Source organism: Erinaceus europaeus, chromosome 11, assembly GCF_950295315.1.
Source record: "Erinaceus europaeus chromosome 11, mEriEur2.1, whole genome shotgun sequence".
Lineage (NCBI taxonomy): Eukaryota > Metazoa > Chordata > Mammalia > Eulipotyphla > Erinaceidae > Erinaceus > Erinaceus europaeus.
This window is the reverse complement of record NC_080172.1, coordinates 67,813,578-67,885,505: the sequence shown is the minus strand read 5'-3', so window position 1 is coordinate 67,885,505 and position 71,928 is coordinate 67,813,578. Positions and strand designations below refer to the sequence as shown.

The 71,928-nt window shown below is 40.7% G+C and overlaps 2 protein-coding genes and 1 pseudogene across 2 annotated transcripts; all 3 read left to right on the top strand.

Annotated features, from left to right (window-relative positions):
- The first annotated feature begins 3,565 nt into the window (after positions 1–3,565).
- Positions 3,566–8,715, top strand: GPR61 (G protein-coupled receptor 61). Its single transcript, XM_016190951.2, has 2 exons — positions 3,566–6,332; positions 7,556–8,715. The coding sequence occupies exon 1, from the start codon at positions 4,722–4,724 to the stop codon at positions 6,075–6,077; it is 1,356 nt and encodes a 451-aa protein (XP_016046437.1). The 5' UTR covers positions 3,566–4,721; the 3' UTR covers positions 6,078–6,332; positions 7,556–8,715.
- A 3,986-nt stretch (positions 8,716–12,701) lies between these two features.
- Positions 12,702–69,382, top strand: GNAI3 (G protein subunit alpha i3). The gene is made up of 9 exons (XM_007529338.3): positions 12,702–12,834; positions 33,027–33,069; positions 33,185–33,326; positions 49,403–49,560; positions 53,676–53,804; positions 59,236–59,365; positions 61,117–61,270; positions 66,151–66,363; positions 66,475–69,382. The coding sequence occupies exons 1-8, from the start codon at positions 12,717–12,719 to the stop codon at positions 66,339–66,341; spliced, it is 1,065 nt and encodes a 354-aa protein (XP_007529400.1). The 5' UTR covers positions 12,702–12,716; the 3' UTR covers positions 66,342–66,363; positions 66,475–69,382.
- LOC103119095 (small ribosomal subunit protein eS6-like) lies at positions 47,657–49,395 on the top strand (annotated as a pseudogene).
- Positions 69,383–71,928: the final 2,546 nt, after the last annotated feature.

The following is a 71,928-nucleotide window of genomic DNA, read 5'->3' as shown; positions in this document are numbered from 1 at the left end:
CCTCCAGCATGGTGGGAAACCAGCCTCAGACCTGGGCCATGTATATGATAAAGCAGACACCTTCTCAGGTGAGCTATCTTGCCCACCCTCCACTGAATGCTCTGAGAGTAAGGCATCAACCAGCTAGTTTGAGTTTGGTTCAGCTCACGAAATTATACTGAACTCACTTGTGAGCTAGCTCACTTGGATAGTGTGCTGCTTTGCCATGTGCACAGCCCAGACGCTTGCCTGGCCATCACATTGTAAGAACCTTCAGTGCTATGTTTTCTTTCTCTCCAACTCTCTCTGTATCCGGAAAAGTAAGGCTAGAGTGGTGACACCCCAGAGACAGAAAAAAAAAAGTTAACATAAGGTTGCTTTAAAGGCTAAAACCAAGATTGATTTTTCAGATTTAACTAAAAGGGAGGAATGCAGCCCATCTGCCTCCATGGTTTTATGCATTGTGACCAGAAAATAATGATTTCTTTTCTTACTTGAGCAATCAGCAGAACCCTCTGTAACGTCCAATGCCATTTATAGGCACTTTGGAGGTCATCCCACCCATGCCTTCTATTTTACAGATAAGAAAAATGTGACCCAGGAAGGAAACTTGTGACTTTTCTCCAGGAAGTCCATTAGACTTGGCATGGCTGTGTTTACCTGTGATATATATTTTTAATATTTTATTTATTTATTTATGAGAAAGATAGGAAGAGACAGAAAGACCAGACATCACTCTGGCACATGTGCTGCTGGGGATCGAACTCAGGTAGGACCTCATGCTTGAGAGTCCAAAGCTTTATCACTGTACCACCTCCCAGACCACAACCTGTGATTCTTAGCACAGTATACTGAGAGATTGAATGCAAAGATAGTACATGGAAATAAAAAAAATTGAGGGGGCAGTGATACACTCAACATACTCAAGGACCCTGGTTCAAACCTCTCCCCCACACTCAGTCCCCACCTGCAAAGGGCAAACCTCATGAGCAGTGCAGCAGTTGTCTCTCTTTCTCCCTATGTTCCCCTCCCCCTTTCAATCTCTTTCTGTTCTATCAAATATAAGAAAAATAAAGCATTCAAAAGTTCTAGAAAGGGTGGAGGGTAGATAGCATAATGGTTGTGCAAACAGACTCATGCCTAAGGCTCCAGAGTCCCAGGTTCAATCCCCCTGTACTACCACCATAAGCCAGAGCTGAACAGTGCTCTGGTTTAAAAAAAAAAAAAAAAGTTCTAGATTTGCAGGGGCCAGGTGGTGGTGCACCTGTGGTTGGGCGCACATGTTACAATGGTCGAAGACCTGGGTTTGAGCCCCCAGTCCCTAACTGCAGGGGAAAAGCTTTGAGTGGTAAAGCAGTATTGCAGGTGTCTCTCTCTCTCTCTCCCCTTTCTTCCCCTTCCCTCTTGATATCTAGCTGTCTATCCAATAAATAAATAAAGATAATACGAATTTTTTTTTTAATTCTAGATTTGCAGTTATATAAAAAAATGAAACTACATTGTAGAGAAGCCCAGGGAAGTAATACAGTGGATAAAACATGCTCAGGCATGAGATCCTTAGTTTAATCTCTAGGATCACATGTGTCAGAGTAATGCTCTCGTTTTTTGTTCTCTCTTTTTTTTTTTTTTACCTCCAGGGTTATCATTGGAGTTCAGTGCTGTCACTACAAATTCATTGTTCCTGGTGGCCTTTTTCTTTTGTGTGTGCGTGTTTTATCAGATAGGACAGAGAGAAATTGACAGGGGAGGAGAAGACAGAGGGGGACAGACACCTGCAGACCTGCTTCACCACTTGTGAAGCGGACCCCCCCCAGAAGGTGGGGAGCCAGGGGTTCAGACTTGGATCCTTGAGCTTTTTACTATGTATGCTTAACCTGGCACAGCACCACCTGACCCCTTCACACTCTATTCATTAATAAACACTTTAAAAAGTACATTGGGGGATTCCCCCCCCCCCGTTATAATCAAACTCAACATGAAGAATGAGACTTGGAAAAAAAAATTGACCTGCCCCCCCACCCCTTTTAAATGTGGTTCTGGGGAATGAACCCAGGGTCTCATGAATGTGTGGTACTGCGGAGAGGCCTCTCCAGGCCAATTTTCTATTCCTTATTTTTAGTGGGGGTGAGGGAAGAGAGGAGAAACAGAAAAGAAAGACACTGTAGCACTGCCCCACCATAATGGAGTTCCCCTTGTGCTGTCTATGGTGCTCCTATGTGGTGCTGGGGTTCAAACCCAGGCCTCATGTACAGTAGGGCACGTGATCTACCAGGTGAGCTACCCCCTGATCTGCCACTTGTTTTCTGTTTTAAAGATTTATTTAAAATCAATTTTTAAAACAAAAGGGGGGGGGGAACCAGAGTACTAGCCCAATACATGTGATGCTGCGGATTGAACCTCAGATTTGCAAGTAGGTTCAGTATTCTACTAGCTGAGCTAGTTTCCCATTGCCCTATTTGATCAGGAGTAATGAGATGTCCCGAAGCCACATTCTTCCTCTCCCAGTCTTTTCTAGTTTTTTTTTTTCTTTCTTTCTCTGCTCTATGATCACCCATTTCCACCATCACAATCACTTACTACTCATACCAGCCCAGCTCTCACACAGATGCCTGCTCCTTCCTTACTCTGTGGCCACAATTACAGTCCAGGACCAAGAGGGCTATGGTCCAAGGGTCCTTAGGTGCTTGGCTGCAATGGCCAGAGCTCTTGAGGAGCTGGGGTGTGGAAGGCAGGGGCAACTCCTCTCCCACTTGCAGGGCATGGTAGCATCACCAAGTCTCTGCTGGATGGAGAAGGGCAACTTTAAAGTGACTTGTGCCTTTCTGGTCATTGGGGCAGTGGAGGCTGGATGAGCTGAGCTCCTGGTTTCCTGCTGACGTAGTTTTCACTGTTCCTTCTCAACACTCCCAAGGTAGGAGCCATCAGAGTAGACACACAGCCCTCCCCTTTCCAGGCGATCTCTCCCCAGGGGCAGCCTCAGGGCATTGAGAGGGACATTTTTAGAGATGTTCAATGACTACTTATTGAATGCTTGTTATGTTCCAGTCACTGTGGAGGGCATCACCAAGGACAGTAGGACATGATGTCCTAGACCGCTGACCCTGCAGCCATTCCACCTGGATGTAAACCTGGTCCTTGCCACTTACTAGCTATGTGACCTTTGGTAAGTTATGGAACCTCTCTAGGCCTCAGCTTTGTCATTTATTTGCAGTGTGGGAATAAGATTATCATATGCCTTCCTAGGGCGGTGTGAGAGTTAAAATGAGTTAAACTGGGAGTCGGGCAGTAGCATAGCAGGTTAAGCGCACGTGGCACAAAGCGCAAGGACCGGTGTAAGGATCCCAGTTCGAACCCCCCGGCTCCCCACCTGCAGGTGACATCACTTCACAGGCTGTGAAGCAGGTCTGCAGGTGTCTTATCTTTCCCTCCCCACCTCTGTCTTCTCCTCCTCTCCCCGTCCTAACAACAACATCAATAAAAATAACAATAAAAAACAAGGGCAACAAAAGGGAAAATAAACAAACATAAAAAAATGAGTTAATCTTTGTAGAGCATTTACAGAGGGGTCTGCCATGTGGAAAGCACTTTGTACCTATTCCTGCTTATTGGTTTTGTTGTTGTTGTTTTTTTTTTTGCCTCCAGGGTTACTGCTGGGACTCGGTGCCTGCACTATAAATCTGCCACTTTTCCCATTTTTGTTGTTGCTGTTGTTTTTGGATAGGACAAAGAAACTGAGAAAGTGGAAGACTGAGAGGAAGAAAGACAGACACCTGCAGACCTGCTCCACCACTTGTGAAGTGATCCCCCCCAGCAGGTGGGGAACCAGGGGCTTGAACCAGGATCCTTGCGCTTTGTACTATGTGTGCATAACCCAGTGCACCACTGCCCAGCCCCTTATTGTTTTTAATGATCATTATTTTATTTGTTTACTTACTAAATAGAGAAACTGAGAGAAAAGGGGGAGAGGGAGAGTGAAAGAGACACCTGCAACACTGCTTCACCATTTGTGAAGCTTCCCTCCTGCAGGTGGGGAACAGGGGCTTGTTCATTGTAATGTGTGTGCCCTACCAGGTGTACGTACACCATCTGGCCCCATTCTGCTTGTTAGTGCTGTTTTTAATATATCACATGGGTTCTTCTAAGCACAGTTGTGAAGTAGGCATTATTTCCTTCATTTTACAGACACCTTCATGAGGAAACTGAAGTACAGAGATAGTAATTCCCAGATCTGGGATTGGAAAGCAAATCTTGTGTTCTGTTGGCTCCCCCACACTTCCTGTCATGCTGAGGAGAAAAGAAATTGGGAAGTTTGCACAAACAACTTTGAAATTAAGGCACTATTTTCCGTTCTGTTCCCGAAGCTCAGCAGGAGCCTAGGAAAGACAGAGAGAGAATTTGGCATCTCTGGATCTGCAAAGGTCAGAAGGGTGTGGAGAGCAGAGGCCATTCAGGAGGTGAAGCATCCCTGTCACCAGTGTCCTCCTATCACTGAGTGGAGGGAGCTCCTCCCAGGAGCATAGAGTTGTTACTGGCCTGGCACTCTCCAAGCACAACCAAGTGTGAAGGCTGGTGAGAAGAGCCTGTCCTTGAGGCTTTAGCAGGTGTCTCTCCTATACCCTCCTGCCCTTCCCCCACCCCCATATTGGGAAGCCTAGGCCTGGGCTTGCCATCCCAGGGTCACTAGACTAGGATGGGGGATGGGCCTGTGACAGGAGGTGCCCTGGGTGTCCTCTTCCGGCCCCATGGAGTCCTCACCCATCCCCCAGTCATCCGTAAACTCTTCTACATTGGGGAAGGTTCCTCAAACTCCAGGCCCCTCGGCAGCCAGCGGGGTCCCAGAAGTGGGGCTGCGGGACGTGGCCTCAGAATCGGTGGCCCTCTTCTTCATGCTCCTGCTGGACTTGACCGCTGTGGCTGGCAACGCTGCCGTAATGGCCGTGATCGCCAAGACCCCCGCCCTGCGCAAGTTTGTCTTTGTCTTCCACCTCTGCCTGGTGGACCTGCTGGCCGCCCTGACCCTCATGCCTCTGGCCATGCTCTCCAGCTCTGCCCTCTTTGACCATGACCTTTTTGGGGAGGTAGCCTGCCGCCTCTACTTATTCTTGAGCATCTGTTTTGTCAGCCTGGCCATCCTCTCCGTGTCAGCCATCAATGTGGAGCGCTACTACTATGTGGTCCACCCCATGCGCTATGAGGTGCGCATGACGCTGGGGCTGGTAGTCTCCGTGCTGGTGGGCGTGTGGGTCAAGGCTTTGGCCATGGCTTCCGTGCCCGTTCTGGGCAGGGTCTCCTGGGAACAGGGGGCGCCCAACGTGCCCCCGGGCTGCTCGCTCCAGTGGAGCCACAGTGCCTACTGCCAGTTCTTCGTGGTGGTCTTTGCCATCCTCTACTTCTTGTTACCCCTGCTCCTCATCCTGGTGGTCTACTGCAGCATGTTCCGAGTGGCCCGTGTGGCTGCCATGCAGCACGGACCGCTGCCCACGTGGATGGAGACGCCCAGGCAGCGGTCTGAGTCTCTCAGCAGCCGCTCCACCATGGTCACCAGTTCAGGGGCCCACCAGACCACCCCACACCGGACGTTTGGGGGAGGGAAGGCTGCAGTGGTCCTTCTGGCTGTGGGCGGACAGTTCCTGCTCTGTTGGTTGCCCTACTTCTCATTCCACCTCTATGTCGCTCTGAGTGCTCAGCCCATTTCAACCGGGCAAGTGGAGAACGTGGTGACCTGGATCGGCTACTTCTGTTTTACTTCTAACCCTTTCTTCTACGGGTGTCTCAACCGGCAGATCCGGGGAGAACTCAGTAAGCAGTTTGTCTGCTTCTTCAAGCCTGCTCCGGAGGAGGAGATGAGGCTCCCAAGCCGGGAGGGCTCCATTGAGGAAAACTTCCTGCAGTTCCTTCAGGGAACTGGCTGTCCTACAGAATCCTGGGTCTCCCGACCCCTACCCAGTCCCAAGCAGGAGCCACCTGCTGTGGACTTTCGGATTCCAGGACAGATAGCTGAGGAGACCTCTGAATTCCTGGAGCAGCAGCTCACCAGCGACATCATCATGTCGGACAGCTACCTCCATCCTGCTCCTTCACCTCGACCAGAATCATGATGGGCAGCTGGACACCTGGATGGGGATGGGACTGGGGGTTGGTCGTGACTGCAAGGATCACCTTGTAAGATCATCTTTCCCCAGCTAGCTGGGGCTGAGGCTGGGGTGTCTGCACAAAGCTTTTGCTGTGTTTTGTGGATCGGGAACAGAGCCAGCAGGAGGGATGTGTGGCAAAAGTCTTGGACATGGCTGTGATTCTTGACTACTGGGGGAGGGGACCTGGTGAGATGGCGATGAGAGTAAAGGGTCACAAAGGTGAGACAATGGCCCCCAACCACTAAATTCCATGTCTCAGGAAGCAGGGAAACTCTAAGGGTAGGGGTTGGAGGATATAGGGTGGCAGACAAAGTTTGGAGTTATTCTGGGGACACTTTAGCATATGTTATTTTTTCCAATGCAGTTGTCCAGGGAAGCAACTACATTCAAGCAAGGTAAGAAAATGATCCATGTTCTTTCATTTCCTTGTCAGGTTTACAAAAAGAACTGAATTCCAGTCATGTGCTTCCATATGAGCTAATCGATCTCTTCCTAGTTATTTGCTTTAAATATTTATTACTGGATAGAGACAGAGAGAAATTGAGAAGGGGAGATAAGAGAGGGAAAGAGAACAGAGACACGCAGCCTGCTTCAACACTTGTAAAGTTTTCCCCCTGCAGATGGGGACCAGGGGCTTGAACCTGGGTCCTTGTACACTGCAATGTGTGTGTTTAACCAGGTGTGTCACTACCTGGCCCCTTAGTTATTTATTTTAAGAGATTTATTGCTGGATGGTGGCACATCTAGTTGAGCACACATGTAACAGTGCTCAAGGACCTGGGTTCAAACCCCTAGTCCCCACCTGCAGGGGGAATGCTTCACGAGCCATGAAATAGTGCTGCAGGTGCCTCTATCTCTCTATCCAGTTCTATCTACCCTTTCCCTCTCAATTTCTCTCTGCCTTTATACAAAATAAATTAAAACAGCTTGAGAGAGTGGGGAGAGAAAGAGCCAGAGCACCACTGTGACACATGCAATGCTTGGGAGCAAACTCAGGACCTCAAGCTTGAGAGTTCAATGCCTTGCCCACTGCACCACCTCCCAAGCCACCTCTTCCTAGTTTTAGACTTAGGGCATCCTCAAACTGGGAGGACCAGCTGGGCTTATTACTTTCCAAAGTGTGACAGAAGTAATAGGAAATAGCAATCAGTGTACACAGAGTAAAAGATAGAAAAGTTGTCTGTAGTTCCCTCTCTCACACTCTGTAGACACAGTCCTGTTCAGTCTCTCACCAGCACATGGGAGATCAACCTTGGTCTTGACCTCAGCAGAGGTGAGAATAAGGTAGGATGTAACCTGGCTTTCTTGCCTTCTTGGATGAATTAATATAAAGATGTGGGGTTGGATGAATTAAAGTAGCAGGACTTGAACTGCTAAGATGACTGGATGAATAGTCATTTTGTTTTTATGATCAATAATATTCCACATCTTTTTCCCCCTAGGACTGGCCTTCCTGATCTTTCTCCTCATGGCAGTGACTCACCTCCAACCCCGAACAATCGGGTACAAGAGACTAAGGTTGGGCATGAGAAGGGTGGAGTTTCCATGGCCCAGTAAATGTCTCCTTACTTCCATTCATCGATCTCAAAATTAGCTTCAGTGACAAAGACATAAATTTCTCTCCTATTAGCAACCCTGGGTTGGAGACAGGACACAGGAGTTAGGCTCAGTTGACTGAGACTGTAGAAATTATGTTGGTGGTTGGTAGTGGTATTTTCAAGATAGGGGAGTAATTGTAAACTGGATAGGACATCCATCTGGGGCTACCTGTCTCCATCATTTCCTTCAAGTGAATCAAGTAACATTTAAGTCTTGAGGCAGCACCAGAGGGTGGTGTGGTCTGTATTTGGACAAATTCCTTGCTTACTTACCCTTACTCAGTATCAAATGGGAAGACGGGTTGGCGGGATAGTTTCCCTTTTGAATAGCCAATAAATATTTTTTATTATAAAAAGTCATACTGATATCAACATTGACTCCTTCAGTTCAATTCAGTACATAGCAGTTGTACACTCAATATTCTTGGGGACCCACAAAGGTTTATGGTCACTACCTTTAAGGAGTTCAAGGTATCTAGTCTCACCAGATGCTATGTATTTTTAGAGTATTTACATCTGGTAAAGCTCTAGAACATGTGTTTGAGAAAGATACTGGAGAATATGTATGACTCTGACTTTTGAGAATTTGGTTCACTGTAGTAAGATACCTACAGGAAACCTTGCTGCAGATTGTGGCAAATGTGGGAGGTTGTAAATGAAACCCTAGTTGAAGAAAAGAATGTGTTAAGTGAAACAGCCTTCCCCTTTAGATCTAGGACTATGCCTGGGTTTGTCTTCCTAGCACTAGACTTACTTCAGTCTAGTGCCCATTACACTGAGGAAACCTCTTAAATAGTACATATACCTAAGAGAGTCTTGTGATACAAAAATAAGGACTTTTTCTCTCTCCTCTCCCTTAGAAGATCCACCTGGAATAAAGGAATTTCATCCCTAGATAGGGGAAAAACTTGCAAACACTGCTCATCAGCTAGGAGGCCCTGAACATTGCCAGCAGGTGGCAGTGTGAGTTCAAGGAAACTAGGAAAGGTGCAAGTACGTGGGGGTGGAGGGTGAAGGGGTGGAGGGGTGGAGGGGCGAGGGGAGGGTATTAAGCATTGTTTGGCAGCCCTTTTGTTGATTTATTTTGCCTTTGGTCCTCAACCCTCCCATTACACACATCAGAGAAAGTGTTAAGTGCAAGGATAGTTCTAATTCAGGCAAAAAATTCCTGACACCATGACCTCACTGGCTTTTATTTCAGAATTTGATGTACTTACTTATATATTTTTCCCTGAGAGGAGATACAAAAAAATATTTTCTTATGCTGAGACCTTCCCTGGCAATTTCTGCCATGACTATCTTTCAGGAGTTTCCCAGCCACTATGATTGCCTGATAAAGTTTATATGTAATGTCTATTCTGAAAGCTATTCCCAGACAAAATTTGATGAATTTATAGGCTGCTGCAGCCATTTAGTCGGTTACTTTTTTCTGCACCGTGGTGGTGCTGGGGTAATTCCCAACCCTAAAGGAAAACCTGTTGTTAGGTCTCCCAAGAGACCTCCCAAGACCTAACATCATATAGTGGTATGGGAGAAAAGGGGTGGATTTTGGAGTAGATGTGCACCATGTAAACTTGCGAAAGATGTTTTAATTTTTCTGACCCTATTTCCTCATCTGTAAAAATGGGGATGATATTACCTACCTCACAGGGTTGTTGTGAGGATTGATAGGATACATGGGAGCACCTGACCATCCTTGGCAAATAGGTATTCAATAAATACTGGTTTTTCTTTTCTTTCCTTTTGCCCATGAAGTATTGATTATGGAAAAACAGCCCCTTTTTATTCTAACATTCGGGAGTAAGTAGAAGCCTTTTCAAGCTTGGAGAAGCTGTTTAGATAGATGGCTTAAGAGATTTCTTGTGGTCCTGGAGGTGGTGCAGTGGATAAGGCAGTGGACTCTCAAGCCTGGGGTCCTGAGTTCAGTCCCTGGCAGCACATGTACCAGAGTGATATCTGGTTCTTTCTCTCCTATCTCTCTCATTAGTAAGTAAATAAAATCTTAAAAAGAAAAATTTCCTGGGAGCTGGGCGGTAGCGCAGCGGGTTAAGCGCAGGTGGCGCTAAGTGCAAGGACCGGCATGAGGATCCCGGTTCGAGTCCCCGGCTCCCCACCTGCAGGGGAGTCGCTTCACAGGAGGTGAAGCAGATCTGCAGGTGTCTATCTTTCTCTCCCCCTCTCTGTCTTCCCCTCCTCTCTCCATTTCTCTCTGTCCTAACAACGACAACATCAACTACAACAACAATAAAAAAAGACAACAAGAGCAACAAAAGGGAAGATAAATAAAAAAAAAAATTTTCTTAAGAGATCTAATTAATCATGGCCCTACAGACCTTTCTATTGAAACAGTGTATTTGAAGGTTTAGATTCTATTAAAAAATACATATCTATGTGTAATTATTATCTTATCAGGCATCCAGGAGTGGTGCTGTAGATAAAACACTGGACTCGAAAGCATGAAGTCCTGAATTCAATCCTCTGCATCACCACTGGCCACAGTGATGCTCTAGTTCTTACCTTCCTTAATACATAAAATAAATCTAGGGCAGGGAGGATGCAAAAAGACTTTCATGCCTGAGGGCCTGAAATCCCAGGTTCAATCTTCTGACCACCATAATCCAGAACTGAGCAGTACTCTGGTCTTAAATTAACTAACTAGTTAAATCTTTAAAAACGTAAATAAAGATTTGTGGCTCAGTGGGTAAAGCATTTTACTCTCCAGCATGAGATTCTAAGTCTGATGCTTGACATCACATGTGCAAAAGTGATGCTGTGATTCTTCCCTCCTCATTAATAAATATACCTTAAACAACTTTTTAAAAGTAAGTATATATTTTATTTTTATTTATTATATATGACAAAGAGAGCCAGAGGGCAAGCTAGAGTACCACTCTGGAATATGCTCTATCAGGGACAGAACCAGGAATCTCAGGCATGCATATCTGATGCTCTATCAGTCAAGCTATTTCTCCTCCTCTGGGTGCTAGGGAATTTTTTTTTTAAAGTTCTAAAATACTTATTTAATAAAAAAAAAAAGTGCATTTTAGATGAGAGAAAGGGAAGTCAGAACACCATTCTGGTGCATGTGGTGTGGGACTGAACCAGGAGCCTCGGGCATGCAAGGCCTGAACTCAGTCAGCTGAGTTACTTCTTCTAGCTGCAAGGGAAGTCATTTGTTGTTACCAACCAGGCTTCTTTGCTCCAGACTGACCTTTTTAGGAAGGCACAAAGGGAGAGGGAGAGGGAGAGATACCGAGGGAAGGAGGAAAAGACAACATAGCACTCAAGCTTCCCTTAGGGCAGTGGGGATGAAGTCTGAATCTGGGTGGAGTGCATGACAGAACAGGCACCCTTCCAGGTGAGTTATCTGGTGGGTCTGGGAAATAGTCTCCCACCCCCAGTTTTTTTATTTGTGATTAGTAGGTTACAAGATTGTAAGATTACAGTGTATAGTTCCATACCACACCCACTGGGAAATAGTGTTTAATCACAGAGAGGTTGGGGTGTTAACAACTGTCCTTTTCCTTATGGTGTATGGTGATGACTATTTGTGGAGCTTACAAAAAAAGATGTATTTTATCTATTACTTAGGAGAGAGGCAGTTTCTCATGAGACAGAGAAAGCGGGAAAGACAAGTCAGAGCACCACTCTGATACATAATAAATAAGTATAACTATTTCCCTGGCCGCTATTTGTGAGATCCTTTAACATAAAAGAGTATTTAGTTAGGGCCACTTTCTTGGTAGTACCCAAAATTGTGTTACAAATCAGATCCTTCCTTCCTCCTTTCTTTTTTTCTTACTAGAGCTCTGCTCAACTGACTTCTGGCAGCACTGGGGTTTGAACCTAGAACCTTTGGTTCCACAGGCTTGAAAGCTTCTCTGTATAACCACTGTGCTATCTCCCTTGTCTACTTGTGTTGAAAATTGGTATCAGGCCCAGGCTTCAGTGGGGGCACATATACATTTTCAGGTGATGCTAAGTCCAAGAGGGAAGTTTTACTCTAACTTCCCTTTTTACGTGGTGTCTTAACAGGAACTTTTTGGAGATTCACAGGATGCACTGGTTTGTTTGGGGGTATGAGTCTGAGATTGGTTAATCTTAGTTAAAAGCCCCCAAATCTCTAAAGCAGGACAATCTGTCAGCCAGCTAATACTGGAGAAAGGTGCCTTTTTTTTTTTTGGGGGGGGGGTGTCTACGCGCTTACCTTTCAGGAAATAAGAGTATTTGCTGGAGATCTCGAGTGGCCCTTCGCCAGTAGGGGTTGGCTGGGCTACTGCCAAGCCCACAAAATTCGTTCGTAATGGCACAAGGCCCAGGATGCATTTTGAGAGCCGGCAGAGGGTCAGAGAAGACAGGAAGGGGCCAGGAGATCCGAGGGCTGGCAGGTCTTACAGATCTCAGGTGTGACCGAGGCTCTGCAGATTGTCCCGTCCGCAGTCCTACACTAGAGCCGGGGCCCTGGCTCTCCGCAGCCAGAGAGCAAAGGGGCTTTCTGTGCAGAGAGAAATTCCCAACAGAAATTCCCCCTGTGGACAGCGAGCTCATTTTTTGGGAATCCCCACCCCATTAACCCATCGTTCAAATCCGGTTACTGGGCCGCGGGAGGGCACTAAGAACTGGAGAAACTAGTTCCCTGTTTTTCTATTTCTGTTCATCCAAATAAGGGGACCGAAAAAGTGGAAGGGGAGCAAGGTCCAGCGGCAAACACCGGCTCGACAGCAGCTCGCTGCTTCTCGGAACCGCCGCCCAGCCAGGTCGCGATGCCCGTACTTCCGCCTCCGGATGCACCTCCTCTCGCTCAGCCGGAGAGGTTTAAGCAGTAACAGCCGCCAGGCGTTGCCGGAAGTGTCGCAAAGGCCGGATATCCGGTTCCTGTGGGCGCTAGGGGGTGAGGAGGAGATTGACGCCGCCCAACCGTAGACGCGGTTTCAGTCACCGAACCGCAGTCTCCGCGGTGTGTGAGTGAGCGAGCCCGGGCCCTGTCCCCTCTCTCGCCGCCGCCATGGGCTGCACGCTGAGCGCCGAAGACAAGGCGGCGGTGGAGCGGAGCAAGATGATCGACCGTAACTTGCGGGAGGACGGGGAGAAAGCCGCCAAAGAAGTGAAGCTGCTGCTCCTCGGTGAGGGGCGGGGTGGCGGGGTGTCCAGCCGGGCTCTGGGGGACCCCGAGCGGGGGTCCCTCCGACGCCGCCGCCGCCGGGACCCCGACGGTACCTGGAGGGCGTGGCGGGCTCGGGGCGGGGTGCTGCTCGGCGGCGGCCAGGGAGACGTGACGAGGAGGTGGGGCCTGGGCTTGTGGAGGTGGCCGCGGAGGGTGTGACTGCGGGCAGGGATGGGGTTTAGCAATGAGGGCTTGGAAGTCGGGGCCAAAGGACGCTCGGATTTGCGTTGAGAGTCCGGCGAACGCTCCCGAAGGGAAGAGCCGACGCGAGGGAAGGTTTTTTCCGCATCGGGGTGGAGAGTTGAGTAGGGAGCGTTTATGTGGAGTTTATGGCAGGAAGGACCTGGGGGACTCCCGTGAGCAAAAACACTTGGAGCGGGCCGGGCAGAGCGTCCGCACCGCGCGCTGCCATTGACCGAAAGGGCCGGGAGGGAGCAGGCGGGAAGGCCGTGGTGGAGCGCAAGCGCGAGCGCGAGCGCGGGGCGCAGGCAGCAAGAGCGAGGCTGTCTGCTTGCTCCGTCCACCCTTTCCCGCCAGCCTTACTCCCTTAAGGCTTTCATAGCCGTTTTCCTTGTTTTCACCCAAGGGAAAGTGATGCGAGCCGAGGAAACGTGAAGAATGGCTTGCTCGAGGCTTGTGGCAAGAAGTAGCAGGCCCGAGGTTTAGACACCTTGAGAGCTGCAGAAAAGCCGCTGGGGGTGATTGCGGTGGGAGTGGAGCTGCCTTGGGATAAACTACAGGCTCGGACGTGCTTGTTGTAATGGCTCGTGGCAGACGTACTGTGGGCTGTTTTTCCCTTTCATCCTTTTGGTTGTTGTCCTTGCTGAGGCCTCACTGCTCCGGGCTGAGTTTTTTCAGATCAAAAGAGAGGGCCAGAGACAGACAGACAGACACTCAGCCTCCCCCCAGTGAGGCCAAGGCTTATCCTGAACCTGGGTGCGTGCAAAGCAGGCATACTGTCCGAGTGGGCTATATTAGCTTACAGAAATTATTTTCTTTTACCTGACATTAATTTTAAATGGCTCTTACGTACAGTCACATGCATTTTTTTCTGCATGACTAGCTTTAACAATTTTTAAAGACTTCTAGGGCTCATTAAGTCATATAAAGTGCCCTGACACTAACTCAAGCCATTTATTTTCACCTTTTTTTTTTTCTAGGAATCTGTTAGAGGGAAAAAAAGTAGGAGTAATGTTTCTATAAACAATAAAACTTTTATTTTTACTTATTTTTATTTGCCAGAGCTCTGCTCAGTTCTGGTTTATGATTGTGCTGATGATTGAACCTGGGACCTCAGAACCTCAGCATGTCTAGTCTTTTGCGTGATCATATGTTGTCTCCCCTGTAAAACTTTGCTTTTTAAAACAGTTTGCATTTTTTTTAAAGAAAAATAAGTAACTTAAGTGCCAATTTTTCTTGGTATAAAGCTTCTAAAGACAGCACACTGCCATAACTCAAAGTGTATTTTGTACTCCAAAATGTGCTCAGTAACCCTGATAATTTTGTCATGTTCGTATATTTAGTAAGTTGTAACTTGTAGAAACTCTTGACTTTGAATGGAGGGGGAAGTTCGTGGATTTAAGCTTTCAGTTGAAATACTGTATTGTTCAGAACACAGAAATCCAAACTAGTTGTAGGTTGCCACTCCATATGTGGATGAACATGGTCCCTGTCACACAGTAGGGTTTCCTTCACTATTTGCTATTATTAATTAGTATGAACTAGTCAGTGTTGAGCATTGCTCCTTGGGACCCTTCAGAATTTAATTTGAACCACAACACTCAAGACACAAGTATGCTCTCCATTGGTCATAAAATTAAAGGCAGCTTCTCATCTTTTGGGGAATGCATTCGTTTACTTTGACTGGCAGAGAGATCTCCTCAGGACATAAATCTTTTGTAATATAGTTGTAGATGGTAACGCTTTCTTCCAAATGTTAGGATTTAGCAGACAGAACTTTTCCAACTGTCTAAGAAAATCTTTATTCAGGATTTTATAAATAGTAATTTAATTAGGAGCAAAATTAAATACATGATGCTTAAGGAACTTGAAAAGCAGTACTTAAAATCAAAGTACTAAAAGCATTTGCTTTTAATTTCTGTCTTTTTTTTCTTGAGCAAGTTAAACCAACAAATTTGAGTAGGTTGCAGGGACAAATGTTTTTGCTTGAATGTTACAGATTATAGGTACTGTAGAAATTCAAGTTGAGAAGTTAAGAATGGGCTGAATTAGTTGAGGAAAATTCAAGGATAATTCTTTTAATATCTTTGGCTTGAATTTCCTTTGGATATATTATTGGGAAAATCTGGATATATAAAGTTAGTGTTTTTATTTTATCTTTTTTATTGCTGACAGGGTTATTGCTGGGGCTCCATGCGGGCACTACGAATCCAATGCTCCCAGTGGCCATTTCCTCCTCTTTTTTTTTTCTTTCTAATTTTTATTAGGACAGAGAAGTTGAGAGAGGACGGGGAGATAAAGGGAGTGGGGCCAGGCGGAAACGCACATAGTGCCAAGCATAAAAATCCAGGTTTGAGCTCCTGCCTCCCCACTTGCAGACCTGTCTCACTCCTCATTAATTGGACCATTCATGCAGGTGGGGATCAGGGGCTTGCACCCAGGTCCTTGTGCCCTTACTCGGGTGCACCACCACCTGGCCCCTAAAGTTAACGTTTAGTCTATTCTATAGAATAATAAAACTATATTACGTAAAACCTCTCAACCACAGGGTACAATGTATAGGGTGACATGTCAGTGTGCTGATTGCACTATTTTTAATGTAATTCCCTCTGCAGGTGGGGACCAGGGCTCCAGCCCGGGTTCTTGAGCACTGTAACATGTGCGCGCTCAACCACGTGTGCCACCACTTGGTCCCTAGCTTTGTTTTTATATGCACTTGTTATTTGTGTCTTTTACATTTTAAATGCACCCATCACTTTTACACTGAAAATATGCCCTTTTCAGGAATTATAATGTAAAGTTTCTTGAACATACTAATTCTATAGTATTACAGTGGTGACCGTGGAGTAGAGCACTTAGTACATATTAGATTGGACAGCACATGATTAATCAGAGCTGTACCTATATTTCTTTAAAATTAATGTTTAGTCGGGAGTCAGGCTATAGTGCAGCGGGTTAAGCGCACGTGGCGCCACGCAAAGCTCAAGGACAGGCATAAGGATACCGGTTCGAGCCCCTGGCTCCCCACCTGCAGGAAATTCGCTTCACAAGCATTCAGAAGCAGGTCTGCAGGTGTCTTTCCCCCTCTCTGTCTTCCCTTCCTCTCTCCATTTCTCTCTGTCCTATCTAACAACAACAATAACAATAATAACTACAACAACAGTAAAAAGACAACAAGGGCAACAAAAGGGAAAATAAAAAAATTTTAAAAAATAATGTTTAGTCTATTAAGTGTTGTTAAAATCATTATTTTTTAAGCCAGAGTACTGCTCAGGTTATAGTGATGTTGGGGATTGAAGCTGGGGCCTTTGGATCCTCGGACAGAAAATTCTTGCATAAACACTGCTGTCCCTCTGGCCCAAAAGTTGTTGAAATGTATTTTATATAGTTCACATATTAATATATATTTATGTATTTCTTTACCAGAACACTGCTCAGTTCTGGCTTATAGTGGTACTGAGGTTGAACCTGGGAACCTTTGGTGTGTCAGGCATGGAAGTATTAATATCTTTTAACCTATCTTATTTGCTTTAAAACAAAAAAAGTTCTAGTTTGGGGGCTGTTATCTCTGATAAAAGTAGTTCCCTTTTTTTTTTTTTTAATATTTATTTATTCCCTTTTGTTGCCCTTGTTGTTTTATTGTTGTAGTTATTGTTGTTGTTGATGTCGTTTGTTGTTGGATAGGACAGAGAGAAATGAAGAGAGGAGGGGAAGGCAGAGAGGGGGAGAGAAAGATAGATAGATACCTGCAGACCTGCTTCACCGCCTGTGAAGCGACACCTCAGCAGGTGGGGAGCCAGGGGCTCGAACCAGGATCCTTATTCCTGTCCTTGCACTTTGCGCCATGCACGCTTAACCCGCTGCGCTACTGCCCGACTCCACGTAGTTCCCTTTTTTGAGAAGCTGGAAGCCTGAACCACTGTCTTCTTGACTACCCCTCCTTGCTACTGAGCTGCTTCATCCTCTAGTTTTCCTGCAAAGGAAAAGGGAGTGAATTGGTTTATACAGATACTTCCTCTTATCTCCCCAACTCTCTCTTTCTTATTTTTTTATTATAATTTTCTTTTCTTTTTCTTTTTTTTTTTTTTTTATTTTATTTTATTTTATTTATTTATTCCCTTTTGCTGCCCTTGTTGTTTTATTGTTGTACTTATTATTGTTGTTGGATAGGACAGAGAGAAATGGAGAGAGGAGGGGAAGACAGAGAGGGGGAGAGAAAGATAGACACCTGCAGACCTGCTTCACCGCCTGTGAAGCGACTCCCCTGCAGGTGGGGAGCCGGGGTTCGAACCGGGATCCTTATGCCGGTCCTTGTGCTTTGCGCCACCTGCGCTTAACCCGCTGCGCTACAGCCCGACTCCCTCTTTTCTTTTTCTTTTTTCTTTCCTAAACTGAGGTGTTTGTATATTTTTAGTCTTTCAGAAAATACAGACTTGCTAAAATGGTTAGCAAAACTTGTGGTTATATCTTTTTTTTTCTGGGGGAAGTCATTTTTCATCCATTCTTAAAAGTTTCTCCCCTTTGAGATGGTAAATCAGTCAGGTAAAAAATGAAATGTTCAAAATGTGAAAAGTAAAAACTCAGGCATTGAGTCTTCTATTTTTATATTATTATTTACCAGAGCAGTGATCATATCAGACTTATGATAGTGCTAGGGATTGAACCTGGGACCTCCCAAGACATTGAAGAGGAAGTGTTTTGCTTAGCTACTATGCTGCTTCCCCAACCCACCTCTTTCATTTAAAAAAAAAAAATTTTCCCTTTTGTTGCCCGTGTTGTTTATCATCGTTGTTGTTATTGCTGTCGTTGTGGCTGGATAGGACAGAGAAATCGAGAAAGGATGGGGAGAGAAAGATAGACACTTGCAGACCTGCTTGTGAAGCGAACCCCCTGCAGATGGGGAGCTGGGGGCTCCAACCAGGATCCTGATGCTGGTCTGTGCGCTTTGCGCCATGTACACTTAACTCACTGCGCCATCACCAGGTTCCCCTACCTCTTTCATTTTTTAAGATTTATTTACTTCTCAGAGAGAACCAGAGCATCACTGGCATATTTGATACCAGGGATTGAACTTGGGACGTTAATACTTGAAAGTTCAGCACTTTGCCCACTTCTCTGCCTCCTGGGTTATTTATCTCCTCTTTTAGAGGACTGTTTTTGATGTGAACTTTTTTTTAAAAAATTTTTTATTTATGTTTATTTGTTTTCCCTTTTGTTGCCATTGTTGTTTTTATTGATGTCATTGTTAGATAGGACAGAGAAATGGAAAGAGGAGAAGACAGGCGGGGAGGGAAAGATAGACACCTGCAGACCTGCTTCACCGCCTGTGAAGTGACTCCCCTGAGGGGGGGAGGTTGGGGGGGGAGCTTTGCGCCACGTGCGCTTAACCCTCTGTGTTACCACCAGACTCCCTTGATGTGAACTTTTGAGAAATTTGTTTTCTGTATTTGAGATGGGTCTTCCCCCCATCCCCAGCAAATGAAAGCACTAATTGCTACCTCTTATCAGTATATCCAGTGAATAACTTGCTTCTCTTATGTTCTCTCCCATATCCATTATGAACTTTTATATTCTGACACCATTATTCTCAAAATCACCTAAGCTGAAAACTCAACTTTATTTAATTCCTCTTAATCTCATCCTTTTAGTCAATTGCCGGCTTTGCTGATTTAGTTGTTAACAGCCTTGATATTATTAATTAATTAATTTTTTGCCCCCAGGCTTATCGTTGGGGCTCAGTGCTTACACTACGAATCCACTGCTCCTAGAAGCCATTTTTGTTGCCCTTTTGCATTGTTATTGCTGTTGTTATTGGGTAGGACAGAGAGAAATCGAGAGGGGAGGGGAAGACAGACACCTACAGACCTGCGTCACGGCTTGTGAAACGACCCCCCTCCAGGTGGGGAGCTCCGGGCTTGGAACCGGGATCGTTACGCTAGTCCTTGTGCTTGGTGCCATGTATGTTTAGCCCTCCGTGCTACCGCCGGGTCCCCAACAGCCTTGTTATTTTATAGACCGAGAAAATTAGTTTTTTCATTGTTGTTGATTGACATGGGATTTTAACGATGTTTTTCTTGGTAAGCACATATACATATTGATAGTATTTATTATTATGATTATGTTATCTATTATGATTACTGTTTAGTTCCCTTTCTTTTTCTTTTTTAGTTCCTTTTTTCTATGGAACCTTTCTGATGTTCTTTTTAAAAACTATTTATTCTTAGATAGAGACAGAAATTGAGAGGAGAGCAGGAAATAGAGAGGGAAAGATACAAAGAGACACCTGCAGCCCTGCTTCACTTGTGAAGCTTTCACTGTGCAGATGGGGGCCAGGGACTTGAACTTGGGTCTGTATGCACTATAATGTGTGAACTTCAGCAGGTGTGCCCTGATGTTCTAAATTGAATATCTTCATCAGTGGAGATAGATAGCATAATGTCTATGCAAAGAGACTGTTAGGCCTAAGGCTCCAAAACCCCAGGTTCAATCCCTCAACCACCATAAACCTGAGCTGAGCAGTGCTCTGGTAAAAAATAAAAGTAAATGAGTATCATCTGTCCTTTTCTTTGAAAGTTGTGCCTTATACCTCTAATAGTATATCATGATTACATGTGTAGTTAGCTACTTCTAACTATATGGTCCTTGAAGGAAGAGAGAACTAGATATTTCTTATATTGTCTGGTTTAGGGCCTAATATATTGCTAAGGTGTGTCACCTGTAAAGAACAGAAACTCATTTTAAGTTAAGGAAGTGTTTATTGAAAGGGCAATGCAATTTCATACATATCAGACATCCAGGGATAGATAAATAAAATGCAGCTAGGTTGCATGCATATGGGTTTGATATATCTCCTTCCACCCAATTAGTCCTAGAGAAAAATGATCACTTCTGCTTTGTTGAGTCACCTCCTTATGTCACCTTTCTTTGCTCACTTATGACTTCCCTCCCCAGGTAAGCAAAGCTTACCCTGACACCTCTGGCCCACACACTGGTAGTACAAGTGCCCAAATTGCTAGTCTAAGTGCTTTTTGTCATCTGACTTAAGTTCCCAAGATCCCTGTTCGAGGTTCCTGGGGAAAAATTTAGATTTCACTCCGTATCTGAAAGTAGACATTTCTTTCTCCATTTTATTTTGTTCATATTTTTTGTTTGTTTGTTTTTGTTTTCACTGGGGCTCTACTTCAGGCCTACATTTTCAAATAAAAAAAGACAGGGAAAGTTATCACAGCACCAAAACTTCCTTCAATACAGTGAGAGCTGGACTTGAACCTGGTCAAGTGTATGATAAAGCAATTGCACTATCCAAGTGAGGTATTTTGCTGGCCTGAAGGCAGACATTTCTGTTTGGTATTATTTGATAGGTTACTTTTTATTATTTTTTTCTTTTAATCTTTATTTATTTATTTATTGGATAGAGACCAGAACTGAAGCTTCTCTGAGCAAGTGAGAAAGAGATACACCCACCAGAGCAGGAGTTCCAGCATATGTGGTATGGGGGACCACACCCTTACATATACATATGTGCTTAACCTGCTGAGCAATCTCCCTGATTACTCAATCCCCCCCCCAGTCAAATGGAATATAGCAGATGAGCCTTAATAAAATGCATCTCTTTGACCTGTAACTCAATTCAGAAATAGAGATGCTATATACTTAAGACAGAGAGCAAAGAGATCAACATTGAACGATTGGTCCTAATTTGAGTCTGTTGTCGTTGTCTGTATCCCGTGTTCCCCCCCACCCCCCATGAGGTCTAATCTCAGGGGTTCTGTGTAGCTGATACTGTCAACCAGATAGAATATTTTCACAAATTATAAAAAAGGGCTATTTTTGTGTTATTTCATTTCATATTGTTTCATATTCTTTAGCTGGACTGAAATTAATTTAACATAATATTAACTAAATTTATTTAGCATAATAAAACTGTTAAGATAGTGCAAAACATGAAGGTAATAAAATTCATAAGATATTCATAATATAAATGTTCAGGAAAATATAAAAAGAAAAATAAATTGCCGTAGTATTTGATTTCCCTCTAGTTTTACTTGTCATCATTTTGGGCTAATTCTTTTTCAGTGTTTAGCAAGTTAGAGTTATCCTTAAACCATTATCTATGCAGGGTATCCTGTTACCTGCTTAACAGTCTCATGTAACATTTCTGTAATTCAAGCTGCATGAACTGAATAACATTGTGTTAGGATCATTGTTTAAGTGTTCTAGTTTTGGTACAGAATTTTATGTAAATATAATGACCTATTAAGTTGTAACAGAAATTAATATATCTGATTTGAATTAGACAGGAGGAAACCCAAAAGACAAAATTGGTGTAACTTGTACCTGAATCATCTGGTGATCCTAGACATTAGTCTAGGAGGATCTAATCTTTAGACCTGAACTTCTTTGATTTCCAAGTTAGATTGTAGAAAATACCCAAAAGGGTTAAGAAAGATTTCTAAGTATTAGCTGGCATGTGGCCTTCATTGTTACTGTTTTGTTATATGGGTCTCTAATTCTCAGATGGATAAATGTTTTTACTATTCATGTAGAAGTCTTTTTACATCTTTTTTTTTTTTTTTCAGTTGCTTAACTTAAAAACAGTATTGCTCATAAGACAGCTCACCTGGGAAGGTATGTGGTGTGCTTTGTCTGTAAGGTTTAACCCCACTCCCCTACACTGGGGGACAGTTCAGTGTTAGTGTTATGGTATCTTGCCCTTTCTTTTGCTCTGTCTCTAGTTGAACATTTAGTGTGAAGCACCTGTGAAAGCAACGGTAACAACAACAAACAAAAGCAAATCAGTTAAAAAAGAAAAAGGCAGTATCCTTTGACTTAAAGAGAGTCAGACTCCAGAACACCGTTTCAGCTTGTATGTCTTGGGATCAAATATACAAATCCTATAATCTATACACTGCAAAAATTGGGTATAGTATTCCAAATTATCTCACTATGATCACGACGTACAATTCATTTGTATATTAGGTTGTATATGAATCTCCTACTTTTATTCATGCGGCCTGCTGTTAACACTACAGTATAGATGCAGGGATCATTTAAATCAGATTTATTTAAAGTTAGCAAGCTAGGGTAGTCCACCACACTTTCATGCCAGAAACTCTCTCAGTCCTCAGTTTCAATCTTGCACCATTCTGAAATAACAAAAAGAATGAAAATAATCAGCACGGAAATTGCACACATTTGACCTCAACAAAGAAAGAAGGAAAGAAATTCAGTTTGGGGGATATATGGGTTTTGGCGAATGAACTTAGCATTACAGTTACCTTTGTACGGTATCTCTACTACATGTAAAGAATTATTTACTTAGGGCTGGATGGTGGCATACCTGGTTGAGCACATACATTGCAATGCACAGGGACGCAGGTTCAGGCCCCCATCCCCACCTGCAGGGGAAAGGGGGAGAAGTTTTGAAAGTGGTGAAACAGTGCTGCAGGTGTCTCTTCTGTCTCTCTCCCTTTTAATTCCCCTTTCCCCGCTCAGTGTTTCTCTGTCTATCCAAAATAAATAAAAGATAAAAAAACAATAAAAAAAATTATTTGGGTTAAGTGAAGTCTCGAGTTATTTGTGCATTATAATTGTTCATGGCATTTGTTTCTTTTCGCTTTAAATAAAATAATGATTTGTGGCTTGGCGTGTGGTTCAGTGAATTCCAAGTTTGTGGTCCTGAGTTCTACCCCGGCACCTCATTGTACTAGAGTTATGCTCTGGTTCTCTTCCTCCTCCATCTCTTCTTTTTCTCCTCTTCCTCCTCCATTCTCATCAATAAATACATAAATATTTTAAAAAATAGACTATAGTATATAATTAAATTGATTTTCATTAATTTGCAAGTTTTTTTTTTTTACAATTTTGTCTTATAAGAATATTTTGAAATGAGACTAGTAAAAAATTCATTTGCAAAACGTGTTTCAGTCACTATAGTATGTATATACCATATGATTTAGTGGCAGCTCTAACATGGCTTTATATTGACCTTCTTTCAAAGAAGTGAAAGGAAATTTACTCACCAAATGCTAAAATTAGAACATTGAGGCAGCTAGAGGATAATCCACCACCTTGCTCACAGATGACTGCTCCCTTTAAAGCATTCTTTTTATATTCTGCCAAAGTAAAGAAGAAAACTCTCTCTTAAATAGTTAGTTGTCTAAAGAGAATACATCATTTATAGTAACTGAAGTTACTTTGTTCATAATTTTAAATGCCATTTTGGGGAAAGCTTCTTGTTCAAGCAAGCTGTCTATTTTTTTTATTAAACTAGCATTTCCATAGGTGATTTATGAATGTTACGATAACTATTAGCTTTCAGTTTTATGGTTTATAAGACTTACAAAATGACAGAATTGTGTTTATGTAATTGGTGAAAGATATGAAGCCACTGATTGTATTTGGCTATTACAGTATGTATGTTTCCCCACCCTTACTGTATATTTTCTTTCTGAAAATGCTGAATGAAAAAGTAATTGATATTGGGGAGAGAAACATAATTGACTTCATAGATTAATTGCTAGTGCTTAATTTTTTATGCAGAGTGATAGGTATATAGATGTTATTACCATACCTATGTCATATTCTCTTGAATGTAGTCAATAAAAACAACTTTTAAAAATGTAAAGATCCATAAAAAAAATAGTACACTTCTTTCCTTTTCCTCCCTTCCCTACCTTCCTTCTTTTTTTCTTTTTTCTTTTTATTCTTGTTCAAGAAATAGGAAACTCACCCCAGCTTTGGAAATTACTACAGGTTTTAATGGGATGTAGGATGAACTGAAGAATACAGGAGCTGAGGTGGCGTTGGCCAAGCTATCGTATCTTCCTTTCTTCTGCTTCTTTTTGTTTTTGCTATTTCTGCCCTTTTTTAATCTTCAGTTCTCTTTTGTCTCTTCCTCTCTTTTTTTGTCTTCTTGGCCCTATTCATTCTCTCTCTCTCTTTATTCATTCTCACTTTATATCTCATATGTATGCTCTTTTCTCTCTTATGACATGTTTAAATCTCTCTGCACATTTGGCTCTTTTTTTTTTTTTAAGATTTTATTTATTTATGAGAAAGATAGGAGGAGAGAAAAAAGAACCAGACATCAGTCTGGTACATGTGCCAAGACCTCATGCTTGGGAGTCTAACACTTTACCCACTGCACCACCTTCCAGACCAACTTCCTCTGAGTTCTTTGCTTTATGATATTGATGTATATTTTCACACGTTGTGATGTTTTTAGTTTAGGATGACATTTTTCTGGATTTCCTAATGAAGATTCCAAAGACAATCAGATTAGTCCTATTCAACTTTTGGAGCTTTGTGGCACAGGGTATATATAGGCCCTCTGTCAGTGAGTGACTAGAGGTGATTTCTGTGTTAGGTATTTATGCCTGTTCCACTGCAAGGAAGGGTATAATCCAGATCATGTAGGCTACTGCCCAACAAGGAATGGAAATAGGGATTTCTCTTGAAAAGGTTATGAATATGTAATTATTATGAAAATTGAATATGTCAGTTGTCTTGATTTTGTTTTTTCAGATTTAATTCATTTTTGATCAAAGCACTGCTCAGCTCTGACATATGATGGTGCTGGGGACTAAACCTGGGAGTTTAGAGCCTCAGGCATGAAAAACTTGCATAACCATTATGCTGACTCCCCAGTCCCTAAACATTGTATGTATTTTCATTCTTTGTGGTGATTGGTATATGACTGTTTCTTAGAAAAATCTTGTTTGGGGTGGGGGTTCGGGTGGTGGCGCACCTGGATGAGCACACATGTTAGAATGTGCAAGGACCGGGGTTCAAGCCCCTGGTCACCACCTGCAGGAGGAAAGCTTTGCGAGTGGTAAAGCGGTGCTGCAGGTGTCTCTCTGTCTCTCTCCCTCCCTGTCACCCCCTCCCCTCTTGATTTCTGGCTGTTTCTGTCTAATACATAAATAAATAAAGGTAATAAAAAATTTAAAAAGAAAATCTTGTTCAAAGACTCTTTATCTTCATTCTGATCATAGTCTACTATCTTTTTTTTTTTCTCTCTCTTTTAAGATATCTACGTATGAACAGCAAAGGGAGCCATCACCAAAACAAAGGTCATCCTACTGAGTGGGAGAAGGTTACTTATACACCACACACCAGACAAAGGGCTTATAACTAAAATATAATGAAATCACAAAACTAGCAGCAGCAACAACAAAAACAAGTCTATTAAAAATGGAGAGAGAATATGAACAAAATCTTCATTAAAGTGGATTTCCAGATGATCAATAAACATGAGAAGATGCCAGAATCACTACCAGAGAAATACATAGAAAGACGACAGTGAAATAGTACCTGTGAGAATGAATATATCAGAAATGACAGAAATAAGTGTTGGTAATGATGTAGGGAAAAAGGAATCCTACATTGCTGGTGGGAATGTAAATTGGTCTAACGCTTGTGGAGATTGCTCAGAACAGTAGAAATGGACCTCTTCAGGAAGTTCCTATTTTAGGGATTTAACCAAAGAACACACACACACACACACACACACACACACACACACACACACACACACACACACCACACCTATCAGTAGAGAACTTTGCACACCTATGTTCATAGCGGCACCTTTTGTAATGGTAGAAACAACAGCACAGATGCACAATAATAGAGGAGTAGCTAAGAGAGCCATGGTATATATACACAGTGCAATACTACTTAGTTGTAAGAAATGAAGTCATCTCCTTTGCCTCAAGGATGGAATCTGAAGGAAGGTATCTCACTTGCTAAGTGAGATGAGCCAGGAGAAGGATGAATACTGGATGATTTCACTTATGGGTAGAACTTAAACAAGGGGTGGTCTGGGAGGTGGCGCAGTGGCTAAAACATTGGACTTTTAAGCATGAGGTTCAGAATTCAATCCCTGGCAGCATATGTACCAGAGTGATGTCTAGTTCTTTCTCTCCTCCTATCATTTCTCATGAATAAATAAAATATTTAAAAAATAAACAAGGGAAGGAAAATGCAGAGTGAAACTTGGACTGGGTGTAGTGTATTACAGCAAAGCAAAAGATTGAGGGAAGGAGAGATGGAGAAAGGAGGGGGATAAAGCATTGGGGACTCTGCACAATGATGGAGGAGGACTTAAGTTGGGGTGGTGTGAAGACATCATATGAGATGAGAAATTGTCAATAACTGTTCTTTAAAGAATTTTCCCATAATAAATTTATTTGGGGGGAAATGTAAATGTATTCATCCACCGAATACTATTTATTAAATGCTCACTGTTTTGTGGAATAAATGTCTAATATATGAACAAGAGAACAGGATGATATTTGACAGTAAGGTTTGAGGAGAAAAAGAGGGGAGGATGGGAGTCGTAAGTTCAGATTTATTGTCAGGGATAGTTGTGGGGTTACTTGAAGGCATAGTAATGAATGGATGTGGGACAGAGAAAAGATAGCAGGGGAATGGAAATCTTGTGTTTCTGTTAACTGCCCACATTGAAAATTCTATCCACTGCAAGTGACATTTGAAAAATGTGATTAAGCAACCCCTGGATCTTACAGAAACTCAAGCCATTCATCTTACGGTTACTACATGCCTCCTCTGTTCTAGATTGTTCTCTGTGTGGGGTGGGCAAGGGAGAAGCACAGAAAGAAGGCATTATTTTGTGCTTTCGAGGAGTGGCTTTTTGAGTTATAGCTAATGGAGTCCTAAACTGGCATAAGCCCAAATAACTACAATAATCTTACCCCTTGATCAATAGTGCACAATTGGAGAATAGGCCGGCCATTAAAAAGTATCTTGCAAAGAAATCACCCTCTCTTATTTTGAAGTTCATAATGTATACATTAGGGAAGGAAGAGGAGGATACATGATACGGTGCCTGCTCTCAAAAAGTTCTTTAAAATAAAATTAAGAATATGTTTAGGAAAACAAAGTACAGTATGTACTGGTGATTTTTTTTAATCTCATACTGTTGGTAATGTGTATGCTAACTGTGCTCTTGTTCTCTTTGATTGTTTATAATTTTCTGAGTTAAGTTACTTTGTAGAATGTCTTGAGTTTATTGAGAATGAGACCAACTAAATTAGCTCCTTCTGTTTTCTCTCAAAATTCTTGTAACTTTAGCCCTGATCCTTTCTTCCTATTTAAGATTGTTGTTTTCAACGGGTTATGTTGTTTTCGCTGGGCTGGCTTCACGGGTGGGTAACAGATGACCAGGGACTCATGGTTGAGCTGTAGGCAGTATCTCTTTATTCATTCAGGACGCAACCCAATCTAAGCCGAGCTAAGCTAAACTAAAGTACCCCAAAACTCACAACGCTGTCTTTATATATACTTGCCAAGTAGGGTGGAAACAGGATGTGACATAGAGAGGGTGGAGAGAAAAGTGACTGGTGAAAATCAGAGTGTGACAAGGAGGGGGCGGAGCAGGCGAGAATTCTATCACTGAACCACCAATGCCCTGGAGGGAGGGTGGTGCTTGTTAACAGTGGTTATGTAAATAGAATGCAGTGGTTATGTAAATAGAATAGTGTTTAGCAGGGGGGGTTTAAACCAAATGAAACAGAAGGGGTCTCATGCATACCGACATAAGATGTATGTCTTAGTTGAACTGATCCCATCCCCTACTGTTTGTGTGGGACTGTTTAGACATTTCTCCTCTACCCTGCTTTCTGCCTAGTTTCACCCCTCTTGATTAGTTCTTCCCACTTAAAGCTACTGATTATATTTTTGCAGTTCCTTTGTTACTGTCCTGTTCTTTGCATTCAGATTGGTTACTACGCTGGTAGGTTGAATATGGACAAATAAATCTCTCCTTAAACTTGTATGAAGTTTGAAGAAAGATGAATAAATAGACATAGCTAACAGTAGGCCATCCCAAACCTGACATACATTGTGGGCAGGAGGTAAAAAAATGGGAAGCGGTTTATAGAAAACTAAAACGTGAGATCCCACACACATTACAGTGAAGGAACTTAACTACTGAGCTATGGAACATAGAGGACTAAAGTGAAGAGTTCAGGCCTAATTTTTTAAGGGGGGAATATAGAAAATATAAGAATTTGGAGAACTACTGAAGTGTTGTTTTTTTCTAATAGTGCTACTTGACAGTGATAAGAGAAGAGGAAATTTTTTTTTTGAAATCTTTTTTTTTTTTGAGAAGAGGGATTTTTGAGGTGGAAATTTGACAGCAGTAACAGATAATAGACACCACACCATGCTCAGATCTGTGAAAAGTAGAGAGGATTAATTTGAGAAATGCATAAGAGAAGATTTTGTTACAGCTTGATGTAAGGAGAGAAGAGTGAGTGGGTTCCAGATAACTCAAATTTCTTACTTGGAAGATAGGTAAGATGGTGACACTTTTCATTGTGATCAAGAAACCAAATGGTTCAGACCTTTGTATAAAGCAAATAATTCTTTCTTCGTATAACGTTCTCTGCAACATTCTTTACAACAAATACTGTGTTTAGCTATCTGGTCTGTAAAAATGTCTTCTTTTAAGAGATGGGCCTAAATGCCCAACAAATTTGGGTGAATATAAGTAGGTAGGTGGATGATAGATGAGACTGACATTTCACTAGGGAATCCTGGAAAAACATGAGAGGGTAACGTGTGCCTTTTTCTTTTTCTTTTCTTTTTTTGTCTCCAGGGTTATTGCTGGGGCTCGGTGCCTGCACCACAAATCCACTGACTGCTCCTGGAGGCCATTTTTTACCCTTTTGTTGCCCTTGGTGCATCGTTGTTGTGGTTATTGTTGTTATTGATGTCATTGTTGTTGGATAGGACAGAGAGAAATGGAGAGAGGAGGGGAAGACAGAAAGGGGGAGAGAGAGACACCTGCAGACCTGCTTCACCGCCTGTGAAGCCACTCCCCTGCAGGTGGGGAGCTGAGGGCTTGAAGTGGGATCCTTACGCAGGTCCTTGCGCTTCGCACCATGTGCGCTTAACCTGCTGCTACTGCCTGACCCTCTGTAACTTGTGCTTTTTAAAGTCAGCACCTTTAGGGGGAATAACTTCAGGGGCCGCACTGTGATGTACCTGCTGGTTAAGCACACACATTACCATGTATAAGGACCAGGGAGCCCTTCCTCTGAGGGGGCACGGGATGCTTTGCTTGGGGGGGGGGACACACAAGTACTTGCAGGTGTATCTCTGTCTCTCCTTCTCTATCTCCCCGTCCCTCTCCTCTCAGTTTCTCTGTCCTATCAAAGAAGGGTAAAAAAAAAAAAAGGCCTCCAGGAGTGGTGGATTGTGCAGGCATGGAATTTATGGAATTTCAGCTATAATCCTGGTGGCAATAAAAAATAATAAAGATAGAACTTGGACCTGGGAGGTAGCTCAGCCCATTAGAGCACTAACTTATATATGTCCAAGGTCCCTGGTTGAATTTCCAGTACCACTATATGCCAGAGCTGAGTGAGCTCTGGTAAAATAAATAAATAAAAATAATTAATTAGAAATATTTATTTTATTTGAGAGAGACTGAACAGAACACTGATCAGCTCTGGTGGTGCTGGGGATTGAGCCTAGACACTGGTGAAAAGTCTGCTTCACAGCTGTACTTTCCTCAGTCCTGGGACCATGCTTACTAAATAATAGTCATTCATTTGTCCCACAGTTATTTATTTCTGTAACTAATTTATGTCACTCCCATTTCTAGACCTAGGATTACAGGGTTATTCATGGATTTTTTTTTATAAAGAAGATACAGAAGTGAACAAATCTGTAAGGTGAAGAATAAAATTATGGAGGCCAGGCAGTGGCACACCTGCTAAGTACACACATTACAGTGCACAAGGACTCAGGTTTAATTTCCTGGCCCCCACCTGCAGGGGAGAAGCCTCACAAGTAGTGAAGTAGGGCTACAGATGTCTTCTCTGTTTCTTTCCCCACCCCACCCCCCTTTATTGGGAGATTAATATTTTACAGTCACCAGTAAATACAGTAGTTTGTACATGCATAACATATCTCAGTTTTCCACATAACAATACAACCCCCACTAGGTCACCCTTTTCTAGGACCTATATCTTTCCCTTTCTGTCTCCCACTCCCCTCATTTTTTTTTCTCTCTCTTTTAATTTTTATTTATAAAAATGAAACACTGGGGAGTTGGGTGGTAGCACAGCGGGTTAAGTGTAGGTGGCACAAAGCAAGGACCAGCTTAAGGATCCCAGTTTGAGCCCCCGGCTCCCCACCTGCAGGGAAGTCGCAACAGGTCTGCAGGTGTCTATCTTTCTCTCCCCCCTCAGTCTTCCCCGCCTCGATCCATTTCTCTCTGTCCTATTCAACAACGACATCAATAATAACTACAATAAAACAACAAGGGCAACGAAAGGGAATAAATAAATAAATTTAAAATTTTTTCAAAAAAATGAAACATTGTCAAAACCATAGGATAAAAGGGGTATAATTCCCGCCACTAGAACTCCGTATCCTATCCCCTCTCCTGATAGCTTTCTTATTTAGCCCTCTGGGAGTATGGACCCAGTGTCTCTCTCTCTTTTTAAAATTATTTTTATTATCTTTATTTATTAGATAGCCAGAAATCTGAGGTTAGGGAGGGAGAGAGACACCTATAGCACTGCTTCAGCAGCACTGCTTCATCATTTACAAAGCTTTCCCTCCTGCAAGTGGGGACTAGGAGCTCGAACTCAGGTCCTTGCACATTGTGACATGTGTGCTCAACCAGGTGGGCCACCACCTGGCCCCCCCCCATCCAATAATAACTAAGAAAAAATTAAAAGAATAATACCATGATAATAAATGAGGAAAGTATTGTAAGTTAGCAGTCACTTAGATTAATTAATCAAGAAAGGCTGTTTCGAACATACACAAGGATCTGGGTTCAAGCCCCTGGTCCCCATCTGCAGTGGGGGGGAAACTTCATGAGCAGTGGAGCAGTGCTGCAGGTGTCTCTCTTTCCTTTTCTATCCCCCTTCCCTCTCGATTTCTCTGTATTACATCAAATTAAATAAAGTTAAAAGATAGAAAAGCCATTTCAAGGTAGGCAGAAACTGAAGAAGAAAATCCTGTGAAAATTTATTTCAGTTAGAGAGAACAGTTAATACAAAGACTAAGTCAGTGATCCAACTTAGTGAGAACCAGTTCAGTAAGTTGGAGAAAGAGCAAAGAGAGCTGGTCTGACAGGAACAGAGGGAACAAAGTAGTGAGTAATGAGAGGTGAATATGAATAGGTAGTAAGGACCAGAGAGCACTTTTAGGATCTTAACAGCCCATGGACTTCATTTTTAGTGTAATTAGAGGGTATTGATTGGTGGCATCAAATGCACAGGAGGACTTTGGGCAGCTATGTCATGATTTAATATAGATTTTACAATGTTCATTGCAGCTATTGAGTGGAAAATTTGACCCCAGGAAAGGCAAGGCCTGAAGCATTGGGCATTTTAGAAACCTTTTTAATGCCATAGGCCTGTGGTTTCCAGTGTGTTATATTCTTTCCCTCTCCCTCTCCCTCTCCCTCTCCCTCTCCCTCTCCCTCTCCCTCTCCCTCTCCCTCTCCCTCTCCCTCTCCCTCTTCCCCACTACCACCACCTCCTCCTCCTCTCCCCTTCCTCTCTCCTCTCTCTTTTTTTGCCACCAGGGTTATCACAGAGGTTCCATGCTTACACTATGAATCCACTGCTCTCAGCAGCCATTTTTCCCCTTCTCCTTCCCCCTCCCCCCTTTTCTTTCCTTTTTGTCTTTGACAGGACAGAGAAATTGAGAGCAGAGGGGAGATAGGAGAAAGAAAGATAGGTACTAGCAGACTTTTCACTGTTCATGAAGTGTTCCCCTTGCAGGTAGAGAGTGGGGAGCTCTAACCCAGGTCCTTGCACATGGTGATACGTGTGCTTAAACAGGTGTGCCACCACCTGCCCCCCTTCAGTGTGTTCTTGATCTGTTTGTACAAGAAGAATTTATTAGAACTATATATATCGAACAACTTAAATTTTACTTATTGAATATGTCTATTAATATTGGCTCCTAGCTACATGTTAACTTTATGTCATTTAATATTTTTTATCTGAGCAGCATCTACCTCATAGGCTTATGAGTTGATACAGGGAGGTGTTGCAACAGTAGAGTTTAGAACTTGCACATGTGAGTCTGATTCAATTTAATCCCTGACAGTACATATTCCAGTGATACTCTATCTTCTGTGTCCTATAAGTAAATAAGCAAATCTTTATATTTTTATAGGAATAATAAAGGTGTTAGTTGTTACTTGTTTATGAGCTGTGGTTGAGAGTAGATAAAATAATCTAGAGAATGAGTATAGAGAAGTAGGCCTATCAGTATTGCCCAGAAGTGAAGCAATATATCCTCTAGATTTCTGATACAGGGGAGATGAGACTGAGTAACAGAGGGATAGAAGTCAAAGCAGGAGAAAGCACTGACTAGAAGCCTGCCTTTTACTGAAAAATATTTCAAAGGGGAGAAGTCATCATTTTGGCAGATTGGCTTGAGAGGTTGAATATGATGAAGACAGAGAATTGACTTGATTTTGCTCAGGAGCAAAAAGAAGCTGGAGGTCTTGAGAAGAGGTTTCAATAAGGTGTGGTTGGGGTGGGTTTTGGAGACAGTTGGAGAGCATGAGTATAGACAGCTCTGAGGAGTTTTACTGTTACAAGAACAGAAGTGACCTGGGCAGGGAGTGACAAAATGAGTAAAGTGTTGACTCTCAAGCACGAGGTCCTGGGCTTTATTGCCACATGGCATATGCCAGAGTGATACTCTGGTTCATTGGAGTTTTTTCTGTGTGTCTTTGTCTCTGTCTCATTGATAATTCTGGAAAGGGAAAACTAGAAAAATGAGTAGTAGAGGAATACGTATCAGGTCAAGGAAAGGTGTGTGTGTTGGGGGTAGGTGGGGCTGGTGATAGGGGTTACTAAAATCTCCTGGCAGCTGTGGTTTCTATCAGTCTATTAATCACTCATACTGACTTGAAACATTTGTTTTGACTACAGATGAATTCAAGGTTTTATTTTCTTACAGGTGCTGGAGAATCTGGTAAAAGCACCATTGTGAAACAGATGAAGTAAGTTGGAACATGGCCTTCTGTAAGACTACATTTCTCACAAAGCCTACAAATTTCTAGTGTCTTTTCATTTTTAGTTCCTTGGTAATGATTTGTGGTTTTCTTCTTTTTAAAGAATCATTCATGAGGATGGCTATTCAGAGGAAGAGTGTAAGCAATATAAAGTAGTTGTCTACAGCAACACTATACAGTCCATCATTGCAATCATAAGAGCGATGGGACGGCTGAAGATTGACTTTGGGGAAGCTGCCAGAGCAGTAAGTGTTTCTCATTTACTTTTTACTGGCTCTTTTTCAGGAGATTTGGTTAAGCACAATTTGCTTTATGTTTTAGGGACATAACTAAGTAATAAGAGGAGAAGTAGCAAAATACTATGTACTCATTAGCAATCTACTTTGGAAGATAATAGATCACTAGCCACGAAGAAGAATCTATGGAAGGGGATTTTGTGGGTATACTATTCTTTTCTATGATACTGTTTATTCATTTGATTCTCTTATAACACTTTATTTTTATAGTGAATGATGAAATTTTTTTGGAGGTGTTTTTTTTTTATTTATTTTTTATTTAAGAAAGGATAAATTAACAAAACCATAGGGTAGGAGGGGTACAACACCACACAGTTCCCACCACCCAATCTCCATATCCCATCCCCTCCCCTGATAGCTTTCCCATTCTCTATCCCTCTGGGAGCATGGACCCAGGGTCATTGTGGGTTGCAGAAGGTCTGGCTTCTGTAATTGCTTCCCCACTGAACATGGACGTTGACTGGTTGGTTCATACTCCCAGTCTGCCTCTCTCTTTCCCTAGTAGGGTGGGTCTCTGGGGAAGCGATAAAAAATTTAAGACAGTGGTCCGGGAGGTGGCGCAATGGATGGAACACTGGATTCTCAAGCATGAAGTCCCTAGTTCAATCCCTGGCAGCACATGTGCCAGAGTGATGTCTAGTTCTTTCTCTCTTTCCTGCTATCTTTCTCATTAATAAATAAATAAAATCTTTAAAAAAATTGTTTAAAAAAATAAAGAATTTAAGACAAAGTTTGCCATGATATAAATAGGTCTACTTTCTAAGGCAATCATTTAAATAATCATTCACCCAGAATAAATTTGACAAGGACACTAAATTTTAGAGACATTTGCAGGTACTTATATTATAGGGAGTCGGGTGGTAGCACGGTGGGTTAAGCGCCGGTGGTGCTAAGAGCATGGACCAACTGAGGATCCGGGTTCGAGCCCCCGGCTCCCGACTTGCAGGGGAGTCACTTCACAGGCGGTGAAGCAGGTTCTATCTTTCTCTCCCCCCTGTCTTCTCTTCTCCATTTCTCTCTGTCCTATCCAACAATGACATCAATAACAACAATTACAACAATAATAAAAAAACTATAAAAAAAGAGAATATTATATCACTGTATTACATTGAAGTATAGACTATAAAATGGGATTATATTGGAGGAACTTCAGTGCTGTAGTGCCTTTCCCCCTGTCTCTGCCTCCCCCCCTCTTTGAAAAGTCAACTCAGAGCTGTGAAGCCCTGGTGACAATAAAAATAAACATACAACAAAATGGAATTATAATGTGTCATAGAATGATTTTTTTTTTATTGGGAGGATTAATAGTTTAAAGTTGACAGTAAAATACAGCCTAGAATGATTCTTACACATGTATATTTGGAAGTTGTGTTGAGTGATTGATGAAATAACACAGCTGGTAGAGTGCTGGACTTGCATGCCTGGGGTTGCTGATGCTTAATGTAGTAGAATTGTGTGTTTCTATGTCTCATTTGAACAGCTCTCTCATAAGTCTTTCTTTCTTTCTTTTTTTTTTTTAAGTAGGCCCAAGTTCTATATTGTAAATTAAGATATTGGTCCAGTGGGTAAAGGACCACAATGAAGGTATGAGGTCTTTTATATATATCATTAACTAAATTTCAAGAGAAGTCTGAGAATGTTTTCCTTGAACTTACGGAGTTATTTAGCAGCTTTGTTCAGAGTGCCATATGTAGACACTCTGGGCAGTTAAAAGAACTGACTTGGGTTGATGGTCTGGAAGAGCAAAGTATATACATATATTTGTGATATATTTGTGAAGTAGCTTAGGAACTCTTCTAACTGGTCTCAATATATCAAATCAAATTTGTATTTAGGAGTAAGTGAGAATATTGTTGAAGGAAAAACTATTAAAAGGAGTTATAGGTAGAATTAGACAAAGGAACTAGATAAAAGATGAAATAATTAGAGTGGAAAAATGGGAAAGAGGAAATATATGAGATGTGACTTTTTTTGTAATGTGCACTTAACGAGTTGCGCCACCACCTGGCCCTGAGATGTGACTTTTTTTTTTTTTTTTTTTGGAAGTTAGACAATGTAATACTTCAGACTGAGTTACCAAGGGAAATGTAGCAATCTGGTTTTTATTTATTTTATTTTATTTTTTAATTCTTTATTGAGGAATTAATGTTTTACATTCAACAGTAAATACAATAGTTTGTACATGCATAACATTCCCCAGTTTCCCATTTAAGAATACAACCCCCACTATGTCATTTATCATCCTTCATGGATCTGTATTCTCCCCACCCGCCCACCCCAGAGTCTTTTACTTTGGTGCAATACGCCAATTCCATTTCAGGTTCTACTTGTGTTTTCTTTTTTTTTTTTTTTCTTTTTTTTTTTTTATTAAAGAAAGGATTAATTAACAAAACCATAGGGTAGGAGGGGTACAACTCCACACAATTCCCGCCACCCAATCTCCATAACCCACCCCCTCCCCTGATAGCTTTCCCATTCTCTATCTCTCTGGGAGCATGGACCCAGGGTCATTGAGGGTTGCAGAAGGTAGAAGGTCTGGCTTCTGTAATTGCTTCCTCGCTGAACATGGGCGTTGACTGGTCGGTCCATACTCCCAGTCTGCCTCTCTCTTTCCCTAGTAGGATGGGTCTCTGGGGAAGCTGAGCTCCAGGACACATTGGTAGTGTCTTCAATCCAGGGAAGTCTGGCCGGCATCCTGATGACACCTGGAACCTGGTGACTGAAAAGAGAGTTAACATACAAAGCCAAACAAATTGTTGAGCAATCATGGACCCAAAGCTTGGAAAAGTGGAGAGGAAGTATTAGGGAGGTACTCACTGCAAACTCTAGTATACTTCTGCTTTCTTACTTTGGTGCCATACTCCAAACTCAGTCAATTTCTGCTTTGCGTTTCTACTTCTTTTTTTTTTTTTTTTACATGCATAACATTCCCCAGATTCCCATTTAGCAATACAACCCCCACTATTTCATTCATCATTTTTCATGGACCTGTATTCTCCCCACCCACCCCAGAGTCTTTTACTTTGGTGCGATATGCCAATTCCATTTCAGGTTCTACTTGTGTTTTCTTTTCTGATCTTGTTTTTCAACTTCTGCCTGAGAGTGAGATCATCCCATATTCATCCTTCTGTTTCTGACTTATTTCACTCAACATGATTTTTTCAAGGTCCATCCAAGATCGGCTAAAAACGGTGAAGTCACCATTTTTTACAGCTGAGTAGTATTCCATTGTGTATATATACCACAACTTGCTTAGCCACTCATCTGTTGTTGGACACCTGGGTTGCTTCCAGGTTTTGGCTATTACAAAGTGTGCTGCCAAGAACATATGTGTACACAGATCTTTTTGGATGGATGTGTTGGGTTCCTTAGGATATATTCCCAGGAGAGGAATTACAGGGTCATAGGGTAGGTCCATTTCTAGCCTTCTGAGAGTTCTCCAGACTGTTCTCCACAGAGGTTGGACCAATTGACATTCCCACCAGCAGTGCAGGAGGGTTCCTTTGACCCCACACCCTCTCCAGCATTTGCTGCTGTTACCTTTTCTGATGTATGACATTCTCACAGGAGTGAAGTGATATCTCATTGTTTTCTTGATTTGCATTTCTCTGACAATCAGAGACTTGGAGCATTTTTTCATGTGTTTCTCGGCCTTTTGGATCTCTTCTGTGGTGAATATTCTGTCCATTTCCTCCCCCCATTTTTGGATGGGGTTATTTGTTGTCTTGTTGTTGAGTCTGGCAAGCTCTTTATATATGTTGGTTATTAAACTCTTATCTGATGTATGGCATGTAAAGATCTTCTCCCATTCTGTGAGGGGTCTCTTGGTTTGGGTAGTGGTTTCTTTTGCTGTGAAGAAGCTTTTTAATTTGATGTAGTCCCATAGGTTTATACTTGCCTTAGTCTTCTTTGTAATTGGATTCGTTTCATTGAAAATGTCTTTAAAATTTATGCGGAAAAGAGTTCTGCCAATATTTTCCTCTAAGTATTTGATAGTTTGTGTTCTAACATCCAAGTCCTTGATCCACTTGGAATTTACTTTTGTATTTGGTGAAATACAGTGGTTCAGTTTCATTCTTCTGCATATTTCAACCCATTGTTTCCAACACCATTTGTTGAAGAGACTCTGCTTTCCCCATTGAATAGTCTGGGCCCCTTTGTCAAAGATTAGATGTCCATAGGTGTGGGGGCACATTTCTGGACTCTCAATTCTATTCCACTTATCAGTGTGTCTATTCATGTTCCAGCACCAAGCAGTTTTGATGACAATGGCCCTATAATACAGTTTGAGATCTGGGAGTGTGATGCCTCCGGTTCTGTTCTTTTTTCTCAAGATTGTTTTGGCAATTCTAGGTCTTTTCTGGTTCCAGATAAATATTTATAGCATTTTTTCTATTCTCCTAAAAAATGTGCTTGGGATCTTGATGGGGATATGTTGGTATCTTCTAATTCTGCTTTTAAAAACCCCTTCTGTTTCATTTGGTTTAAATCCCCCCTGCTTAACACTGCATTCTATTTACATAACCACTGTATTCTGTTATATAACCACTGCCATCTATTTACATAAATCACTTTTACATTTACATAAAGCACCACCTTCCCTCCAGGGCATTGGTGGTTTAGTGGTAGAATTCTCACCTGCTCCACCCCCTCTCCTTGTCACACCCTGATCCTCTCCTTGTCACACCCTGATTTTCACCAGTCACTTTTCTCTCCACTCTCTCTGCGTCACATCCTGTTCACACCCTACTTGGGAAGTATATATAAAGACAACATTGTTCATTTTAGTTAGTTGTTAGTTTAGCTTAGCTTGGTATAGATTGCGCTGCATCCTGCATGAATAAAGAGATACTGCCTACAGCTCAACCATGAGTCCTTGGTCATCTGTCTCCCATCAGTGAAGCTCAGCCCGACAGGGATAGCATTAAATTTGTAGATGGCTCTGGGTAATATATTCATTTTGATGATGTTAATTCTTCCAACCCATGAACATGGAATATCTTTCCACTTCTTTGTGTCTTTTTCAATTTCTTTGAGTAGTGACTCATAATTTTCAGTATACAAGCCTTTCACTTCCTTGGTTAGATTTACTCCTAGATATTTTATTGTTTTTGTTGCTATAGTAAAAGGAATTGATTTCTGGATTTCAATTTCTTCTAACTTAGTGTTTGCGTAGAGGAATGCCACTGACTAACACTGAATGTTAATTTTGTAGTCTGACACCTTACTGTATTGCCTGATGATTTCCAAAAGCATCTTGCTGGATTCCTTAGGTTTTTCCATGTATACTATCATGTCATCTGCAAATAAGGAGAGTTTGACTTCTTCTCTTCCAATCTGTATGCCTTTAATTCCTTGCTCCTGCCTGATTGCTATGGCAAGAACTTCCAACACTGTGTTGAATAGTAATGGTGATAGTGGGCATCCCTGTCTAGTACCTGATCTGAGTGGAAATGCTTCCAGTTTTTCACCATTGAGTATGATGTTGGCTGTAGGTTTGCTATATATAGACTCCACTATCTTCAGGAATTTTCCATCTATTCCCATTTTTTTGTAGTGTTTTGATCATAAAGGGATGTTGTATTTTGTCAAAGGCTTTCTCTGCATCTATTGATATGATCATGTGGTCTTTGGTCTTGCTTTTGTTGATGTGGTGGATCACATTGATTGATTTACGTATATTAAACCAACCTTGCATGCCTGGGATAAACCCCACTTGGTCATGATGAACAATTTTTTTGATATACTGCTGTATCCGGTTAGCTAGAATTTTGTTCAATATTTTCGCATCTATGTTCATCAGAGATATTGGTCTGTAGTTTTCTTTTTTGGTTGTGTCCCTGTCTGTTTTTGGTATCAGGGTGATGTTGGCTTCATAGAAGCTGGCAGGGAGTATTCCAGTGTCTTCAGTCTTCTGGAAGACTTTTAAAAGTAGAGGTATTAGTTCTTCTTTGAAGGTTTTGTAGAATTCATTTGTAAAACCATCTGGTCCAGGACTTTTATTCTGGGGGAGATTTTTGATAACTGTTTCAATTTCATTAGCTGTGATGGGCCTGTTCATGTTATCCACTTCCTCTTTACTTAGTTTTGGAAGTTGGTAGGTATCTAGGAAATCATTCATTTCTTCCAAGTTCTCTAGCTTGGTGGCATATAGTTGTTCATAGAAGCCTCGCATGATATGTTGAATTTCTGCAGTGTCTGTTTTGATATCTCCTCTTTCATTTACTATCCGATTTATTTGGGTCTTCTCCCTTTTTTGTTTTGTGAGTCTGGCTAAAGGTTTGTCAATTTTGTTCACTCTTTCGATTAACCAACATTTACTTTCGTTGATCTTTTGTATGGTTTTCCTATTCTCAATGTTATTTATTTCTGCCCTAACTTTAGTAATTTCTGACCTTCTCGTTGCTTTAGGGTTCCGTTGTTGTTGTTCTTCTAGGTCTTTAAGGTGTGCAATCAGGCTGTTTATTTGTGCTTTTTCTTGTTTCCTAATGTGTGCTTATATAGCTATGAACTTCCCTCTTAGGACTGCTTTAGCTGTGTCCCAAATATTTTGATAGCTTGTGTCTTCATTTTCATTGAACTCTTGAAACATTTTGATTTCTTCCTTTATTTGCTCTTTGACCCAGAAGTTGTTAAGAAGTGTACTGTTGAGCTTCCACATTTTGGGACTGTTACTAATCTTTTGTCAATTGTTAAGTGTTAGTTTAATTCCACTGTGGTCTGAGAAGATGCTTGGGATGATTTCAATGCTCTTGAATTGGCTGATGCTGTCTTTGTGGCCTAACATATGGTCTATCCTTTAGAATGACCCATGTGGATTTGAGTAAAATGTGTATTCCAGTTTCTTGGGATGAATGACTCTGAAAATGTCCAATAGTTCTAGTTTATCTATCTCTTCATTTAGCTCCCTTATGTCTTTACTGATTTTCTTCCTGGATGATCTTTCAAGTTGAGAGAGTGGGGTGTTGAAGTCCCCTACTATGATTGTGTTACTGTTAATATATTGCTGTAGCTCTTACAGTAGAAGTTTGATGTATTTAGATGGCTTCTCATTGGGTGCATAGATGTTAATAATTGTTAAGCCCTCTTGATTGACTGATCCTCTGAGCAGTAAGTAGTATCCATTCCTATCTTTTTTAATCTTATCTATTTTAAAGTCTATCATGTCAGATATGAGAATAGCTGTTCCTGCCCTTTTTTGTGGGCCATTGGCTTGTATGATAGTTTTCCATACTTTCACTTTAAATCTGTGTTTGTCTTGTTGAGTTAGGTGGGTTTCTTGTAGACAGCATATTGTTGGGTTGTGTTTTCTGATCCATCTTCCTACTCTGTGTCTTTTAATAGGTGAATTCAGGCCATTGACATTTATTGATATCAAAGATTGAAGATATTTTAACGCCATTCTTGTAGAGTTTTAGAATGTTTTGATATATGTCCTATTTGTGGTGGTCTGGTTGTTTATAGGAGACCTTTCAGAACTTCTTTCCGGGCAGGCTTGGTGATGGTTGCTTCCTTCAACTGTTGCTTGTCTGAGAAGGTTTTGATGCCTCCCTCTAGTCTGAATGACAGTCTAGCAGGATATAGTATTCTTGGCTGAAAGCCTTTCTCATTGAGCACTCAATAGATATCTTGCCATTCTCTTCTGGCCTGTAGTGTTTGTATGGAGAAGTCTGCGGTTAATCTTATGGGTTTTCCTTTGTAGGTGACTCTTTTTGTCTTGCAGCCTTCAGGATCCTTTTTTTATCCTTATTCCTTTCCATTCTAAGTATGCTATGTCTTGGTGTCTTTAGGTCTGGGTTAATTCTGTTTGGGACCCTCTGGGCTTCTTGAGTCTTTATGTCTTTGATGTTGTCTAGACTAGAGAAATTTTCAGCTATTATGGCCTGGAGAATGCTTTCTTCCTCTCCTTCTCTTTTTTCCTCTGGTAAGCCAATAATGCGTATATTGTTTCTTTTGAAGTCATCCCATAGGACTCTGTTGTTGTTTTCAGCATCTCTTAATCTCTTTTTGAGATCTCTTACTTCTTTTTTAGTTGTCTCTAATTCATCCTCGATCTTGCTAATTCTGTCTTCAGCCTCATAGATTCTATTCTCTCTGCCCTCTACTGCTTTCTGGAGTTCATCTATTTTGTTGCCTTGCTCTGATACTGTTTTAGCTTGTTCAGCTAGTTGCATTCTTAGCTCAGCGATTTCAGCTTTCAGCTCTCTGATAAACATGAGATAATTAGTATTTTCTTCCATATTCTCGTTTCTTGTTCCTGCATTTCTGATTACAATTTTTTCAAATTCTTAACTCACTCCTGTTATATTTCCTTAGCTAATGTTTGGATGTTGAACTTGTTATTTTGTGCTTCGCCCTCTGGAGGACTTTTAGCTGGACTCTTGTCCTGGTTCAAGTCTCCAATATTTTTTCTTGTTGTTTTAACCATTTTATATATTTTGTTATGAGTTCCCTTTATCAGTAGTTTTCAAATTATTGATCACTATTGCCTGGATTGACTTGTGTCTAAGTAAGTTAATTAAAGGGTTCACAGTGGTGGAAGTTAACAGTAGTTTCAATCCCTGAGTTGGAGCTCAGTGGTTTAAAAGCCTCTTTTTTTTTTCTTCCCTGTAGGCTATGGGAGCCTGAGGGCTTTTAAACTATCAATAGGCTTCTTAGCTTAATCACTGACTCCTGACCAAGAGATAAAGCAGAGTGTGGCAGAGATAATTCAGTGGTTATGCAAAGAGACTTTCACAGCCCCTCAGCTATGCCACCGAGGTATAGGTCTTCTCCTGAGTTTCCTGGTTAGCTCTCTGTCCCCTGGTGTCCCTCCCTGTTGCTGTTCCAGATTCTGAGGGTAGTAGCAATGGAGACTCAGAGTTGCACTTGGTGAGTCTCTGGGGAGTCCTCTCCTCCCTTAAGCTGTCCCCTTGTTGGTGGAGCAGACTGGAGGTGGTGTCTCCAGATAAACTGCTGAACTGTTAGCAGTCACTTAATCTCTCCTTAGGCTCCTCTCTCCTCTCTGTCACCAGCCACATGTGTTTGTACTCACGAGTGATTTACTGGGTTCTTGTAGTCATTCTAGTCCTGTCTTGTTTCTGTCCTGGGTGGTCTCCTTTGGTATTCCTAGTTGATCCCGGAGAGGAGAGGAGAGGAGAGGAGGGGAGGGGAGAAAGCTGCTTGTAGCTCCGCCTCCGGATGGATGTTGAATCTGAGATGTGACTTTTTAAAATGAAATCATATCATGAAAATTACGGAGTATTTTTTATTCACTTAATGAGAAAGAGATATGTATATATAGAGAGATTAGAGCACTGTTAAGCTTTGGCTTATGGTGGTTCTGGGATTGAACCTGAGACTTCAGAGTCTCAGGCATGAGAGTCTTTTGCAGATCTATTATGCTGTCTCCCCAACCCCAGTGGGCTGTTTTTTATTTTTGTAAGCCTTAGAGCAGGGGCAGTTTGATAAAAAACATCATGAACAATTGAAGGCTTAATTTTTTTTTGCCTTACCCCCTTTATATCTGCATTTATCTTAAGCTTTAAAAAATAAATTATTAATGGAGGAGGGGAGAATAGATGTGGGGGACACACACCTGAGCATCACTGTGATAAATATGGTGCTAGAAATCAAACTTGAACCTCATGCTTGCAAGTCCAGCTGTATCCACTACACCGTCTTCTGGTCTTATATCGTATTTTGCCATGATTTCCCTTTTTTTCTTCTCCCTACCAGTTCTTTTCTGCATTATTTTCTCTACTTCCTGACAACCTCTACTTCTGTATTGTTTGCTATATCTGATAACTAACTGGTCAGTGATGCTATATTGATTCTTGTTTATTTGTTGGTTTCTTTCTCCACTTCCATTATTGACTTTTTTTCTCCCCTTTTTATTTCTCACTCCCTGCTGTCCTCTTTTATATCTTGATCATTTTTTCCCATTACCAAATCAGTTGTGCTTAATCTTTGAGTGCTCACACTCATTTATTATCAGAGGCAGTTGATGTTTTCTTAGTTTGTTTCGTCTACTGTAGTAAAACACCATAGACTGTGTAGCTTATAAATTACAGAAATTTATTTCTCCCACTCTCAAGCTTGGAAGTCTGAGTGCAGGGTACCATCAGCATGGTGTATTGAATGCCCTTTTCCAGGTTGTAGACTTTTCTTTTTTTTTTTTAATTTTTTATTTTATTTTATTTTATTTTATTTATTCCCTTTTGTTGCCCTTGTTGTTTTATTGTTGTAGTTATTATTATTGTTGTTGTCGTCGTTGTTGGATAGGACAGAGAGAAATGGAGAGAGGAGGGGAAGACAGAGAGGAGGAGAGAAAGACAGACACCTGCAGACCTGCTTCACCGCCTGTGAAGTGACTCCCCTGCAGGTGGGGAGCCGGGGCTCGAACCGGGATCCTTATGCCGGTCCTTGTGCTTTGCACCACCTGCGCTTAACCCGCTGCGCTACAGCCTGACTCCCTAGACCTTTCATTATGTCTTTCCATGGCTGAAGGGGAGAGTACTTTGAAAGGCCTTTTTTTTTTTTTTTTTTTAAATAAGGGTACTAATCTCATTCATGAGGACTGACCTTCATGATTTTAGAACTACCCAAAGATTGCTCTTCACAATACCATCATATTGGGTACTAGGCTTTCTGCTAGTGTATTTGTGGAGGGCATAAACATTCACATCATGGACACTCTCCTTTTATCATTTTTCTATGAAATCAGTTGTCAGTAATCCAGTACTATTGTAGAGCCAGATGTTGTAGTACGCGGGCCGCAGAGAAGAGAGAGAGAGAGAGTCCGGAGCGAAGAGGAAACACAAATCTTTATTTGCGCTGGCACCTCAGAGTTGGGTGTTAGAGAAGCAGGTTGGGCCACGTGGAGGTAGAGAAAATGGCCGCCTCACACAGTAACCTTTCTTGCGTCTGAACACCAGAGTGGAGCGCTGGCAAGAGAGTGAGGTGCGGAAAAGGGTTTTTATAGGAGTAGCTTTCGCGAGAAGGGTGAGGAGTAACCATAGCACTCCAGGATAGGATGATAACTCTCGTGAGAATGGGAGGGGGGGAGGAATAACCAGAGCACTCCAGATATCGCAGGGATATAGACAATGTCCTGAGGGCACAACATGGCTGAACAGGCACTCCGAGAATGTCCCAACTCTCGCGGGAACTAGCAGTAGCCTGAGGGGACAACATGGCAGATGTGACTGCACAATACTGTTATGTCACCAGCTGCAGCTGACATTAATTTCTTCCAGGCCTCCAGAATCACCTAGCTTTCTTAACATCCATCCACCCTAATCTACAAACCTACATAATTTTTATTATTTTGTTTGTTTTCTCCTTTGATGTGTATTGATTTATATTTTTCTTCCTTTATCCTCTAATCTCTTATGGCTGGTTAGAAAATAAAGCTTAGGGGAGTCAGACGGTTAGCACAGCGGGTTAAGTGCACGCACATGGTGCAAAGCACAAGGATCTGCATAAGGATCCTGGTTTGAGCCCCTGGCTCCTCACCTGTAGGGGGTCCCTTCACAGGCGGTGAAGAAGGTCTGCAGGTGGCTGTCTTTCTCTCTCCCTCTCTGTCTTCCCCTCCTCTCTCCATTTCTGTCCTATCCTACATTAATAAAAAAAAAAAAGGCAACAAAAAGGGAATAATAAATAAATAAAATTTTTTTTTTTTTTAATTTTTTATTTAAGAAAGGATTAGTGAACAAAAGCATAAGGTAGGAGGGGTACAACTCCACACAATTCCCAACACCCAATCCCCATAACCCACCCCCTCCCCTGATAGCTTTCCCATTCTCTATCCCTCTGGGGGCATGGACTCAGGGTCGTTGAGGGATGCAGAAGGTAGAAGGTCTGGCTTCTGTAATTGCTTCCCCGCTGAACATGGGCGTTGACTGGTCGGTCCATACCCCCAGTCTGCCTCTCTCTTTCCCTAGTAGGGTGTGACTCTGGGGAAGCTGAGCTCCAGGACACATTGGTGGGGTCTTCAATCCAGGGAAGCCTAGCCAGCATCCTGGTGGCATCTGGAACCTGGTGATTGAAAAGAGAGTTAACATATGAAGCCAAACAATTTGTTGAGCATAAATAAATATTTTTTAAGAAAAAGAAAATAAAGCTTACTTAATGTGGAATAGGTTGATTTTTTTTTTTCCCCCTCTTCATATGTGCCTAAGGATGGAGGTATAAAGTTCATTGGTAAGAGTGTCCTCTTTACAGACCTATAAAGAGTTTATTGTGGGGAAGCAAGAGTGCAACAGAGGAGGCAATTATATGGTAAGGGAAATTTGTTTAGAGTCAGAACAAAAATATGTATCAATCTCTTTTGATTTTAGAGTTTCTAAAATTAGTCATAGTTTTTTTTTAGTAATGGTTATTGAAATTTTTGAATACCTCATGAGTATAAGTCAAACTTCAAAAACAAGGGACTATAAAGTGTTGGGGTTTTGTTTGTTTAACCAAAGCAGTACTCCTCTGGCTTATGGTAGTGGTGAGGGATTAAACCAGGCATCTAGGAGTCTCCGGCATGAAAGTATTTTACATAACCACTATGCTGTCTCCCCAGCCTTATATTCTTTTATTAAATAAAGCACTATGCCATATATACTGGAGCACTGTGGAATATGTTCGTCAGTTTGTGTAAACTCAGTTTTTCTCAATCCTTTACTCTTTTATCAAAATTCTTATTCCTGAAAAAGAGGAGGAATATGGGTTTTAGACATAATTTCTTGCAGAGGATTAGGCATCAAAGTGTAGAAAGAATATAGGAAAGAATCTTTTTTTAAAAGAACTTTTAAAAATATTTATTTATTCATTCACTTTTGTGTTGCCCTTGTTTTATTGTTGTAGTTATTATTTTTGTTGTTGATGTCATCATTGTTGAGTAGGACAGAGAAATGGAGAGAGCAGGGGAAGACGGGGAGAGAAAGATAGACACCTGCAGACCTGCTTCACCACTTGTGAAGCTACTGTCTGCAGGTGGGGAGCCAGGGGCTCGAACCAGGATTCTTAAGCCAGTCCTTGTGCTTTGCACCACCTGCACTTAACCCACTGCGCTACCCCTGACTCCCAGGGAAGAATCTTAAAAGATAAACATTAGGAGAATGAAGGTTGAGTTAGTTGCTGTGGTTGTTTTGCTTGGATGGGGCCACAAGTTTTAGAAATACAGTAGTGCTAGGTGTTTCTGGTGAGATTTCTTTTATGATGGAAAATGCTTTTTACTTGCCAACTAATATTGTTCTGACAGCCTCTTGTGATACCATTGATTTCTCTCCTTTCCTCTTCATTTTTTTCTTTCCTCAGTATCTGTGGGTTTTTTTGTTTTTGTTTTTGCAGTGATTGCATTTTCATGATTATTTACACACTTGCTGAGGCTGACAAGTATTAAATTTAAGGTGGGAAAATGATTCCCATGGGATTTGTATTCTTTATGAAACTGAGAAATAGGGCTGTATAGAATGCAGTAATACAGCCATACTGCCTTTACTGTCTTCTCTGCCACTAACATATTTTAACTTTTGCAGAACCATTATGCCATTAACCTCAGTCCTTTCAACTTGTAACAACTGAAACCACTTCAGAAGTTGTGTCTGTAACTCTATAGTTCTGGTCAAATCTCTTTGTTACTATCTTTTCCTAGTGCTTCCTCTCCTCCCCCACATTTTCTCTGTTGGGCATTAAACCAGCTCCCCCCTGCTCCATGCTGCATTGCTGATAGTGTGGTCTATTTACATAATCATTGTTTTGCCTGAGACCTGCCCTGCTTGCAGGGTATTGGTTAATCCCATTGGTTAGAACCTTCGCAACAGCTGCTATGGAAGCTTTCTACCTTGGAGCTCTTTTTTCCACCCTCTCTCCTAGCCATTTCCTTTTCCCACTTGTCATTTCCGGCTTCTAAGATAAAAAGCGTTATCTCTGATCAATAAAGGCATTGCATTGCATTCCCACTCCGCCACAAATTCCTGGTCTCTTCTCTCTCCGGTGACGCTAGCCGGGCATTTCTCCTTTATTTAGAGGATTATTATTCCTTTGGGGCTAGAGACTGAGTTTTATCTCCCTAAGGATTTGTTTCTCTAAGCTTCTTGAATGCCTCAATATTCTTTCTGTTCTGCTCTCTGAGATAATGGAGAGAGGAAAGAGACTCTTTTTTCTTAGGCTTTATTGTTTTACTCCTCTTAGCGTGTTTAGACTTTGTGCTAATTTTAAATTGTTTTATTGTAAATTTCCTTTTCTATTGTATATTTCGTATGCCTATCTTTCAGACCAGCGCCGCGCCCCCCCCCCCCCCCCCCCCCCCGGTCAAAAAGTATGAGTAACCAGCATGGAGATTTGTAGACCAGCCAAGAGTGATCTTTTTAAGGGATGATGGTGTGTCCAGAAGTGGTACGGGGAACAAACTCATTCCATTCTGTCAGGCTGGCCTGGCTAGAAAAGTGTCTCTAAACTCTTTTTTGTGGCACCTTAGAGGTGGTTGGCTGCTTCAGCATGAAGTTGAACATCTCCTTCCCAGCCACTGGCTGCCAGAAACTCATTGAAGTGGACAATGAGCACAAGCTTCGCACCTTCTATGAGAAGCCTGTCATATGGTGACAGAAGTTGCTGCTGATGCTCTGAGTAAAGAATGGAAGGGCTATGTGGTCTGGATCAGTGGTGGGAACCACAAGCAGGGTTTCCCGATGAAGCAGGGTGTTCTGATCCACAGTTGAGTCCACCCCCTGCTGAGTAAGGGGCATTCCTGTTACAGACCCAGGAGGACTGGTGAAAGAAAGCACAAGTCTGTTCAGGGTTGCATTGTGGATGCCAATATGAGCATTCTCAACTTGCTCATTGTGAAAAAAGGGGAGAAGGATATTCCTGGGCTCACTGATACTGGGGCCCAAAAGAGCTATCAGAATCCGCAAACTTTTTAACCATTCGAAAGAAGATGACGTCCACCAGTATGCTGTGAGAAAGCCGCTAAACAAAAGGTAAAAATCCTAGGACCAAAGTGCCCAAGATCCAGCGTCTTGTAACTCCACTTGTTCTGCAACACAAACATCACCGCATTGCTCTGAAAAAAAACAATGCACTAAGAAAAACAAGGAAGAGGCTGCAGAATATGCTAAACTTTTGGCCAAAAGAATGAAAGAAGCCAAAGGAAAACATCAGGAACAGATTGCAAAGTGACGGAGGCTGTCTTCCTTGAGAGCTTCTTCCTCTAAGTCTGAATCTAGTCAAAAATGAGATTTTTTTATTATTTTATTTTTTTAATTATTTTTAAAATTTTTTTAACCAGAGCACTGTTCAGTTCTGGCTTATGGTGGTGTAGGGGATTGAACCTGGGACTTTGGAGCCTCAGGCATGAGAGTTTGTTTACATAACCATTATACTGTCTACCCTCTGCCTTATTTATCCCCTTTTGTTGCCCTTGTTTTTCATTGTTGTTGTAGTTATTATTAATGTCGTTGTTGGATAGGACAGAGAGAAATGGAGAGAGGAGGGGGAGAGAAAGACATCTGCAGACCTGCTTCACTGCTTGTGAAGCAACTCCCCTGCAGGTGGGGAGCCGGGGACTCGAACTGGGATCCTTGCTCTGGTCCTTGCGTTTTGTGATACCTGTGCTTAACCCGCTGCACTACCATCCAACTCCCCAAAATGAGATTTTTAAAAGAGAAACCTGGCACCAAAAAAAAAAAGAAAGAAAGAAAGAAAGAAAAAGAAAAAAGAAAAGTCTCTTTAATACTGTAGCCCTTTTGGGGGGGCATGTTTGGGTCTGTTTGTATGAAGTAACTGTTTTCCAGTATATATATATATATATATATATATATATATATATATATATATACATATACTTATTTTTAAGATTTTATTTATTAATGAGAAATATAGGAGAAAGAAAGAACCAGACACTGCTTGGTACATGTGCTGCTGGGGATTGAACTTGGAACCTCATGCTTGAGAATTCAGTGCTTTATCCATTGCGCCACCTCCTGGACCACTTGTCGAGTCTTTTTAAAAAATGAAAATAATCTGTTTCTGTTGCTCATCCCTCCTTTCTTCAGGATGATGCCCGGCAATTATTTGTGTTAGCTGGCAGTGCTGAAGAAGGAGTCATGACTTTGGAATTAGCAGGAGTGATTAAACGGTTATGGAGAGATGGTGGGGTGCAAGCTTGTTTCAGCAGATCCAGGGAATATCAGCTCAATGATTCTGCTTCATAGTAAGTAATTTTTCTGTTTATCAACAACAAGAAAATAACTTGGGACCCTAGAGAAGAAACCTGCAATATATTTCACCCCTTTCACTTGCTTATCATAACCTACCTCTGAGCTACTTCCATGGTGCCAAGTCTCCCATTTATGTGCCAAGAGTGAACACTTTTTTCTAAATTACAAAACAACCAAGAGCTATGCAAACCCCAATCCATGACAATATTTAGAAGGGATCCTGCAGACCCCTAAGAGTAATAATAATACTGATTCTTCTCCCCTCCCTATTTATTAGCAATCTAGTTCTTCTAACAAAGTTCCTTCTTCATAAAAACTTTGCCTAGATTGCTAATAAGTAAGGAGAGGAGTTAGAACCTTTATGCACCCAACTCTCTGTGTCTGGCTGCAGTACATATGGCTATCTCAGATACTAATCATCACTTAGAAACCGTTTGCCAGAAAATAGTAGTAGACTTAGTACAGAAAGAGAATGCTGAATCTTGAAATCAAGTTGAAGTATTTATTGGTAAAGGAAAATCTATTGTTAGAGAATTTGTAATTAATACATCTGCTAAGCTATTATGTGCTATTTTGATTTATCTCTATTGTTTATAAGACCTGGATTCAGAACTCCTACAATCTTTTTAAAAAATTTTTTAATAATATTTATTCCCTTTTGTTGCCCTTGTTGAAAATCTTTTAAAAATAGAAATTTCATTTGTTTTACTTTTAGCTTTTAGTTTTTAAAAAGTATTTTATTTATTTTTCCTTTTGTTTCACTTGTTGTTTTATTGTTGTAGTTATTGTTGTTATTGATGTTGTCGTTGTTAGATAGGACAGAGAGAAATGGAGAGAGGAGGGGGAGGTAGAGAGGTGGAAAGAAAGATAATACACCTGCAAACGTGCTTTGCTGCCTGTGAAGCGACTCCCCTGCAGGTGGGGAGCCGGGCTGGAACCAGGATCCTTAATGCTGGTCCTTGCGCTTTGCACCATGTGCGCTTAACCCGCTGCTGAACTGCCGGGCCCCCTTATTTATTATTTTTATTTTGCCTCCAGTTGCTGGGGCTCGATGCTGGTACTATGAATCCCCCAATTCTGGCAGCCATATTCCCTTTTTTGTTTTTCCCCTGTTGTTTTTGTTTGATAGGAAAGAGAAAAATTGGGTGGGGAGGTTAGGGGACATAGAGAAAGAGAAAGATAGACACCTGTAAGTAGGGGCAGGGGCTAGAACTTGGGTTCTTTTGCTGGTCCATGGGCATATTACTATGTGTGCTTAACTGTGTGTGCCACCACCCAACTCCCTTAACTTTTTTATTTTTACCAGAGCACTAGTCACCTCTACTTTGTGGTAGTGGGTGATGGTAATTGAATCTGGAACCTTAAAGTCTCAGGCACTGCAGTATTTTTGCAGAACCCTGATGCCTTCTCCCTAGCCTAAATTTTTATAAAATTTGATGTGCTGGGGGGTGGGACTTGATGAGTTCTTATTACTTCTATCTGTTTTTATACTAAGTGAAGATACTATTAAGCATTAAGTATTTTCTCCAACTTATTTTTCTTATTTATTATTTTTTAATTTTTATTTATAAAATGGAAATACTGACAAGACTATAGGATAAGAGAGGTATAATTCCACATAGTTCCCACTGCCAGAACTCCGTATCCCGTCCCCTCCCTTGGAAGCTTTCCTATTCTTTATTCCTCTGGGAATATGAACCTAGGATCTTTATGGGGTGCAGAAGGTGGAAGGTCTGGCTTCTGTAATTGCTTCCTTGCTGAACGGGCGTTGGCAGGTTGATACATACTCTAGCCTGTCTGTCTGTCTTTCTTTAGTGGGGTAGGGCTCTGGGGAGGTGGAGCTCCAGGACACATAGGTGGGGTCGTCTGCCAGGGAAGTCAGGTGGGCATTATGGTGGCATCTGGCACCTGGTGGCTGAAAAAGAGTTAAGATACAAAGCAGAACAAATTTTTGACTAATCATGAATCTAAAGGTAAGAATATTGCCGATGAAGATTTGGGGGTCTCCATTTTGGAAAAAGTTAGTAGGTCTATTTTAGGTATATTCCAAGGGGCCCAAGACTTTACTAGTTTTTGCATGAGTCTGACAGCTAATATGCAAGTGGACTGAACGTATAGTCAGGGAAAATGGTGTCATAGTTGGAAAAAAGGATTACAAAGCTGCATCAGAGAAGAAAATGGCCCCCAAATATGGGGGAAGTATATAAATATTGTTAACTGTAAACCTCATCAGTTTGATCTAGGGAAAATTCCTGCTGTCTTAGGGTTTAAGAAGGCAGTAGGGGAGTCAGGCGGTAGTGCAGCAGGTTAAGCTCATATGGCATAAGGATCCTGGTTCGAGCCCCCCGGCTCCCCACCTGCAGAGGAGTTGCTTCACAGGCACTGAAGCAGGTCTGCAGGTGTCTTTCTCCACCCTCTGTCTTCCCCATCTCTCTCAGTTTCTCTTTGTCCTATCCAACAGCAACATCAATAACAACAACAATAATAACTACAACAATAAAACAAGGGCAACAAAAGGGAATTTTTTTTTTTTTAAAAAAAAAGCAATAACTAGTTATAGCTATAACCAAATCATTTGACAATTGGGTTAATTTTGAAAATCCCATTGTTAGGATTTTCTGTATCATGCAAGACCTCACCATGGTTTATGATCTTTTATGCTACTTATATATAGCTGTATCTTGTAATGTGACGCCAACAGTTACTTCTGTTCTCCCTGGTCTAAGCTTACAGGTGATTTTATATTTCAAAGAACAAGTCATTATTAGAGATGTATTAACAATTTGAGCCCACTGTTAAAATTCAGTCTGATTACCAATTTGAAGTCTTAACTGATTAGATTGAAGGCATATATGCTCAGAGCTATGGTTTCAAAAAGTTTGAAACGTTCAATCCATTTTCCCCCTCAACTAAAGAGTGATTTGTGAGACTGTGAGTTAATAGGTGTGTGTATTAACACAATTCTCACCACCAAAGGTCTGTGTCCCTTCTCCCTCCTCCCTACAGTGATTTTTACTTTGATGCCATATTCCAAATTCAGTCAGTTCTTCTATCCTCATTCAAGCTTAGATTATAACGGGATTTTCTTCTAGCGTTTGCCCTTCTTCCGTAGCCAGTCAACAGCGTCAGGTTGAGCCTGATGTCTGCTTGTTGCTGGCTTTGAAAGTGACTGGGATCCATGTGGATTCAGTCGGCTAGGAAGGATCATCAGTTTCCCCAATAAATGGGTACTCACGGGATGCACCACGAGAAGGTCAATCCAATGCATCCCGTGATACAAATATTTGAAAAGTATATTCTTTAAATGAAAGCTTGACTATTAATGCCTTTCAGATTTCTTGCTACCTTTAAACAATATTTAGTGAATCAATGATTCACTTACGATGTTGCCACCTACTTTTCAGTTCTACAGCTAAAAAAATCTTGTAGAATTTAGAAATCATAGATTTAATTTAGTTTGAGTCTTTTAATTATTTCACTAAACAAATATCTGAGGGTTTATATTGATATTTTGGCATGGCTTTTCTGCTCTATAATACACAGTTGATTCAGTATTTTTAGGAGTTTTTCATAAGAAAAGTAAAATTTTCATGTTTTCTTATAGTTCATAGAATTAAACCTCTTTTGTATAGTGTAAGTAGAACCTAATTTAAATGTCCTGTTAAAAGATGACTATGGAATGATCTCACACATAGTCAGAAGTTGAAAACAAGATCAGAAGTGAAAACGCAAAGCAGAACTTGGACTGGAGTTTGTGTATTACACCAAAGTAAAAGACTAGGATGGGGGGAGGGTTCAGGTCCTGGAACATGATGGCAGAGGACCTAATGGGGATTGAATTGTTATGTGGAAAACTGGGAAATGTTATGCATGTATATACTGTTGTATTTTACTGTCAACTGTAAACCATTAATCCCCAAATAAATAAAGTCCATAGCAGGATTCATACAGCTTTCTTAACTTATATGGTATTGAGGATCTGATTTTGTTCTGTTACTTTAGTGGCAGGCCCAGAACTTACTTTTGACAATGAACTAGTTTAATATATTGACTTGTTCTGCACATGGTTTGACTTCACCATGTTATAATAAGCATGTGCTTTGTTTAGTTATCTAAATGACTTGGATAGAATATCACAAACCAACTACATTCCAACTCAACAAGATGTCTTGCGGACAAGAGTGAAGACCACTGGCATTGTGGAAACACATTTTACATTCAAAGAGCTATACTTCAAGTAAGTCATTATCCTTTTTGGCTAACTGTGCCAAACACAGATCTCTTTCAATTAATGTCTCTTAATCAGTAAATTTTCTCTAGGCAGTATTCTTTGGTTTAGAAAATTTATCAAATGGAAAAGCTCATACTCAAATGTTTAACTGAAGACCCAATTTTTTTCTTTCTCCAAATAGCGTAAGATATTTTTGTCCATTTGAAGAAATTTAAGTTCAAAATTGAATTGCATGTTACATATCAATAGAATTAATGAAGTAGTTGGCAAGTTATTTTATTTTTAATTTTATTCTTTTCAGCTGCTTTTTTTGTTGGACTTGTCAAAACAAAATGTTTTGAATAAAACATTGAATGTTGCTTAAAAGAGTAGCAACAGACTGGATAGGATTGTTTTTTAAAAAAAATAATAAGTTTTTGCATTAATTTTGTAACTTCATTCAGCCATTTTGATATTGAAATCAATGTTTTTCTTTTTTGTTTTAATTTATTAATGATTTAATAACGATCGATAAGATTGTGGTATAAAAGGGGGATGCAGTTCCGCACAATTTCCACCACCAGAGTTTCACATCCCATCCACTCCATTGTCAGTCCCAGTTCAGGGCGCCAGTATGCCGGGCTAGCTTTGCTGGTGGGAGACAGATGACCAGGGACTCATGGCTGAGCTGAGGAGCAGTATCTCTTTATTCACGAGCGAGCGGAGATGTAGTTCAAAAACCTAATCACAACACAACTCTGTCCTCCATTTCTCCTCCACCGCAGAATCAGGAACCCTGGAAATACCTAGGATAGTGGGCACGGAGAAGGAAAGAGCATTAACCAGTGAAGACTAAACCAAAATCTCCCAGAGGCAGGGGGAGTGAGACCAAACCAATATCCCAGAGGCAGGGTGGGTGTCCAGCCAACAGTGGACGTGAAAACGGAACACATAGCAAGCAACACAAGCGCACAAGCAGAATCCAGAAGCATACCAACACTCCATTGAAAACTTCCCTATTTTTTTTATCCCTCTGGGACTATGGGCCCAAGATCTTTATGGGGAGAAGAAGGTGTGAGGTCTGGCTTCTGTAATTGCTCCACTAGACATGAGTGTTGATAGGTTGATCCATACTCCTGCCTGTTTCTGTCTTTTCCTAGTGGGGCAGATAGGGTTCTTTTTTTTTTTATTTTCCCTTTTGTTGCCTTTGGTTTTTTTTTTTTGTTGTTGTTGTTGTTGTTGATGTCATTCTTGTTGGATAAGACAGAGAGAATTGAAGAGAGGAGGGGAAGACTAGGGAAGAGAGAGACACCTGCAGACCTGCTTCACTGCTCGTGAAGCAACTCCTCTGCAGGTGGGGAGCCAGGGGCTCGAACTGGGATCCTTAAGCTAGTCCTAGCACTTCATGCCACATGCACTTAGCCACTTGTGCTACTGTCTAACCCCTGGGTTCTTTTTTTTTTTTTTTTTTTTTCCTCCAGGGTTATTGCTGGGCTCGGTGCCTGCACCATGAATCCACCACTCCTGGAGGCCATTTTCCCCCTTTTTGTTGCCCTAGTTGTTGCAGCCTCGTTGCGGTTATTATTGCCATTGTTGACGTTGCTTTGTTGTTGGATAGGACAGAGAGAAATGGAGAGAGGAGGGGAAGACAGAGAGAGAGGGGAGAGAAAGATAGACACCTGCAGACCTGCTTCACCATCCGTGAAGCGACTCCCCTGCAGGTGGGGAGCCGGGGTCTCGAACCGGGATCCTTACGCTGGTCCCTGTGCTTTGCGCCACGTGCGCTTAACCCACTGCGCCACCACCCAACTCCCTTTTTTCCAGTTTTTATTTATAAAATGAAAATACTAGCAAGACCATGGGATAAGAGGGGTACAATTCCACACAAGTCCCACCATCCGAACTCCATATCCCATTCCCTCCCCTGATAGCTTTCCTATTCTTTAACCCTCTGGAAGCATGGCCCCAGGGAATGTTTTTCTTATTAGTATTTCTCTTATTGAATCCCATTATCCTTTAAGGTTTGTGGAGTGGAGCTAGTATCATGACTTTTGGACTGATTTATATGCATTAAGGAATTTGTAAAACAAAATTAAAAAGAACTTTTTTTCCTTTTGAGAGAGACAGACAAGAGCACCACTAGACCATTCTTTTTTGTTTTTATCTTTCTTGGTTTTTTTTTTTTTATATTTTTTTATATTTATTTATTCCCTTTTTGTTGCCCTTGTTTTATTGTTGTAGTTATTATTGTTGTTATTGATGTCATTGTTGTTGGATAGGACAGAGAGAAATGGGGAGTAGAGGGGAAGAGAAAGATAAGCACGTGCAGACCTGCTTCACCACTTGTGAAGTGACTTCCCTGTAGGTGGGGAGCCAGGGGCTCAAACCGGGATCCTTACACCAGTCCTTGCGCTTTGCGCCACATGTGCTTAACCTGCTGCACTACTGCCCAACTCCCTTTGAATATTTTTTTATTATCTTTATTTATTTATTGGATAGAGACTGTCAGAAATCGAGAGGAAAGGGGAGACAGAAAGACACCTGCAACCCTGCTTCACCACTTGCAAAGCTTTGCCCGGGGACTCGAACCTGGGTCATTGTGCATTGCAACATGTGCACTCAACCAGGTGTACCACCACCTGGGCCCCTTCTTTCTTGTTTTTATGTGTGTAAAGCATGTGCTCTGCCACTGAGCTATCTTCCCCAACCCATAACCAAATTCTTAATACAGTATAGAATGGAAAACTGACCTAGGATAGAGAGATTTTTGAGGATGTATGATGACATAAACAAGTACTGCTTTAGAAGAAGAAAAAATGCTAGTATTCTAATACAAAGAATTTTCTCATCAACATGGTAATTCTGAAACAGGCTACAACTTGCCTCTCTATTAATATTATTTTTAAATGTTAACCCTAGGATGAGGGTAGATAGCATAATGGTTACGTAAAGAAACTCTCATGCCTGAGGCTCTGAAGTTCCAGATTCAATCCCCTCTACCATCATAAGCCAGGGCTGATCAGTAAAAAGTTAAACCTATATTTTGATTCCTATTTTCTTTTTACTGACTTTTGAGATTAAACTCTCCTTCAGAGATTAAATTCTGCCTCTTCGCTGCCTAACACTTGTTTGTAGAATGTGATATCCATCCTTTTTTGCTTGTATATGTACTGCCTACCTCAGATCCTGCTTTCTTTTTCTGGAAATGCTTCCCAGGATTTGTGAAATCCATAGAGTTCAGCTATTACTATAGGTACCTGTTGAAATCTTGCAGTCTTAGTATATCAAAACAAACTTAAGACCTGATGTAGAAAATAACAGCTCAGAATATTTTAAATATGTAATAGCTGGAAAAACTTACATGTGTGCCAATATCTTTAGTTCTAATGGACTAAGCAAAAGCAGCAAAGGTCACATGTGTTATCACCTTTGAAACCATGAGAATGAGATGTGTCTTTGTGTACTTAGAGATTAGCAATCCATTTATAGTTAAATGCTGTAACCTTTATTTATTGTGGGAAACTTTGTTCATGTAGATCTTTATGTGAATTCTACTGGTCTTTTTGTGTGAGGCTCCATAGTCAGATCTAATAATAGTGCTGCACCCATTTATTGTTGTCATGTAACGTATCTTGTTATGAAGTACTATCACTTCTTCCTTTTCCTCTTTAGGCAAAACCACTATCCATTTATTCACACATTACTGAGCATCTCCTATAAGCAAGGCATTGTATAGTTGCTTACATGACTCTCAAGTTATGAGGTCATAGTTATAAAATGTTGGTTTGTCAGTGAATGATTTTGTAAAGATAAATACATGCTAAAACCTCACACTAAAAATTCATGTTTTTTTTTTCCCCAGTTTTGTGGATTTTATAGAAGTAGAGGAGGGATTATTGCTCTACTAATATGTCTCTGCTTGAAACACTTAATGGTGAAATATATGTTCACTCTACTAACACACTAACACCTGTATTAAAGCCCAATATTCCAGGTGCCATGGACAAAGTTTTTTTTTTTAATTTTATTTTTATATTTATTTATTTCCTTTTGTTGCCCTTGTTTTTTGTTGTGTTGTACTTATTATTGCTGTTGATGTCGTTGTTGGATAGGACAGAGAGAAATGGAGAGAGGAAGGGAAGAGAGAGGAGAGAAAGACAGACACCTGCAGACCTGCTTCACTGCCTGTGAAGCGACTCCTCTGCAGGTGGGGAGCTGGGGGCTCGAACCGGGATCCTTACGCCAATCCTTGCGCTTTGCACCACATGCGCTTAACCTGCTGCTCTACCACCCGCCTCCCTACCATGGATAAAGATGTTAAAGAATTATGTGAGATCAACCAAAAAGAACTAATTGGGTCATGAAGAAATAAGATGACTGTTCTCTTTCATACACATTATCATTTTCATAATTGAGAAATTACTCAACTGTGTCATTTCTGTTAGTGTTTAACATCTAATAATGTTTGTATTGTTGGCATGTATCTGAAAAATATCTAACCATTAGCATACATATCTACCTCATTGTACTCTGTCAGCTAAAAGACAAAACTGAAGGTGTTTCTAGTTAAGGTCACTTGACAAAAGTCCGACTGTGATTCAGGAAATCAAGTAAGTCCTTTAGGTAGTAGTTGTGGGCTAAAGCTTATTTGGAGTGGAACATAAGAAAATCTGAACAATTGAGACTTCTCATTAATTAGACTAGAACAGACTTGGAAAATATTAATTATATTTTTATTTATAGATATTAGGTTATTAGATTCCTACAATAAAATATTTATCAATGTTTTCTCAAATTCTCATACTGTCTAAAATGTCTTTTCTCTGAAGTAAGGGAAAATGAATTTCTGAATCAGTACAGAGAGGTTATATATTAGAGATACATCTTTTTTCATTGTTGTATTCTAACTGAAGACATAAGCTATTTTGAAAAGTAAAATGGCATTGTAAGCACAGAGCTGTCATTAGAGTGCCTGGGTTCTGATTCTCAGTCCCCATTTGTTAGTGTACTTTTGGAGAAATTGTGCCTATATTTCTTTATCTGTAATGTTCTGTGGGTAAAAGGAATAAATAAATATACTCAAAATGTCTAGAGTTGTATCTGACACAATGGTAAACTCTCAATAAATATTGGGAGTCATTATTATCTTTAGCTCTGCCATCAGCTCTTCATTTTTTTTTTTCTCCTTTTATTATTAATCTATTTCAGTGCTTATTCTGTTGAATTCTGCTATGTATGTTACAAGCAAAATAGAGAAGCCTCAAAAATAAGTTTGATTATTTCTGAGTTCTATTTTCTTGTGCTCTCTTGCTTTTAATCACACACAATTATGTTAACTTGTTTATCTTTTCTATTATAAATGAAAATTGTAATAATGGGAAGTTTCCTAGCCATTTCAGTTTGGGGAATAGTATTTATGTGATCTTACTGAATTTGTGTCCCCTCCCTCCTTACTCAGGATGTTTGATGTAGGTGGCCAAAGATCAGAACGAAAGAAGTGGATTCACTGTTTTGAAGGAGTGACAGCAATTATCTTCTGTGTGGCCCTCAGTGATTATGATCTTGTTCTGGCCGAGGATGAGGAGATGGTATGTTGGGATATCTGGTTAACAGTCTGTCTTGTAATTTAAAAGTGGAAAATAACTCTTAGGAACAACTTTGTGCATTGTGTCCACTGAATCAAAAATTAATATTCTCATTTTTTCCTACTTGTCAGGGAGGTTAAAATTCAAAATACTTATCCACGTTCTATCATCCCCCCTCCCCCAACACACACATACCTGTTGTGCTGGCTGTCAAACTCAGTGCCTCACACATATATCAGGCATATACTTTACCTCTGAGCTGCCATCCCAAATTCATGCCCTAGTACTTTTTTTTTTTTCTCCTGCCACCAGGATTATCACTTTGGCTCAGTGCCTGCACTACAAATCTGCCATTCCCAGCAGCCATTTTTCCATATATATATATATTTTTTTTTTTTTTTTTTAATTGAGAGAGGAGAAGGAGATAGAGAGGGAGAGACAGACAGCTACAAACCTACTTCACTACACTGCAGGTTGGGAGCAGGGGCTTCGAACATGGGTCCTTGCACATGGTGACATGTGTGCCACAGCTCACCCCCTCATGCCCTAGTATTCTTTTTTTTTTTTCCCTAGTATTTTTTTTTTTAATTTCTTTATTGGGGAGTTAATGTTTTACATTCAACAGTAAACAATAGTTTGTACATGCATAACATTTCTCAGATTCCCATTTAACAATACAACCCCCACTATGTCATTCATCATCCTTCATGGACCTGTATTCTCGTCTTTTACTTTGGTGCAATACGCCAATTCCATTTCAGGTTCTACTTATGTTTTCTTTTCTGATCTTGTTTTTCAACTTCTGCCTGAGAGTGAGATCATCCCATATTCATCCTTCTTTTTTTTTAATTTCTTTATTAGGGAATTAATGTTTTACATTCAACAGTAAATACAATGGTTTGTACATGCATAACATTCCCCAGTTTCCCATTTAAAAATACAACCCCCACTATGTCATTTATCATCCTTCATGGACCTGTATTCTCCCCACCCACCCACCCACCCCAGAGTCTTTTACTTGGGTACAATATGCCAATTCCATTTCAGGTTTTACTAGTGTTTTCTTTTCTGATCTTGTTTTTCCACTTCTGCCTGAGATCATCCATATTCATCCCATATTCATCCTTCATCCCATATTCATCCTTTTGTTTCTGACTTATTTCACTCAACATGATTTTTTCAAGGTCCATCCAAGATTGGCTGAAAACGGTGAAGTCACCATTTTTTACAGCTGAGTAGTATTCCATTGTGTATATATACCACAACTTGCTTAGCCACTCATCTGTTGTTGGACACCTGGGTTGCTTCCAGGTTTTGGCTATTACAAATTGTGCTGCCAAGAACAAATGTGTACACAGGTCTTTTGGGTTCCTTAGGATATATCCCCAGGAGAAGAATTGCAGGGTCATAGGGTAGGTCCATTTCTAGCCTTCTGAGAGTTCTCCAGACTGTTCTCCACAGAGGTTGGACCAATTGACATTCCCACCAGCAGTGCAGGTCCCTAGTATTCTTAAGTAGTAATACAGTATATTGAGTATGGAGGCATGGCTAAGTCTTTCTTACATCTCAAGAATTTGTAAAAATGACGACTGAATCAGCCGTTTCTTTTTATCATGTTATTTCTATGAATGCCATTCAGAGCTTTTAAAATTTATTGGTCTTTTTTCATTGACAGTTAACTTTTACTTTCTGATACTCACCTAACACTCTATTTCCTTTCCTTTTTCTAACTTCCTTTGTTTCCTTTTTTTTAGAATCGAATGCATGAAAGCATGAAATTGTTTGACAGTATTTGTAACAACAAATGGTTTACAGATACTTCAATCATTCTGTTTCTCAACAAGAAAGACCTTTTTGAGGAAAAAATAAAGAGGAGTCCATTAACTATATGTTATCCAGAATACACAGGTAAGTGGTATGGAAGATTTTTGTTTGAGAAACAAAGTTATATTAACACTTTTGTGACATTTCCTACTATAACTAACTTTTGTTTTGAACAATGTCTGTATATCCTCATGGAGAGTGTTCACTGGTAGTAATATTGGGATGAAGTCTGAGTAAGATCTCTTAAGTCTAATGTGCTGTGTCACACATAACCTAATCTTTCCGTGTTTATTTTACATTCCTCTTAATTTTTTAAAATATTTATTTATTCCCTTTTGTTGCCCTTGGTTTTTTTTAATTGTTGTAGTTATTGTTGTTATTGATGTCGTCATTGTTAGATAGGACAGAGAGAAATGGAGAGAGGAGAGAAAGACGGGGGGGGGGGGGGGGAGAAAGATAGACACCTGCAGACCTGCTTCACTGTCTGTGAAGCAACTCCCCTGCAGGTGGGGTTCCAGGGGCTGGAACCGGTATCCTTACGCCGGTCCGTGCGCTTTATGCCATGTGCACTTAACCTGCTGTGCTACAGCCCGACCCCCCCCCCCCAGTGTTTTTTTTTTATTTTTTTATGAGCAAATGAACATTTGTGGCACAGAAAATTTGTTAAGAATGTCACATATGTTGAGTGGTAAAGACACTTTGTAATGGTAAAGAGGCATTTAAAAAACTGTAAGAGTCAGGAGAATCAGGGAGTGGGTAGATCAGGGCACCTGGTAGAGTGCACACATTATCATGTGGCAGGGAGAAGCTCCCAGTCCCCACCTGCAGGGAAAGTGCTTGATGGCATTGAACCTGGCTCACTTATTTCTTCCCCTTTGTGTGGGGGCTGGGGGGAAAAGGGGATGCCACAGAACTGGAGCTTCCTCTAATACCAGAATACCACTAGTGAGGTATCAAGACTCAAACCTGACCTGCAAGCATGGCATATGCTCTGCCTACCTCATGGACTATCTCTCTGGACCTGAAAAAGCTTTGAAATTAGAGCAAGGCAGTGATTACTTAACATTATGAATATTAAATGCTTATCCACTGTGCTTAATTTTTTTTTTTTTTTTTTTTTTTGCCTCCAGGGTTCTTGCTAGGGCTTGGTGCCTGCACCACAAATCCACTGCTCCTGGAGGCTATTTTTTGCCCTTTTTGTTACCCTTGTTTTATCATTGTGGCTATTATTGTTATTGATGTCATTGTTGTTGGATAGGACAGAAATGAAGAGAGGACGGGAAGACAGGGGAAGAGAGAGATAGACACCTGCAGACCTGCTTCACCACTTGTGAAGCAACTCCCCTGCAGGTGGGGAGCTGGGGGCTCAAACTGGGATCTTTATGCTGGTCCTTGTGCTTCACACCACGTATGGTTAACCTACTGTGCTACCTCCTGACTCCATTTTTTTTTTTCTTTTCCTCCAGGGTTATTACTTGGGCTTGGTGCCTGCACCATTGAATCCACTGCTCCTGGAGGCTATTTCCCCTACTTTTGTTGCCCTTGTTTTATCGTTGTTGTGGTTATTATTGTTATTGTTAGATAGGACAGAGAGAAATGGAGAGGTGGGGTAGACAGGGGGAGAGAAAGTCTACCTGCAGACCTGCTTCACCACTTGTGAAGCAACCCCCCTGCATGTGGGGAACTGGGATCCTTATGCCAGTCCTTGCACTTTTTGCCACATGCGCTTAACCTGTTACACTACCATCCGACCCCCTCTGCCATCTTTTTAATGGCAGAAATATTCCACTGAGTAATATATCCCTTAACTTTTTTAAAATTGCGTACCATTCATTCATTCATTATTGGATGAAGAAAGAGAGAAATTGACTCGGGATGGGGAGATAGAGAGGGAGAAGGACAGAGAGATACCTGCAGCCCTTCTTCACCACCCTTGAAGCTTTCCCCCTGTAGGGGGGGACCAGGGGCTTGAACTGGGGTCCTTGCTGTAATGTTTGTTGGCAGACATTTAGCTAAGTTGATTCTATATTTGGATATTGCTTAATAGTACAGTTATGAACATAGGGGTCTATATCCTTTCAAATTAGTATTTTTGTGTTCTTTAGATAAATGTCTAAGTTTAGGATAGCAGGATTTGTAGGGTCTTTTGTTTTAGGACTCTGGACTCTCCTACCGGAACCATATGGGCTATACCAGTTTGTATTCACACTATTAGTGTACAGAGTGTCTTTTTCTCCACATCTTCACCAGCATGTATTTCTAGTCTTTTGGATGAAAGCCATTGATTTTTCACTGCTTTGAGGTATACCTTAATTAAAATAACTAAAAGGTCTAGGTAGAGCAATGAATTTTGAACCAGAGGTGTAAATAAGAGGGTAATATTTAAGAGAATGTGTGTATTTTATTTGTTTTGCTGCCTGTGCTTTTCTAGGGTTTCACATTTGCATATCATTACTCCCGAATGGCCTCCCTTCTTCCCTCCAACCCCTTTATTTCAATTATAGATAGAAACAGGGAGAGAATGTGAGATACCACAACACTAATCTTCCTTTTGTGAAGCTTTCCCTTGCTTTCATGCAAGTGCTTTCATGTCATTGCTAGAGATTTGAACCCAGGTCCTTACACAAAATAAATCTACTTAGGGCCAGGCAGTAGCTCACCTGGTTAAGTGCCGGTCCCTGTTGGGGTGCCAGATGCCGGGCTCGCCTCACCAGCGGGAGACAGACGACCAGGGACTCATGGCTGAGCTGGGAAGCAGTGCAATGTTTATTGAGAAAAGAATCGCATTTATAGTTTCCAGGAAGCAAGTGGTAGGGTGGAAAACAGGAGAGGGGGCGGAGCGAAAAGAGAGTGCAAACCAGTGGGGATTAAAACAGTGCCCTGCAGACAGGGTGGGTCTCAGACAAAACAATGATTATGTAAATAGACCAACAGTTAAGCACACACATTACAGTGCACAAGGACCCAGGTTCAAAACCCTGGTTCCCACCTGCAAGGGGAAAGCTTCACAAAATGTTGAAGCAGGTCTGCAGTTGTCTCTCTCCCTCTCTATATTGCCCTCCCCTCTCAGTTTCTGTCTCTATCCAATAATAAAATAAATATATTTCTTTTAAAGTTTGTGCTTTACTGGATGAGCCATCTCCCAGCACCAAAACTTAAGTGAGATAGTTGACTAAAATGTTGAAATATAGCTAAGGCCCATGGCCTCTTTGTTTCTCAGGGAGTTGAAAATATGCTCATCTGTTTAAAGTGAGGGAAATAAGAATTAGTTGAGTTTACATAAAATTACCAAGTTTTAGGGTGGGATAGAAATTCTACTCAAGATAAGAGTATTGGCATTAATATTCTGCCTGGGAATCTTCATACATATCAGATAATCCTCAGGTTTTTTGTTTACTTGTTTTAGATTTATTTATGAGAGAAAGTAAAAAACAGAGCATTACTCTAGCATATACCATACCAGGGGTCATACTTGAAACCTCATGCTTGGGAGCCCAGTGTGTTATTCAGTGTGCTGCTTCCTAGGCCACTTTAATCTGTTTTTTATTATTATTGTTGTTGTTGATGATGATGTCATTGTTGTTAGATAGGACAGAGAGAAATGGAGAGGGTAGGGGAAAACGGGGGGAGAGAAAGACAGACCCAAAGACCTGCTTCAACATCTCTGAAGCGACTCCCCTACAGGTGGGGAGCCGGGGGCTCGAACCAGGTTCCTTATGCCGATCCTTGTGCTTCGTGCCACATCAATCTGTTTTTATTGGTGACTTCTAAAACCTATCTTTCATTGACTTCATTGATGTTTATTACTTGTTTGTTTATTTTCAATGAAGACTACCAGAACACTGCTCAGCACTAGCTTGTGGTGGTTCTGGGAAGTGAATCTGGGACCTCTTGAGCCTTAGTCATACAATCCTATGTTCTTATATCCCCTTCGTCTGGCTTCATTCTTCGAAAGGGTTCTTCTTGTGGTCTTTATTTTCCACATATCAGTGTCTATTCTTGCCAAACAATCACCTTTTTCCTTTCACAGTCTTCTGATCCCTTTAATTTACAGAATTTTGGGAGCTCTCAAAGAAACCAATTTTAATTACCTACCAAAATATCTCTCCTTCAATTCTTTTAAACATTCTGTTTCATCGTTTTTTTTTTCCTTGAGTTTTTCTTTCTTGAATATTTTCTTTTATTTACCTATTTTAGATAGAGACAAAAAAATTAAGAGGGGAGGGGTGTGTGAGAGAGAGAGAGACAGAGAGGCTGAGACCTGAAGCACTGTTTTACTACTTGTGATACTTAACCTGCTGCAGGTGGGAACCAGAGGTCACCAGGTCCTTGCCCACTGGTGGGGGAATGAGAACTTCTTTCTTCTGAGCTTTAGCCACCTCCTGGCACCTCCCTCTGCCTCCCATTTTAAAAGCAGCTTTCTTGACATGTAATGTATATGCCATAAAATTCACAATTTAAAAGTATGCCATGCCCCTTTCTCTTGTGTCAACAGAATTACCTATTAAATTATTGACATCAGACTCTGAGACTAAGCCCTCTAGAAGGTGGAATAATTTTGAGAAGAAGCATGATTCACCCTTTTCAATTGTTTATTTTGAGATCACTTCAAGAACCATGGGCTCTCTGACCTTTTAAATAATTGTGTTCTAGAAATGCATCCTCCCACTTTTCTATTCTTTTTATACTTTCTATATTTTTCTAACTGAAAACTCCAAATGAAAAGGCAAACTTAGTTTTGTTTTCCTAGATTTTTATGTGTGATTTCTTTAATTTTTTTCCTTAAAATTAAAATCTACTCTCAAAATGTAATGATGATAGAAAAATCTAATGATTGTAGAAATACATAAATCTCTATATTCAGCTGGGTCATATTTCCTCCATAAGTAAATGGTGGTGACCTTAACTTAGCTGAGTTCAGGCAGCTATTATAATTTGATTTGAGCATATTGGGTGTCTTCCAGGTTCCAATACATATGAAGAAGCAGCTGCTTACATTCAGTGCCAGTTTGAAGATCTAAATAGGAGAAAAGATACCAAGGAGATTTACACCCACTTCACCTGTGCCACAGATACCAAGAATGTACAGTTTGTTTTTGATGCTGTTACAGATGTCATCATTAAAAACAACTTAAAGGAATGTGGACTTTATTGAACAGTGTGAATATTAGTAAAAGGTACAACTTTGAACATTATACAATACAGTTATAGTGCACTTTAACAATACAGTTAAAGTGATGACTCTTGACACTGAACTTTTTCTGATTAGAAATTTCTTCTTTTTCTAGTTATTACAGTGTGGAGTGTTGAAACCAGACTTCTTTTGCTGTCTCATGGGACGGTTGCAAGCATGAAGGGGACCAAGAAATGGCAGCATGCAGAATCTTAACACTCTGGCACAACCTTCTATTTAGGGGACTCTTAGTTGACACAGATGCTAAAGTCAGATGTTGGAATTGGAACAACTGTAAAATAAGTTTGTCAAGGCATCATTTAAATTTCATAATATCAAATATTGAAATGTTGAGGACGGATGTGAAGTCGAGGTGCTGCATTCCAGAACTTCAATATGTAGCTTAATCTTTTTTCTTTCTTTCTTAAAAACCATTATTAGTTCATTCTTAGTTTTTTTATATATAGAAAAAACTTTACTAAATTTTATTTCTTTGTGAATGAATCTATTAAAACAGTCTTAACTATGCACATGATATGACCAGATCATCTTTAAAATATTCCTCTTAGTAGGAGCCTTTGTTTTTAACTGTTGGTATGATCAGAATATAATACAATATTTCCACAATTCCTAATTCTTTACAGTTGTTGGGACTATAATGATAGCTATTGGGATAAAATTTATGTTAATATCCTATTCTGGATTACCGTTATGGTTTCTAAATGATATTTACATTGGAGAGTTTGTATATTAGCTCTCTTTTAAGCTTATGGTTGAACGTTAACCTGGTTTATGCTGATTACCAAATTACTGTATAAATACTGATGTGGTATGATAAAGTCAGCTTCTTGATATAGACATGCTGAGGGCAGCTGCCAACTACAAGTACAAATTGCTAAATTCCAAATAGAACCAGTGGCTTTGCTGCTACATATCTACTAAACTGACCACTTTGATTCTTGTTTGTCTCAATCATAGTTTGTAAGCAATACCACTTGTTTTCCATCTTCTGTGGTCTTTTCTGTTGGGAAATATCTAAAGTGTATTAGCAGTGCATGCCTTTACTTTGTAAATGTGGTGCCAAATCTCTGTTTGCCATTGTTTTTAATTGTAGTGATGTTGTTGTAATTCTTAAGTCAGTACCTACTTTTGCTGAAACCATTGCATCTTGGGGACTTTTTTCACTTTGTTGCGTGTACAGATTTTAATCTGTTAAGAGTTGGCAGCAGTATTAAAAATGGCGAGTGAAGAGTCCCAAGTTTGCTCCTATTTGTAACTAGTCCTTTCTGAAAATAGTTTCTTCTGTTTCTTTTTGCCCCTACTGAGTATGCTTTGGACTTTGTCTGAGAATGGGTTTAGGTAGAAGTTTCCTAAAAGTCTAATCCTTTGGTGTAATTGTGTTGTTGAATCTTGGCCTGATTGAAGTCTTATGTCATATTTGTATAAGTGACATGCAGCTATAACCCATTTTCCAGATTTACATTTGGGGGCACTACTTGTGTTGTGAGGAGAGCTATATTTACCTCAGCCTTCAGGCCCTTTTGTATTATGTACAGTAACTGTCATTAAATACAGTGGTCTGCTGGGAGCAAGCAAATAAAGAGAGTGCATCTTGAGCTTTCCAAATCAGTATTTGAGCAGTGCCTTTTGGAGTCCAGTCTTCTTGGATTGGATTCTATTTCATCTTTAAATGTGTATGACCTTTCACTACTTAAAAACAAACAAAAAAAGTAGGTGGTCATCAAAACTGGTTCTGAAAGCAGACCACAGCAGTTCAGTGCCTTTATTGGTAGTTTCTTTTTACCTTATTCTTACTGGAATAATATGTAGTTGTGTTGAAAAAACTTGATCTAAAAAGAAAAGAAATTACTATCTTCAGTTGGTGATTGACTGTGTCCACAATGTGAAAGGACCGATAGCCCTTACTCATTTTGAGTGTCTTTTCCTTATTGTGTTCTGTTGTAATACAGGATCATATGGTCATGAATGAGAACTGGTGGAATGTTTTAATTTTAGATTTTCTGTAGTCTGGTCTAATGGGATGGAATTATTGATAAATAACAAATAATCCAGAAAAAATCTACTTTGAAATACATTTTGTGCTTTCATTTGAATATGTTTATCTGATACTTTTTTTTTTTTTTTTAGCTTTCTGTTCATGAAAAATAGTAATTCTCAACTTTCTGCTCGAGTAACTTATCTTCAGGACACAGCAACACAGTTTAAGTCAATGGTTTAAATATGCCTTAAGTTATACTCATCCAGATTCATTTTAGAAATTAACTTTTTTGTAGGTAGATTAGAAAGCTATAATTTAAAAAGGTGTTTTTGACCAAATTTGTAAATCAATAATTTGTATTTTAAAATAAAGCATCTTTTCTTATAGCAGAATCCGAACTTGGAGATCAAATATCTCATCTACTAGCCTGAAACAAAAGCAGTTAATAAGTATAATCAAAGAAAGTTGCCTCTTGTCATGCCTATAGAGACTGCTAGAGATTTGTGATGAACCAGATTTTAGGTGACTAGGCCTTGGACCTTCTAAGAAATCACATAAGAGAAAATTTAAAATAAATGAATAAGTATTAGTAAATAGATTCTTAACAGGAAGGACTACAGTAATAATTTTACATTGTTGGCAATCATATACATGTAATTAAAACCTTGGACTATAGATCACTATTCATTAGGTCCTTTATAAGGAGAAAGTATTCTGTTCCTCAGTGGCCTCTCCTCTTTAATAAAATAAATAAGTAAAATAAAAATCAACCTTTCAACAGAATTCATCTCCTGACATGAAAATTCCAATAAAATTAAGTGAATCTTGAGAGCTGATACTTTCATCTTAGGTAGTTTGAATTCTAAATATCTGGCTACGTGTATCATTTATTCACTGATGCCTTGCTGTTTTTCACAAGATGAATCATCCTAATGGGCCAATTTAAACTTGTTTTCTTGTATTCTATATGTGTTTTATTATATGCATAATCTGGATTATTTAAAAATGTGTTTGGTTCTTCTGATTCATTTGTCCACTTTTATTCTTAAATCCTGACCAGTGTTTTCCAGTTTGTGACTTTGACCTCTATTTGCGTGGCTTAACTACAATAGTTCATCTCTATATTCCTTTGCTCGGTTTGATTCTGAAGTTTCCTACTGCAGAGCTTCTTGCTATATTGGTAATTTCTTATAGGTTAAAGGTAGTTGCTTATTTCTATTAAAAATCTGTTTTAAAATTCTGTTTCCCCCTTCTAGATATTAAAAATAAAAGCACAGTCCACTGTTCATGTATACAAACCTCACAAGCAACAGTCTTCTTCACTCTTACTGTTTGAAAAATCTCTCATATGCAATACTATAAATAAAAGTTTTAATTTATTATAAAGTAAAAAATATTGACAAGACCATAGGATAAGAGGGGTACAATTCCACACAATTCCCACCACCAGAGTTCTGTATCCCATCACCTCCCTTGATAGCTTTCTTGTTCTTTATCCCTCTGGGAGTATGGACCCAAGATCATTATGGGGTGCAGTAGATAAAAGGTCTGGCTTCTGTAATTGCTTCTCCACTGAACATGGGTGTTAGCAGGTTGATCCATACTCCCAGGCTGGCTCTTTCCCTAGTAGGAAAATCTTATTAACTGTCAAGAAATAAAAGACATTTTAAGTGATAGACTGGAGAACTAACTTCCTGGATATGGTTGAACACTCTCTCTTACTCTTTTTCCCTCCCCTTCTCTCAATTTTGAGATGATTATAAGTTCACATACAGTTGTAATGGGGTCTTTGCTACTATATTTCCCCCTCTCTCACATACAAACTTTTTATTATCTTTATTGGATAGAGACAGAATTTGAGAGGGAAGGGGAAGATAGGAATCCCTGCATCACCACTTGGCAAAGCTTTCCCCCTGCAGGTGGGGACCGGGGACTCAAACCTGGGTCCTTTTGCATTGTAACGTGGGCTCCACCAGGTATGTCATCAACCGCCTGCCCCCCCCCCCCCACACACACACACACACTTTCTCATGTCCTTTTATGAGTTATCTCTGCTGAGGACAGTATATGTCAGAATAAGTCAGGGCAGATGATTTTGTTCTCTGGTATTCTTTCAGGACTAGACGTGACCCAACACAGATCTTCCCAGGAATAGTAGATAATAAAAATGTCATACAGAGTAACTGAGGTACAAAGTACACTGTTGTATTAAAACATGATAGGTCCTGGGAGTTTGTGTTTAAATACCATTTCTCAGGTGGTTTGATGCAACTAACTTTGACGAACATGTATGGACAAGTGAATGGGGCCAATGTTTTTTAAGGATTTAAAAATTTTTTAATTTGTAGATAAACCTACTTTAATGAATGTAAAGGTAATAGTTTTCTAATTTTCCAGCTTTCAAAAGTAGATTTTTCTCCCTCTTCTCTCTCTGGGTCCTGATGAAATTGGAGTTCAGAGCCCTCTGGTCCTCTTTCCCTAACATTTACCCCTCTGAGAGTATAGACCAAAACTCTTTATGGGGTGCAGAAAGTGGAAGGTCTGGCTTCTATAATTGCTTCTCTGCTGGACCTGGGCATTGGCAGGTCTATCCATACCCCAGCCTGTTTCTTTCCCTAGTTTTTGCTTGTTTTACCAGAGCACTGCTCAGGACTGGGTTATAGTAGTGCTGGGGATTGAACCTAGGACCTCAGAGCCTCAGGGATGGAAATTATTTGCATAACCATTATGCTTTTCCCCAGCTCTAAGGATTTATTTGTTAATAAAATGAGAGAAAGAACCAGAACAACCCTCTGGCACATTTGAGGCCAGAGGTTGAACAGAGTGATTATGTAGCTTAATTTGGTTTTAAGCATCTATTCTATGCAAAAAGAATTCCCATGCACATAAAACGTCTATGAGATTAAAAAATAAATAACTCATTTGAGTAGATGCGTCAGTGCTATTTGTGTCTGGCTCTTAACTTAAAGTTTAAAAACTTATCTCTGGGCCAGCAAAGCAGTTAAACTGGGATAAAGATCAATGTATTTTCTTTTTTAGAATAGCCCAAATTGTTTAAGGTAAAATTGGCACTCTTTTACTCATATGAGAACTCAGTGTTGGTCAAATTGTTCATGAAATGATACTTGTTCTAAAATACAGGTGAATGGATGGCCAAGGGCCCCAATTTTCTTTTCCATGTTAAGTCATTAGAAGTGTGTTACTTTGGGGGAGTCGGGCTAGTAGTGCAGCGGGTTAAGCACACATGGCACAAAGCGCAAGGACCTGCAGAAGGATCCCGGTTCTTGCTCCTGGCTCCCCACCTGCAGGGGAGTCGCTTCACAGGCAGTGAAGTAGGTCTGCAGGTGTCTATCTTTCTCTCCCCCTCTTTGTCTTCCCCTCCTCTCTCCATTTCTCTCTGTCCTATTCAACAATAATAATAACTACAACAACAATAAAAAAAAACAAGGGCAACAAAAAGAAAAATATTTTTTAATTGAAAAAAAAGTAGTTTGAAAACATGAAAAGCAAATTCTAACCTAAGTAAGGCTGTAGAACACCTTACTTGAAGGACTGCTACTTACCCACACT

Excerpts from the sequence above, each read along its gene's own strand:
- GPR61 (XM_016190951.2), top strand. The coding sequence starts at position 4,722 with ATGGAGTCCTCACCCATCCCCCAGTCATCCGTAAACTCTTCTACATTG.
- GNAI3 (XM_007529338.3), top strand. The coding sequence starts at position 12,717 with ATGGGCTGCACGCTGAGCGCCGAAGACAAGGCGGCGGTGGAGCGGAGC. Across the intron at positions 49,561-53,675 it reads CTCAATGATTCTGCTTCATA|TTATCTAAATGACTTGGATA; the intron begins GTAAGTAATTTT and ends TGCTTTGTTTAG. Across the intron at positions 53,805-59,235 it reads TTCAAAGAGCTATACTTCAA|GATGTTTGATGTAGGTGGCC; the intron begins GTAAGTCATTAT and ends CTCCTTACTCAG.